We start from the raw sequence: 72,089 nt of genomic DNA, 5'->3' as shown, positions 1-72,089 counted from the left end.
TTTGAGTGTTACATGACTGCTGATTGGCTGATCTGACTATAGTCTAGTGTTACATGACTGCTGATTGACTGAGCTGACTACAGGCAGGTGTTACATGACTTCTGAGTTGACTACATTTGAGTGTTACATGACTTCTGATTGGCTGACCTGACTACAAGCTAGTATTACATGACTTCTGATTGGCTGAGCTGACTACAGTCTAGTGTTACATGGCTTCTGATCGGCTGAGCTGACTACAAGCAGGTGATACATGACTTCTGATTGGCTGAGCTGACTACAAGCAGGTGTTACATGACTTCCGATTGGCTGAGCTGACTACATTTGAGTGTTACATGGCTGCTGATTGGCTGAGTTGATTGCATAATATTGTTACACAGCTTCTGATTGGCTGAGCTGACTACAGGCTAGTGTTACATGACTGCTGATTGGATGAGCTGACTACGTTTGAGTGTTACATGGATGCTGATTGGCTGAGCTGACTACAGTCTAGTGATACATGACTGCTGATTGGATGAGCTGACTACAGACAGGTGCTACATGGCTGCTGATTGGCTTAGCTGACTACAGTCTAGTGTTACAAGACTTCTGATTGGGTGAGCTGACTACATTTGAGTGTTACATGACTTCTGTTTGGCTGAGCTGACTACATTTGAGTGTTACATGGCTGCTGATTGGCTGAGCTGACTACAGTCTAGTGTTACATGACTGCTGATTGGCTGAGCTGACTACAGGCTAGTGTTACATGACTGCTGATTGGCTGAGCTGACTACATTTGAGTGCTACATGACTGCTGATTGGCTGAGCTGACTACAGGCTTGTGTTACATGACTTCTGATTGGCTGAGTTCACTACATTTGAGTGTTATATGGCTGGTGATTCGCTAAGCTGACTACAATCTAGTGTTACATGACTGCCGATAGGATGAGCTGACTACAGATAGGTGTCACATGGCTGCTGATTGGCTGCGCTGATGACAGGCTAGTGTTACATGACTTCTGATTGGCTGAGTTCACTACATTTGAGTGTTACATGTCTGCTGATTGGCTAAACTGACTACAGTGTAGTGTTACATGACTGCTGATAGGCCGAGGAGTAACACTGGTAAAGCAAATGATTAGAAGTCTTGGGGCCAAAACGATCTCAACCTATTCTCAAACTTTTAATGGGTAAGAAGCCCGGCTCGCTGGTTTAGAGCCGGGCGTGGAATGCGAGCCGCCTAGTGAGCCACTTTTGGTAAGCAGAACTGGTGCTGCGGGATGAATAAGGCACCCGATGCTGACGCTCATCAGACCCCAGAAAAGGTGTTTGTCGATATAGACAGCAGGACGGTGGCCATGGAAGTCGAAATCCGCTAAGGAGTGTGTAACAACTCACCTGCCGAATCAACTAGCCCTGAAAATGGATGGCGCTGGAGCGTCAGGCCGATCGAAAGGGAGTCGGGTTCAGATCCCCAAATCTGGAGTGGCGGATCCCGGAGAAGCTGGCGGGAGCCCCGGGGAGAGCTCTCTTTTCTTTGTGAAGGGCAGGGCGCCCCGGAATGGATTCGCCCCGAGAGAGGGGCCCGTGTCCTGGAAAGCGTCGCAGTTCTGGCGGCATCCAATGAGCTCTCGCTGGCCTTTGAAAATCTGGGGGAGAAGGTGTAAATCTCGTGCCAGGACATACCCATATCCGCAGCAGGTCTCCAAGGTGAACAGCCTCTGGCATGTTAGATCAAGGCAGGTAAGTGAAATTCGATGTAGTTTTTTCATTATAGACCTCTCTGACTTTTGTAGGGAGAATTCTTAATGGAGCAGGACAGGACCTTGTGGGTGAGACAACAACCAATATGACTGAAGGGTCGTGTATCAGGGCTATGGTAAGATGCGCTGGGCTCACCAAGCTAAAACTCTCTACTGTTATTAGATTATTATTATTAGATTTTTATTATTTTTAGTGGCAAGTAGTAGTGGCGCCGTCGTTGTGAGTGGCAGCCTGTCACAGCAGCTCCCACTTTTTCTTTACTTTTTGTTGGTATTTTATCCTCAATATCTTTGCTACTTTTTCGCAGCTGCTCCACCAGCAGGAATACCAGTGTAGCTAATGAGACATGGTCGGGGAACGAGAGCCAGTGTGAGGGTGAGGAATAAGAGGGAGAGGAATAGGAGATTCAAACCTTGCCTTCCATCGGTGGTCATGGGGAATGTGAAATTGCTGGCCAGCAAGATGGACAAACTCTCAGCCCTGGTGAGCAGCCAGTGAGTGTACCAGGAGAGCGGTGTGTTGTGTTTCACATAGACATGGCATAATGGGAATATACTGGACTGTTCGGTCGAACTAGCCAGTGTTCCACCCTAGACTGTCCCCCTATACATGCGTGCCCCTTTCACTTTCCTGAAGTAAACTTGAGTCTGCTCAGTGCTCAGTAGTGTCTGCACTAGTCTGCTGCAGGGGGAGACAGCTTGGTACGACGAGCAAACAAAGGTGTATCTTGCAAATGTAATATTTTGAATTAACCTGTTTAGCCCGACGGACCCGGTACCGGGTCCACCCCACCCCCCCAGTTATGAAAAATCGCGATAGAAGATGGTCTATTAATAGAAGATATGAATGTTATACTGTTTTGAAAACATGGGGTCTTCAGCTTTCAGAATCTGTAAACCAACTGTATGTTGACCAAACTATGTCTTATTACTAAGTATTTTAACAATTAAGTCTTACAAATATAAACTTCGTAAATATAAGAGCAAGTTGTGATCAAAAGATCGGGGATAATTTTCTCTTCAGTCTACAATAACATGCTTGGTATCGCTGGAAACTAGAAATTCCGAGCTTTCCAATGACAGTGAACGCACCTCGAAAATGGAACGACACAGTCCGCCATTTCCGGGGAAAAGTAGCAGTCAAACTTCACATTTTACAGTCATACTGACAAAAATCTATGTCCTTGCCAAAATATTTCACTAAGGCTTATGTTATTTTCACCAAAAACGGCACATTTTAGTTACTTACGTTTCTGCCGTAACTTGGGACCAAACGGGAGTCAAAACGATCGTCAGGGGGGATTCCCCAGCCATTTTAGTCCAGCCAGACTGAATCCCTATGGAGGGTGCAGTGGCTCTTCGTCGCCCTCTGGTGGCTGCATCGAAGCACTGACACCAATGAGCCATATACCATTCTCTTCCTCTAGCTCAGGCGAAACTGGGGATACCTCATACAGCACTGAGGACCCTTGCATTCTCTATTAATCTGCCTGAATAGCATGGATCTCTTCAGACATATATGAATATTGATTCCTAATCATTGTGTTTATTACTATTTCAATGTTTTTGGGAGATGTATGTTATTTGTAACATGGCTATATGGAAATGAGTAGTGTTTTGAAGTAAAACTCCCAGTAAACAGGCATAATGTAAATTGTAAACTTGACCAAAACCTGGAGACCGCCTGAGTATATTTTCAGGAATTGTACATAAATGTTGTATTTTGGTGTATTTCCATCAAATTTACAGTTACAGTTGTAGTCAAAGACTAGGAGAAGACATTCAGTTGCATTATTATCCATGGGATCTTGGTTATAATGGTGATATTGCCTTAAAATTTAGAATTATATACTAGGCGAGGATGAAAATCTTACTTTTTCCTTTATTGCATCTCCATTTACTCTGGAATGGTAACAGATATAGGTTTACTTACACTGAATTAATATTCCTTAGCTTCTTACCTATCAAAGGAGACATATGCATATAGGCCTTATGGTTGAGGAGCTATTCCTGATTCATTTGGGGTATATTATTTTAGGCGTTTTTTCCTAGGGATTCATGTTGTCTTGTTAACAATGATTTATTTAAGCTTGTATTAATTTACTAAGGCCTTGGAATCTTTGATTGCTAACCGTTCTTTACCCAGAGCTAGGCGAACATGCCTAGTTTGTAAAGTTGGGCTTTGTACAGTCAAAATAGTTTTGTCAATTTTTTTTGTCAAGTACTATTTTTAAATAAACAAGTTAAATGCTATTTCCTCTCATCTTCATTTTGATATGCACGCAGGCTAAGCTTGCTTCTTGTTTTCTTACTTTTTCTGTGTTCAAAGCAAGTTACAAGGCTGTCTGAAACAAAACCAGCACCGAGGTAAAGGTTTTAGACGCTAGTAACAGATGTTGAAATGCTATTTTCAAGCAAAACACATGTATTGCTTGTTGATATACCATCAGCCTACCATATCAACTATGAAAAAAAGTTATTTTTCTTTTCTGCATATCTGTATCCCCAGACATGACACCCACAGGTAAGTGCTAGATAAATTGATTTGATATTATATGAACTAACTCAGTAAAATCTTTGAAATTGTTGCATGTTACTGTTGAGGGTAAAAATAATTGATTTTAATCACCTTTTCCTGTTGCATTTTCTCTCCTTGCCTCACATGCAATACATTCAAGACAAGTTCATCATGATCATTGTGTGTAACTCTCAAAAGGTTAGAGGCCATTTCAAATAGGCCTACCCAATGCAGTGCTACTGTGAGCTAAACTACCAAAATCTCAAACAACAGTCAGTCAGGTGTTCACCCTCCAACACTCCTGGACCCAAACAAGCACATTTATGAGCAAATGCTCATTAATATGCTTGTTTGGGTTCTTGCTGTGTTAGATCTGGTTAGATCTGTATAATGTATTCTAAGTGGAAAGGACAGTCTGTTATACAAATGGGTTAAAGGGGTAAACAAAAATAATCTGGTTTGAGGTTGTAGTTAAGGTTTGGTTAATTTGTTAATGGCATTTCTCTGATTCTTTGGGTACAAAAGTACAAAAGTCTGCATGTTTTGATAGACTTGTGGCTAAAAAAGGGGATTCACCCTCTGTGATTATGCCTTTCGTTCTCGGTTTGTATGGTAATCCAATGCAAAAATGTAATGACTGAACCCAAATTGGTCTTTAGTTTGTAAATTGTAATCCTGGTTGATTTATCATTACTTGTGTGTCAGAGCTAAGGCACAGAATCATTCACATGGGAAGCCCTATATGTGAGCCTCTTGAGTATTGTAGATGTGTGATAGGCCTACCACTCATTTACAAATGTACAAAAGTAGTGACCTCAAACTTTACACATGACAGAACTCACTGCAACACATCAGATAATATGGATATGTTGTCTTGCCCCAGATGTTTCATCTCCTTGTGTAGATTAGTGAAAATCAAGGGAACTCAGTTTGCTGAAGGGTTTAACTCCAATGTAAGTTAATGTACTTTTCCCCTCAATCTTCTTCTCTAATGTTTTTTCTTAATCTACTGGTTGGAGAGTGAATTGAACCCAAGTCATAAAATGATTGCTCGTATGCCTTATCATTTAGTAGACAGACATTTTCATGTCCAGAGGTAGTGGCAGTCCGCCTGTCTTTGGGTCTACATGCAGGTCTTCAAGCTGTTTCAAAACTGTTTGCGACACGAAAATGTGGGACGGATTTGCGGAATATTCGTGCGGGAATTTTCCGCATGTGAAGCTTACACACCGAGTCCGGTGCGACATTTTCGCATTCTAGTGTTCCAATTTCACACCAACAGAAAAAAATATCCTACAGAGCCCCTCTGGGGTCACATGGTAGAAAAAAAACCGCACTGTGTAAATCCGTGCGAATGGATTTTTAAACGGTGCGAACGGATTTGAAAACCATGCCCTCGGATTCACAATCCGTGTGAACGGATTTGTAAACCGTTTCATAATCCGTTCGCACAGTTTACAAATCCGTTTGCAGTTTCCTGCACATGGTTACATGCACTCTTTTGTTCTTCAGAACCTCCCTTGCATGGACCGCGGCGACCACATCCACCGAGTAAGTTCAATGTTATCTAGATTTAATGGCAGATTTAACAATAGTGAAATTAGTTAAATTGATTTAGCTTTGTGTTTTTGTAGTTTCACAGCTTTTATGTGTAATTTAGCTTTTATTGTGCTTTTCACGTGAAAACCAACATTGAGATGAGCAGTCAAGCAGCTAACCTTAGCTAACATCATGTTAACGTTAGCTACCTTCCCAAGCTTGTGTGGTTTGGATGTTTCACAGCTTTTACTTGTGTAATTTTGCATTTATTGTGCCTTTCACTTGAAAACCAACCTTTGGGCAAACGGTCAAGCAGCTAATATTAACGTTAGAGTTGCCTTCCCAGGCTTGTTAACCAAACCTTGTGTCAACATGATGGCTATAACGTTAAAACTGTCATACAATTAGGTGCTAATTAGCTACTGTGCTTTGTGTCAAACACGGCCGGGAAGACAGACAGACTGTTCGGCCCGGCTGTTCGGGTGCATTTAATGTTACAGCAAGGTCAATCTGGGAACCCAGAGTCTGACGACTAATAGACTTTGGGGGCGACGGACGATATTTTGCGGTTTCAGGTGTAGAGCAGACATCCGGGCCAGTGACTCTTCTGTCATTGTTTACAGTCCGATTAGCAACTTGAGACGCGATAATGGAGCTGGAGTTGATCGATCGATACTTTTTGTAGGTGTTGTAGGTCCAGACGACATTTTGACTAATCTCTATAAACAGATATCTGCGTATGAGATGTCGTCGGACTGTAAACATTATGACGGAAGACGAAGTCAATGGCAATGGGTTAATTGCATGGATGTATTAAACTAGGTTAATTGGTTGAATATGGGCCACTTTCCGATTGAGGATAACTGTATAAAATCCCAAAATAGGCTATAGCTGCGCTGCCAATTTATAGGCTATGGTTTGTTTCCCACATTAAGAAACGTTACAAGGTGATCCTTGCTGAGCACAATTTAACTTACGTAAATGGTTAGCGTCGATAATAAACACAGATGAGTATTGATTAAAGTAAAATTGATAAGGCTTTTAGGAGGACACCTACGTGTACTGTTCGTGTTTTCAACAGCTGCCGTCACCGCGACAACCACGACACATTCGGCTGAAAGTCACCAGTTAACATGGTCACTCCTTAAACCGAAACACCAGCTAGGATAACTGTCAACTGGTGTACAGATGCCACCTACTCGGCGCACCACAGGCGTACGCCGGTGTGGTAATGGTGCGGACCCACTCACAATTAATGGGGATTGTTATTGTTATTAGCAACTAGTAATGCTTGGCTGTGGGTAGTGACGCCGTGGTTGAGTGGAGCAACTTTTCAGTTATTCCAGTTTTGTCAATATCTATGGTCAGTATCAGTTCATGTGTTGAATTACTTGTTTAAATTACTACACGTTAAAAATAATTAAGTATAGTTGCCTCAATTAATTCTTCTATAATCACAAAAATCTCAGAAAAATGTCAGCAATATTATGAGCTGTACTGACAGTGTAGGCTGGAGTAAGGTAGCTAGGAATAACAAGCTGACATCATAGTGATTAAGATATTGATTTCTCAATCACTACATCTAAAGGACTAAAATATGAGGTGTTGTGTTTATTGGAGTCACCGTTAATCTTTCTCCTTGTTTGTGTTTCTCTCCAGGCACAGAGTGAGAATTAGGAAGAATCTACTCCCTCCACCCTAACCTCTCATCAGCTGTCATCCTTCATCCTCCCTCATCCCATGGATAAACTGGAGTTAATAGAACTATACTTTAACTTGGGCCTGAAATACAAGGACATTCTCCATATTTTGAGCGCAAAACACAGGATTGTTCTCAGCTTGAAAAGCCTAAAACGAATCCTGAAGAAGAATGGACTGTTTTGTAGAAAACATTTTGACAGTTTAGCAGAAACTATTCAGTTCATAAGGGAGGAGCTCCAAGGCTCGGGGGCTCTGCATGGCTACAGGTGGATGTATGCTAAATGCAAAGAAAGGGGATTGCATGTACAGAAAGAAGATGTCCGCCTAATTCTATCCACTCTTGACCCAGAGGGCACAGAAATCCGAAGACGTAGAAGACTGAACAGACGAGCATACTTTTCCAAGGGGCCCAATTTTGTATGGCACGCTGATTCATATGACAAATTAAAGCCATTCGGTATATGCATCAACGGAGCTATTGACGGGTTCTCAAGAAGAATACTATGGTTGAATGCGTACTGTACCAGCAGTGACCCCAAAATTATAGGAGGTTATTACCTCGAGACAGTAGGGGAACTAGGTGGATGCGCCCGTATCCTGAGGACAGATATGGGGACAGAAAACAGCTCTATACGGGATATGCAGCGGTACCTACGTTGCAATGATGATGATGCTCATGGGGGTGACAGAAGCTTTATCTATGGCAAAAGCACAAGCAATCAAAGAATAGAGAGCTGGTGCGGCTTTCTACGTAAAGAGTGTGTGGACTTCTGGCTCGAACATCTTCACAGACTTAAAGATGAAGGTGAATTTGATGGAGACTTCTTGGACAAGAACCTTATCTTATTCTGCTTCCTCGGTTTGATACAGGCAAGTGGCATCAATAAACAATGGATGGTGTATACATTTCTAGCCTAGCCTACCCTACCTAAGCATGATTTTCTACTACATAATCCCCCCTTTAGGACTTCAAAAAAGTCCCAACAAGTTATAAATGAATACAAATATTAACTCATGAGTATATACCAAAAACAGAATACACACAAAAAATTAGGGCTGGGTGATAATTCAATATTATCGTTTATCTTCTTTCAGTGGAATCATATCGTGATGATATGAAGATATTTTAATATCGTGACACACATTTCTGCTGTCTAAATTGATGATGACAAGCAAATTTTACTTAAAAACTCTCATAAAATCAGGTATGGTAGAAATAGTATTTGAATATTTCTGTTTTGTTTGACATCACACCTAACATTACCATTTGGTTCAATGAGATGAACATTAATTTGATTATTTAACATGATTTTGCCCTATGATTATCGTGATATTGATTTCAACCATATCGCCCAGCCCTACAAAAAATACACATGAATACACACAAAAACAGAATACAATTGCTTACTTGCAAACATAGCTGATCTCCTAAAAAGGGACCCTAGGCTTCTATCCTTACTATTAGTACTAGATCGGTGTTATAGGGGACAGTAGGGCTGAGTGTATACAATAAGTATACGACTTAATTTTGCACTGTCCCACCCAAAAGCTGTCTGTTTGGAGTACGCAGTGGGTTTTTTTCAGTAATAGTAAACAGGGTGTGACCACCCGATCGATGCTGGACCAAATACCGGTCTCTTACCAGTAGTGTCTCTGTTACTGTCACTAAAGTTAGGGGTGAGAGAAGGCTAAATCTTTGTTCTTCAGTAGACAAAACTTTCACTATGGAATCTGTACTTTCCACAACATTATATCTGGAACGCCAATTGACATAATGTGACGAGGGGGTTAATTGAGATGGGACCATTGACCCCATCTTGACATGGAGTCTAGTCCTTGCTTTTGTTTGTTACTATGGCTGGACCACAAAATGTCATCCCCTAGCATCAGAGTTACTACCTCTAGCGTCGTCCAAAAGAAGTCATTACCATACTTAGTCCATAAATTTCCAACAGTGATACACACATCCACATCTTTTCTTAACTCATACGTTTGGCGCCGGACAGATATTCCCTCATACAAGTCTAGAGTTGTATGTCTCTCTGACATAACATGGTACTCTGTTCTAGATATGTCACATACGTCAGCATCTGGAGGCAATACAGTGAAAATTTTATACAAGCTGTCTGGAGTCCATCGTCCGTATATGTCCTGTAATGGATTTCCTCGTTCTGCACTGCTACAGTCCATTTGCCCGTACGGCTTTGCTGCCGGAACCAGTGTCCCGGACGGGGATAGAGGCTACTGTTCACGTTGGGATGTTTGGCGTAGGGGAAGGTGGGACAAAATAACAATGGAGAACAAACTAATGGTGTGTAGCAACTATATGTGTCTAGGAATGTGATAGGAGCTTCAGTATTTTACATACTTTGGTGGGCTGGTTCCTCCACAAGATGTCACCTGATTCGTTTCCCACCGTACATACTTCGAGAGAGCTGGTGAACCGGCCCTCAGACCATCCCCCTGTAAAATTGGTTGGGTCCAAGGAAAATGGCGAAGGTGGTCCTCCAGGCCACAGTGGTCCCCAGAACAGGCGAATCTAGTCAGGGCATGGTCCCTGCAAGTCTCTCAGCCCAATGTTCACGTGTCCTTTCTCTACCACTTGGTGAGGTCGAGACTGCTGAAGTCGATAGTTTGGAACTCAGCATAGGCATCTGAGTCGGGGTCGCTTGGATCATGGGGAACAGCTGTATCGTCACTAGCATTATGGCTACGAGTCCTGGGACCCCTTCATCCTTGTGATTTCTTAGTGGGCTCATCTGAACCCTCTGGTGGTTGTTGCTTTGATGTGTCGTTGATTTCTTCCTCCTCTGGGTCGTTCCTGGATTCCTCAGCACGTGGATCTTCCCCATCTTGTGGAGCCTTGGTGCAGTGGTTCAGATGATACCAGGTGGGTGAACCTTCCACTTGGACGGCGGTGTTGGTGGCTCGAACAACGGTGTAAGGTCCCTCTCTCCGGGGGTTGTTCCACTTTCTCCGGAATACCCGTACGTAGACCTGGTCTCCTGGAAGGACTGGGGGCATCTGTTCCTCGTCTGGCTCCTTCTCTTTTCTCTTTTCCTGTAAGTAAATTTCTCGATGGATTTTTAGTGATTTGTTTCACAAACTCTTTTATGTCTGCTTCTATCATTCTTAGAGAGGGCCCTTTCTGAAGGTGCCTATAGGTGGGGCTAGGCATGGGTTGACCCGTAAGCATTTCATGAGGAGTTAGTTGCGTTTTTCTATTCATGCTTGATCTGTAGGCCATTAGTGCTAGGGGTAAAGTGTCTACCCAATTGTGCTCACAGATCTTGGTTAGTTTAGCTTTTAGTATGCCATTCACTCTCTCAACCATTCCTTGCGACTGAGGGTGGTATACACATCCTAACCTTTGGCGTATGCCTAACTTCTGACATATTCCTTTTACCGTTTTTTCCACAAATTCTTTCCCATTGTCTGAGCTTATCAGAGCCGGAATTCCAAATCTAGGTATCACTTCTCTACATAAGAAGTTTACAACTGTGTCTGCATTCTTATGTTTGGATGGGACCGCTTCTACCCATCTCCTGAATCTGTCTTCTATCACCAGCATGTATCGTTTACCTTGTATTGGTCTAATCATGTCTACATAATCCATTGTTATGTGTTTAAATGGCCCTTCTGGAATGGGAATATGTCCAATGGGTGTAGTTATTCCTTTTCTTATGTTGTTTCTTATGCATGTCTCGCATCTTCCTAATATCGCATCTACTTGGGTCTGTAATTTTGGTGACCATAATCCTAAATTTGTGATTTTCCTTATAACCTCCCCCCTTGCGCAATGGTCAACACCATGCGCATCAAGAATCACAAGGGAGAGAAGGGCGACTGGAGCGACTAATAGTCCAGTGTGGCTTCTCCACAGTCCATTGTGGTCCACTGCGGCCCCCCGTTGGGACCATAGACGCTGTTCCTCCGTGGAAGCATCATTTTGAAATTCTGATAAATCTTTTTCCGACAGTGCTGCCGTTAGTTCAGCTGTAACAACCATAATAGCGGCTGAGGCTGTGGTCGCAGCTAGTTTGGCAGCTTCATCTGCAGCGTTATTCCCTAGGGTGATTATGGACTTATCTTTTCGGTGAGCCTGGCATTTGACGATGGCTAGTTTTGATGGCAGCATCATGGTGGACATTAGCTTTAAAACCTGTTTGTGATGTTGAATGGGGGAACCATCTGTTTTCCTAAACCCTCTAGCTTTCCATGTGGACCCAAACACATGGCATACGCCGTGGGCGGAGTCTGTATAGATATTGGCTGTCTGGCCTTCAGCTAATTTACATGCCTGCGTTAGGGCCACCAATTCAGCTAACTGTACGGAGCATGGCTGAGGGCACTGTTTGGCCTCACGTACTACCGGTTTGTTGTCGGCAGGTATCTGTATCACAGTGTACCCTGCTTTAAGAGCATTACCCTCCTTGTAACAGGAGCCGTCTACAAACAAGGTGAGGGCTGGAGCCATGAGGGGTTGTGCCTCTAAATCTCGCCGGAGTTTAGCGAACCGATGTATTTCAGCTTCGCAATCATGAGGTTCCCCCTCAAATGGTAGAGGTATCAGATCAGCGGGGTTGACCGTCTGACAGGCCCTAATGGTTACATCAGAATACTGTAGCAGTCTAGAGTAGTCGTGCAAGCGTTGATTGGTCAAGACAAATTTGTTTTTTTCGAGTAGGTTAGATATTTTATGATGGGTCTATATTATTACTGGATACCCCATAGTGATGGTAGAAGCTTTTTCATACATTAAATGTACTGCAGCTAAAGCTTGATGACACGGAGCGAATCCCTGTTCTACAGGAGACAAACTTATGGAGTAATAAGCAATAGGCTGCTTCCTGTGCCCTATTCCAGTGTCTTGGGAGAGGACTGCCGTGGCCTGATTTGCCCGATGTGAGATGTAGAGATGGAAAGGTTGGTCGTAATCAGGTAACGTGAGTGCCGGGGCCTGCTGAAGCAGAGTTTTTAGTGTCTCAAACGCCACTTCCCCGTCCTCCATCCATTCTAATAGGGCGTGGAGTGTGTCATGCCCTGCCGTTTTGACCATCTGCCTCAATGGGGCTGTAATAAGCGTGTAGTTTTCAATCCAATCGGAGCTATAGCCTGTAAGCCCTAAAAAGGTCAGCATGTTTCTGACAGTGATTGGTTTGGGTGCAGTTTTGATGCCCTCGAGTTGAGTAGGCGAGATGCCTTTTTGCCCCTGCCGTATTATCCTGGCTAGGTATTCTACCTTTGGTTGGCAGTATTGTAATTTTTTCTGAGAAGCCGTGTGGCCATTTTCCGCCAGTACTTGTAGGACCTTTATGGAATCTCTGTGGCACTCTTCTACAGAGTTTGAACAGATTATCAAATCATCGACATACTGTATAACAGTGCTGGACACCAGTTGTTGTAACCCCTGAAGATCCTCTTTTAGCACCTTATTAAACACATGCGGAGAGTGTTTAAACCCTTGTGGCATGCGAGTGTATGTGTATTGTTGACCCTTGTAAGTGAATGCAAACAGGTGCTGGGACCTGGGACTCAATGGAACACTAAAAAATGCTGAACGAAGATCAATTACTGTGTAAGTGGTAGATGAAGGAGGGACATTAGTCAGTAGCGTATGGGGGTTGGGTACCTCTGCCTCATAGTCCTCTACTACATCATTAACTGCTCGTAGGTCATGCACTAGACGGTATTTACTCTTATCTGCTTTTAAAACTGGTAGGATGGGGGTGTTACTTGGAGCCTTAGTAGGGATAAGAACTCCTACCGCTAGCAATCCTGCTATTGTTTGTTGTATGCCCTGTTCTGCCTCTGGTTTCATGGGATACTGAGGAATACGAGGGGGCCTACAATCAGGTCTTAGTTTGATCTCTACAGGGCTGAGCTGACTTGATCAGGCCCACATCCGTGTCATGCTGTGACCACAGTTGTGGAGGAACCTGTTGTAACATGTCAGAGACCAGATCCTCCGGTGCGAGTTGGTTCATTTGGAGTGTTTCAGGCAGCACTATTACCTGGGGGGTGGCTTGTGCAGACATGGAAATCATGATTTTAATGAAATGTCGGTCCTTGCTATGCCATACTGCGGGACAGGGCGTGGACCTCCATTCCTGGCTTGAGGCCTCTGACATCATTGGGCCGAGATGTTTGGATTCATAACCAGTGTTGATTTTTAGAGTGATATGAGGCTTAGCATGTTTGATGGAGAACTGTTCATTCAGGTATTTGTTCGAGTCGACAGTCATTGCAGCTCCTTGTTTTCCTATTATGATTGATGCTGAGTCCAGCTGTACTTGTTTAGGCTGGTTGGCAAGCCATTCCGTTGCAATTTGGATCATTTGTGTGGTAATACTGGAGGGTACAGTGGGGGGGCAGAGTTGGTGTTGTTGCCTGTGGTATTTGTGCCATTATGAATTTCTCCCATTTGTTGACAACCAGGTTAACTTCTGTTTGGATATCGCCAAGCCAATATACTGTGTCACCATTTTGAGGCTGGGGATTAACCATCATTTGATATGTGTCGTTGTCTATTTCGATGCCATCAGGGGTGCACAGAATTCAACATTTCAGTCTACACAAGGCATCTCGTCCGAGTAGATTGATGGGGGTTTGATCTGATATCAGGATTGGTAGTCGGGTTCGGTGTGGCCCTAGTTGTAGGGTGACCGGTACCGAGGTGGGGATCAGCTGCGAAGTTCCCGAGAATCCGAACGTCTTGACAAATTGTCCTGATCTGGGGAGGTGGGTGGCGTGAGTGGGTGAGACGCATGTATATGCAGCATCGGAATCAGCCATCATTGATAAGCTATAAGCATGATTTTCTACTACAAGAACATTCTATTGTATATTTTCAGTGTGAGTCAGTGTGAGTCCACTACCAAAGTCTGAGTTTCTGTTAATATTAGCAAAATGTTTTGACTTGTGTCAAAACATGCTTCAGATATCAACTGAGTAAATATTTTGTGTTAATTTTTGATGAATGATGAAAGCAAACAGATCTTGGTAGTGGACTTAGACTTTTGGCCCCCACTGTATGTGTGTGTGCACATATTATTTTCCATGCGGCCCATTGTAATAATCCTGCTTTTTATTTATAGCTACGTATTTCGACCATAACTGTGTAACTTAATCTGCAGGTGAATGTGCCCGACTGAGGGAAAATTTGAAATGTTTTTTCTGTCCTTTCTTAAAGTGTTGGAACATGTTTTTTAAAGTCAGGGACCCAAATTAAAGTAACTAATTACATTTACTATAGTTGCTGTAATTGAATAAATCCAATGTGACCCTGCTTTTTGAGTAGTTTTTAAAAGCCTGTAATTTTAGTTCTACTTCAGTAAGTTCTCTTTTTGGCCAGACTACTAAATACATGGAGATTTGTGATTTACAGTTAAACACAGTCATTCTGGATATAATTTACACAAGCTTTCTTGGTATGAGTTAAAATGGACTATCCACAAACCTAGGACTTATAGGGACTCATTAAAGTATTTGCAAAGACCACACCAGAAGTACTACCTCATTTTGGGGGATATTAGAGCATGCATAAAATCTTTGATTCACAATTTTTGCTTGAAGTACTAAATACTTAAGTACTTTTTGGAGTGCTACACTTTTACTTGAGTAATTTTCTATGTACTCTTACTCTCATGCAAGTAAAATTGTACTTGATCAATATATTTCTGTACTCCACCTCTGAAAACATATTACTCCTGTTGTTATGTGGGGACCCACTACAAGAAGGCCCACAACCCATTATTGGTCCTGACCCATGATTAACCCTGAACTGGGGTGTAAAGGATTCTTTAATGTTTCAAAGTAGTATATACATTTGTAGTTTTCATGAAATCCGCTGACTAGGTGAAAACAACCATCCGTCATTGATCTCCCCCACTCCCACCTACACACGCACCCCCTAATTTAGCCATACTCATTTCACCATTTCACAGCACAAACGCCCACTTGCTTAGCTGTGGGCCTTACAGTAAGGGAAATAAAAGAATGACAGAACAGATAACATTAAATATTACACAAAATGTATTTACAGATTTTGATAGTGACAAAGGAGGTGCTGGATCCAATCATTTATGATTATATATTAAATGCATTTATCTTAGCAGCAATGTGAAAAATCTAAAACATAGCCTAGTTTTTATGTTTATGTGAGATGGCTTTTTTCAAATTAAGTAAAACCCTTTTAATACATAGGTATTGTAACCTACTCTTTGATGCCTCAACATTGCATCTCTCTTAAATATGTATCTGTCGTAATGCATTAAACCATACAGATGAAGCCTACATGTAATAGATAACACATTCAAATCCTGCTCTTGTAGTGAAAATAAAACAAAATAAACTGCCAAACAAATCATTATAGTCACCTGCTCTTTAATCGGAAATAAATCAAAGAAATAGCAAAACAAATGCAACAGTCAGAACCTTTTCTATTTAATAATAGAGTTGCAGCATGACATGAAACAACTTCATCAACCGCTGTTTTACAATGGTGCCTGTAAACTCAACCAAAACTGCAATCAACCATGACATTCACTGTCACACACATACAATTACCTCCATTCACCCACTTACTTCACTAAAAACAATCAATACCACAGTTTTGCATCTTTTTTTTTTTTGGCACGGATAAAGCCTGTACAGAGCAGAACAGTCTGTAATTGTGATAATCTCATCTGTGCTAAAGAAGAATAAAGCAAGCAAGCAAAACCTTCTCAAAATGTTTCAGTATAGGGCTGGGCAATATGGATAAATTAGTATCACAATAATCATAAGGACTTTTTCTCGATATCAATATATATCACTATATCAGCTCATATGTGATATCATGGGTCACGTAATCTAGTTGATGTTAATCACATTAAACTGCATGATAATGTAAAGTGTAATATAAAACTGAAATTTTCAAATGGTATTTCAGATCAGATTTTGTGAGAAAATATTGTTAATATGTGCATTTTATTATCAATTTGGACAACAGATTTCTGTTACCACAATATGATCCCATTGAAAGATGGTAAACAATGGTTTTGAATTATTGCCCAGCCCTGCTTCGATATATGTATATGGAACGCTGTGCAGCAAAACCAAATCCAAATTTGCATGTTCATTGTGAACCCTGATACATTGTCCAGAACAAAGAGGAATATTTTGTACAACTGAGATGAGTGAGAAAGGGTCCATTAATATCTGAAATATATGGGGGGAAAAAAAGAACCTTTTAAAAATGAAATGCTTCCATCTTTGCTTTGAATGAAAAACCGTGAAAATTGAAGACAAAAAGTAAGACTAAGGTCAACATGGAGAAAAGTCTCCATGAGGAAAAAATGAAACCTTGCTAAGGTAATTCAGGGACTGTTCATGTCCATGGGGCCACCCCCACCCACCTCCTAAGGGGTACAAACCCCATAGATAGGGCTATGATTATAATTGTTTCACTAGGGCTCAATTAAAGGAGGGACTGAGAAAAATCGATCAAGTTGACGTTCCTTAATCTAGTACACCCATCTTATAAATCCAGTCCTGCTGAATGGTAAAGTTTCTATATGGGCAATTATTGTCTTGAACCCTCCAATTATCATTTGTCTAATGCCTATACTCAACCGACCATAACCAGGGGGAATTTCACAAAGCAGGATTAATCAGTTATTCAGATATTGAATAACTTAGAATAATCTGTTAATTATTAACAATGTCCAAAATGTACAACTGAATCACATTCTTCACCTCATATTAAGTTTACTTTACATATTCAAATCCAAAACATCAAAATATACTTACTTGTCCAACTTCCTAATCCTGTTTTGTGAAATACTCCCCTATAATAATAATAATAATAATAATAATAATAATAAACTTTATTTGTATAGCACCTTTCATACAAGAAATGCAGCTCAAAGTGCTTTACAACAAATAAATTACATGCATGAAAATAGACATAGAATGAGCGTAACATAAGATGGAAAATAAAACCCACTGAATAATAATAAAAATAAAGTTAAGAAATAGAGTACATAGAATGATTAAAATCAAGTAAAATACAACATTTTAAAAGAAGTGCAGCAGTGCATAAGTGCGAAGCAAAGTGTAAAAAAAATAAAATAAAATAAAATAAATAAATAAATAAAATAAAAGTTTAAGGCCTGTATCAGGAAAGTCGTAGCTAGTTAAAGGCTAAAGTGAAGAGATAAGTTTTAAGCTTTAAGCTTTCTTTTAAAAATATTTAGCGAGCTGGCTTCCCTGATATCTATAGGCAGTGTGTTCCAGAGCTTTGGGGCGTAATTGACAAAGGCTGCATCCCCGATTTTCTTTCGGCTGTTGCTGGGAACCTCCAGTAAACCAGCAGCTGATGATCGCAGTGTTCTTGAAGGCAAGTAGTGAGCAAGGGAGTTAGCAATGTAGCTTGGTCCTAGTCCATTAAGGGCTTTGTATATAAGTAGGAGGACCTTTTATCCTTGGATACCATGCAAGTCAGACATATCGACAAGCAGCTACCATCCATTTCTATTTGTCTCTGTTCACACGCACTTCCCTGCTCCATCCATCCAACCCCTGTGTTCTGTCCATCACTCCCCTCCATCCACTGTCTGTGCAGCAGGACAAAGGACTAAAGGTTCTCTGGGAAGTGGCCCTTGTAGTCCAGGCTGTGCTTCATGATGGCCCTGGCAGCTAGGTACTGAAGTGTACTGTTGTGGATGATTTGGATCCATAGGCTGGATCACATTCTTGGCTAGCTACTTTTCGTCTAATATATTTGTTACAGCCCTGTAGTGGATGCACCTTCATCATCATCATCATCATCACACATCTGGAAGGGCCTCGCATCCTGTGTGAATCTCTTCCCTGATAACAGATCAGGAAAGTGGTTGGATCGTAAAGGAGGTCACTGACCTCTTGGTAAATCACTCCATTTTCACTCTTCATGGATGGTACCAAGAAACAGACTCAGTAAACAACCATAAAACACTAACACACAGCCTGTCTCTGGTAAGCCCCTAGGCTCCAGAGAGTCTGAAATGACAACCATTGGAATGTTGCCAAAATGAGAAGAAATCCGTGATACAGGCTCATGAAAGTTTGGATATCACATTGTGATGGACTTTAATGTATGTCTGTAATTTTGTGTGTGACTGTGATGTTTTATATGATAGTTACTCATAGTATTCGTGTTGTGCATCTTTACATGGGGCTTAGATGGCCATGTTTGATATTAAAATACTCAGTAATGTGCGCTGAATGCAATCAGGTTAATGTTATGATGGTAAAGTACACTGCCCGTCCAAAAAAAAGTCGCCTTTAGCTTTGAGTACGCCACGCATTCGCCGTGGCATTGTTTCAATAAGCTTCTGCAATGTCACAACATTTATTTCCGTCCAGAGTTGCATTAATTTTCCGCCAAGATATTGTATTGATGATGGGAGAGTCGGACCGCTGCGCAAAGTCTTCTCCAGCACATCCCAAAGATTCTCAATGGGGCTGAGTGGCCATGTGTGAAAATGATGTCTCATGCTCCCTGAACCACTCATTCACAATGTGAGCCCGATGAATCCTGGCATTGTCATCTTGGAATGTGCGTGCCATCAGGGAAGAAAAACTCCATTGATGGAAAGACCTGGTCATTCAGTATATTCAGGTAGTCAGCTGACCTCATTCTTTGGGCACATAACGTTGCTGAACCTAGACCTGACCAACTGCAGCAACCCCAGATCATAACACTGCCCCCGCAGGCTTGTACGGTAGGCACTAGGCATGATGGGTGCATCACTTCATCCGTCTCTCTTCTTACCCTGATGCGCCCATCACTCTGGAACAGGGTAAATCTGGACTCATCAGACCACATGACCTTCTTCCATTGCTCCAGAGTCCAATCTTTATGCTCCCTAGCAAATTGAAGCCTTTTTTTCCGATTAGCCTCACTGATCAGTGGTTTTCTTAGGGCTACACAGCTGTTTAGTCCCAATCCCTTGAGTTCCCTTCGCATTGTGCGTGTGGAAATGCTCTTACTTTCACTATTAAACATAGCCGTGAGTTCTACTGTTGATTTCCTACGATATGATTTCACCAAACGTTTAAGTGATCTCCGATCACGATCATCCAAGAGTTTGTTCCGACCACATTTCTTCCTCGAAGATGATGGTTCACCACTATCCTTCCAGGTTTTAATAATGCGTTGGACGGTTCTTAACCCGATTTTAGTAGTTTCAGCAATCTCCTTAGTTGTTTTCTTTGCTTGATGCAGGCCAATAATTTGACCCTTCTGAAACAGATTAACATCCTTTCCACGACCACAGGATATGTCTTCCGACATGGTTGTTTAAGAAATGAGAAGCTACTCACCGCATCAGCTAGGGTTAAATAAGTTGTTGCCAGCTGAAACATATTCATCACTGCAGTAATTATCCAATGGAAGGCTCTTACCTATTTGCTTAGTTAAATCCAGGTGGCGACTTTTTTTTTGGACAGGCAGTGTATATTGCATAGAGCTGGGAGACAAAACCTAAGTTTTATGCATATGAAATGAGATTTTTCCCGCTCTAACACTACACACACTAGCCCACACACACGCCCCCTCACACATCACAACAAAACCACATGCACACATGCCCAACGCGGATTTCACGCCTACGTGGTCATGAACACGTTATAGTGAATCTACACAACTTTGCTTTAAACTTTGTCTCTGAGACTTTGTCTCCGAGACTCGATTCAACATCAGCTCCACGAGCCAAGAAGAGAAGCTGCTTCACCCTCCAACTGGTGAAGTGGGCCTGCCGCATCTGCCTGACAAACACACACACAAACGTCTATTCAGCGTGTGTGTCCTGCGTCTGCTACGACATCGCTATTCAGCTAAACCGCAAATCTGACAATCATCGGATCCGCTGGTTGGCGAGAGCCTTGAGAGACCAGCACGTCAGTTATCCAGAACTTCGAGTGGGTCAGCCTTGAGAGACCACACACCACCAACTCGCCGAGTGTGCAGCGTGCTCTGCCCCGCTGCGACCCTGCTGAGTTCAACCCAGAATCATCGTTGGATCTTCATCACCTACCAGGCCCGTTGAGCTGAGATTCTTCACAGCCTCCCAGACTCTGCGGCCTCCTCCTCCTCCAGTCCCCTTCTGTGGCGTATGTATGATCATTGTCCGCTGGGCATCACGCATTCACTACACATAGTTATTCCATTACATGACACTCCACTTCATCCACTTAGTGTCTCCCTATGATTCGTAACTCAGCGCTCTGCAAGTCTGTGCATAGTCAGTTAACTCCGTTCAGCTTGTTCAGTGTTCAGATATTATTGCCTTTAGTCCCACTTCTTAGCTGGGTCATATCCTCCAGTGTTCAATGTATACCATTGTGTGTTGATTTCCTCATTAGTATTATAAGCTCATTTATTCATGTTACTCATTCACCACTTTTCAATCGTATCTACCTCATATGCCTTTATTGATTTCACTGATTATTGAGTGTGCTTTAGTAGAAATAAATATCTTCTTTCACATAAAGTCCTCTCTTGTGTTTATTGTCTGGGTTTAAATTCAAGCAAGCTCGGAATTCCTTCCTTCAGATGAGACCAATTGATTTGTCTGTTATCTGGTGCCCCATTCTTTAATTTCTATTGAAACTAATTCTAAATTGTTTGATATCAGACACCATCAATACGTACCACCCACTACAGCCACAAATAGAAAAACATTACAATAAAAAATGTATATATGAAAAAACAAAGAAATACTTATAAATGTTTTATAAAACTATGAACATATTAGCTCAAATTCCAAGCTAACATGAGATGCACCTATTGGCATTTCATGAGCCCTTTCAGAATATTATGGTAGGCATTTGTCAATTTAGTCTGACTTTATAACCAAAAAAGCTTTGTTGCCCTGAGAGAGGAAGAGAGACATAGAACCAGAGTGAAAAGAGAGAGAGAAAGAATGAGAATGTCTATCATTCGGCTACAGTGATGCTGTCCCTCAGAGACCTCCAGGCAGCCAAGTGCCGAATCACCTATGACAGACAAAAAGAACATGGATATGAGCCACATGCAGATTTAGATGCAGGGCTCGACATAAGCACTGGCCCCATGGCCCGACGGTATGGCCATCTCTCCAAAATAGTAAGAAATATATAGATATGGAAGTAGATGGAAGTAGATAAATATGTAGATAAGAACCCTTACATAAGAAGAATTTTTTTAATGTTAAAATAGCACTGAAATAACAAAGTATTTCAGGGCCAGTGGTTTTAATGGCAGGGCCAGTGAATTTGGAAAGTTACTGGCCCGGAGAGCCAGTGGAAAATTGTGCTCACTGTCAACCCCTGTGTACAGACGCAAACATTTAAATTGAACTCGCACTTGACACTTACCACTAAATAATGTCCATCACCCACATGTTTGCATCAAGGACACTGCTGAAATCTTCTGCAAACTCAAGGCCCATAGTTGTTTGGGACTTCCAACACGCACCCGCATGTGTGGGACTGGGGGCTTCTTGTAAAGCTACTCTTAGGCTCAACGAATCGGACGTGGATATCCTTGGCAACCAGGAGGTCTGCACCTATAGAAGACAGGACAAAAATAGTATGGCTGCCCCCCATTAGTCAATTATTTTGACTGATTGGTAGTTTGAGTCTTAGTCGAGTAAGATTTATGTAGTCAACACATAGTTTTTTTCCCCAGTTACTGAAAGAGTTATTAGTCATTATGTCTTGCCATTAGATTTAAAGAGGTCCTGTTCATAATTCCATTCATTTACAAAAGGACAATAATATGGGTAACACAATTTTGGTTTTGTTGATTAAATACACTATCAATTTGTCAATGAAATTCTATGACTATTAGTGAAATGATAACTTATTTACAGGGCGTACAAACAGCAAGCAACTTCATTGATGGGTCGCTCTATTCTGATATTTTGTGGGCGGTCCGAGAGGCTCAGATTGTGTCTTTAAAGTGGTCTCGTGGAGATACAAAGTTTCGACCAAGGAAGCTTATTTCTGTAGTCTTTGAAATAAAAGTTTTACAGCACCAAACGATAGATTCCTTGAAATAAACAACAGTACACAAAACATACCATCAGATAACTGTATGCAATTAAAATAATCTTAAAATAATCTTAAAATAATTACCAGTGCAAAATCTGAGAAATTTCCTCAGCCGAGCTTCACTACAGTTCCTGATAAACTTCTTCAGATAATCCAGGATCTCATGTTCTCTCTTGTTTAGGGTTTCATAACGTAGCTTGGCTACAACCTTCCTGGTTGTAGGAGTGAGGCTGGCCATCACTTCATCCAATCCCCCTGGGGGCAGTTTCAGCCTTTTCAACACATCGCTCCAACACTCTGCTATATATGCTGGATCCTGCACTATTTCTTTATGCGCCACTTCAAGTAATGTTTTCCTGACATTGTCTTCAGTGACAAGAAGTTTTACATCATGGGCATCTAGGAAATCCAACCATTCCTCTGTTCCAGAAATACGTTGGAAGTCTTTCATTGCTTGCTCAGCAACTTCCTTTTCTTCAGTGGGAACAGTTTCTAAGAATGCCCAAAACAGGTCTTCATCCATGATTTTAAGTCCAAGACAGCGGGAGAGGAAGGGCTTGGCCAATACTATGGGGAAGTAATTCACCATGTTGTAGCCTATGTCCATCACTTTAGCTATGTTTTCCCACTCATCTCTCATGTCATGTCTTGTCATCGATATTCTCAGTGTGTTTCCGGCAGTGCATTTCATAACAAAGGTCTCCCAGTACTCACTTAACGCATCCTGCAAAACTCCCCCATTGTCTTCCCCTTTCTCTGTGGTACCATTGGGTAGAACGATCTCAACCTCCAAGAGAGAGTCATCTACAGATACACAACCATCCTTACAGGCAGCATTTAGTTCTTGGGAAACATTTCCCCTGTGAAGCCTTAGCTTTGTGATCTTGGGTGGTTCCTCAAATGTTACACTTTCCACATGAACTTGGTCTAGTGGTAGGGTATCATCAAGAGGGGTGTCGTCATCCAGGAAAGCGTACCCCATCTGAATTTCCTCATCGACTATAATGGGGAACCTATACATGTTCTCTGTTGCAAAGTAACTTCCTTCATTTGAAGTTTCACTTCCACCGGTTGTGGAAGCAGCTTCAGGCAGAGAAGCTGATGCAGAGGGTGTTCCAGGCGGAGAAGCTGATGCAGAGGGTGTTCCAGGCGGAGAGGCTGATGCAGAGGGTGTTCAAGGCGGAGAGGCTGATGCAGAGAGTGCTCCAGTGTCAGTCCTTGTTTTACAAGACAGGTAGAGTCTCAACATTTTTACTTTTCGAATTTTTCGAAGTTGACCCAGTGTCACCATGGGATCAATCTCCTCTTCGGTGAAGTCCCTCATTGTGAAATCAAAGTAATTTAAATCACCGAGCTTACATTTTCCATTGGGAAAAAATAAGCCCTTTCCGATTTCCAGCAACTCTGCCAGTGTGGCGGTCTTTGCTGCTTTTAGGTGTCTGGTGCCACCTCCTCTTTTCTCTTTAACTTGAATTAAAGAGTCCTCAACTTCTTCAAACAACCCCATTTGATAAGTACGATCCATTTTTAAAGCATTTGAGTTCCCAGACAGTTTTTCTGAACGGCAATCTTGAAGATTCCTTTTGGAGGCCCTTTGTGTTATTTTTGCCATCAGGCTTTCATACAGTGAAGTGTATACATTATGATGAGAAATGTAGCAGTTACACGAATATGAATATGAAAATAATGGGGAGAATAAGCAGGGCTTTTAATTCCCATTCATTGTGAATGCAAGCCGAAAAAACATGTTGCGCATGCGCACGCGCACTTCGATCCTGTATTCTACAACATTAACGTCAAAAAGCACAACTCTTCTGTGCCTTTTTTTTGCTTTGGCTAAGCATGAGAAGTCATCAGCACACATACAGAGTCAGATAACGCTGAAAAACTTCGGTAAATCTCGGATTGACCTTGCACTTGATGAGCAAAGAAGGAAATTCTATAGTAATTTTAAAGTAGATTTTATGTGTGCATTTCATTCCATTAGTCCTGCAGGTCATATCGATTGCTGTGTTTTAGGCAGTATTGGTTTTAACTCATCTTTCCTCACAGTAACTGAGCCCATGTTTGATAAAGAGTGTGCACTAATTGTAGTTAGACTTCTGTCTTGTCAGTTTTCTTGGATGTTTTGTAACCAGTCGTAGTACTTGAGAGGGAGTTTTTGAGAGGGGTTTTGCCTTATGGTCTGCACATTACTACATAACTGCAATGTAATTGTAAAAACTGCTGTAAGACAGTGAGAAATGAATGAAGGTTAAATAAAAAAGTGAGGAATCCTATTCTTTGTTTACTGTGTTCTTTCCTTATATGCACTGGATCAACAGAATGAAACTTTATCAATTGAAAATATAAACAAATGCAACATTAAATTTGACTGTGATTACATTATACTGTCTATATAATGGCTTCATTCATAAACCACAATTAACATCAAATTACTAAAATGTCATAGTGAGCTATATATATGGAAAGGGGAGACCACATTTTACTTTATAAACATGCACTGCTCTTATGGTGACTGTATTGTATTGGCCTTAGCCCTAGGAAAAAACACCTAAAATAACATACCCAAAATGAATCAGGAATAGCTCCTCAACCATAAGGCCTATATGCATACTTCTGGTCTCCTTTGATAGGTAAGAAGCTAAGGAATATGAATTCATTGTAAACCTATATTTATTACCATTCCAGAGTAAATGTAGATGCAATAAAGGAAAAAATAAGATTTTCATCCTCACCTAGTATATAATCTAAATTTCAAAGGCAATATCACCATTATAACCAAGATCCCATGAACTGAATGTCTTCTCCTTCTCTTTGACTACAACTGTAACTGTAAATTTGATGAAAATACACTAAAATACAACATTTATGATACAATTAAATTATCTACAAATAAAGATATACTCAAGCGGTCTCCACGTTTTGCCCATGTTTACTGTTTACATGTTGACTGTTTACTGGGAGTTTTACTTCAAAACACTATTTATTTCTATATAGCCATGTTACAAATAACATACATCTCCCAACAACATTGAAATAGTAATAAACACAATGAATATTGATCAATATTCATATATGACTGAAGAGCTCTATGCTATACAGGCAGATTTATGGAGAACGCTGGGGTCCTCCGTGTCACCAGTGTTGGGAATAACGCGTTACAAAGTAACTAGTAATGTAACAAATTACTTTTTCAAATTAATAACGCAATTACAATTACTGAAATTTAAATGGGCTCGTTACTCGTTACTGGATCATCCGGTTTATAATCATCCGACTTTACGTGGCGCAAGTGAATCAAAAGACGACCAACCTCTGGAGACTTTATTTCTCAAAAGCGACTAGCAACAAATCTGCCGTCTTTTTCTGACCATGGGAAGCAATGTTAATGTGTTGAATCCCAAAGCATTTGCCAATAAATTGGTATGGCTGATGCTGGTTTTCTCTACTTGCTTGTCTAATCCAGAAAGTCTGATGATCACAGCGCTTCCCACAGCAGGGGCCGTAGGATAGTGTCCACTTGTAATTGTTACCGGCGTATGCCGAAACTGGCCCAAATGGGTGGAGTCAGCACTTATATTAAAACGGGCTACTCCGCGGCGTGCATAACAAGTGCAGCATTAGGTCACGTGGCGCGGGGATCAAGATGGCTGCCTGAAACTCTGGCTCCGGGTGACTAGCATAAATATCCTTCTTTACGTTATTTTCAAATTAGTCAATTACGTTTTCCATTGCTTTAATACTTTTACAAAAGTGAAGAATGACGGATTCACAGAAGAACGTGATGGTGAAAGTGCAAGAAACGAGGGTTTTGAGGTCAACATCCCAGGCACTAGCAACCGCTATGGACGAAGACGGGTGCACACACGGTGCTTCCTCGCCTGAGATATCCAACACAACGCTATTTGAAATGCTTATAGAGATTAGGAATTCAACAGCCTCAACAGAACAGAAACTTACCGCAGTCCTGACTCGAATGACGGAGGTAGAGAGGAGAGTAGGGATGCTGGAGGATGCTAATCAGGAAGCTCGAGCCCAGCTAAAGACGAATCCTCCTGCTACAAAATCCCAGCTGGCTGCGCTGGAGGACTGACTAGCTCAGGCAGAGGACAGAGCAAGACGGAACAACCTGTGATTTGTAGGAATACCCGAGGGGAAGGAGAGGAGTAATACTATTGCCTTTCTCAATGACTTGCTGGCGGATTCTCTTGGTATTAACCCTCCGCCGGGTGGTTTTGAGATGGACCGGGCTCATAGACTCCGTGCCCGCCCCAGAGCTTCAAACGAGAGACCCAGGACCATCATCGTGAGATTTCTCCGGTTCCAAGACAGGGAACGCATGCTCCAAGCGGCCAGGGAAAAGAAGCGAATCACCTGGGAAGGTCAACAAGTGCTGATCTTCCTGGACTTTTCCAGAGAGACGCAGGCCAGACGCGAAGGTTTCAAGGATTGCAAGAGGACTCTTCACAAGCGCAGGATGAAATTTGCCATGCTCTATCTTGCAGTGCTGAGGATCGACACAGCCGACAGGCCGCGCACATTTGAAGATCCGGAGAAAGCAATGTACTTTATTCAAAGACACTGAGAAACTCCTTTTCATTCTCTGGTGACCGTCACATTTCGGCCGAGGGACTGTGCGAGAATGAGGTCAGGTACTCGCCTTCTGCGTGATTAGCAGGGAAGAGAGACGTGGCTGTCCTTCTAATGGAGTATCTATTTAGTTTTAGATAGATGTTTGATTTTAGTTACCATGATGCTTGGGAGGACAGCCCTTTTTCGTTTTTCTTTAAAAGGGGGGAAAAATCCTCTGCAATTACTGTACTAACCCCCATCAATAATATGTTTAGGCAATTAATCTATTTCCATTTTCATCTTGTTTTCCCTTTCTCATAGGCCTACGGCTAAGTCTTTAGTTTCTTTGGACCTCAATGTCAATGAGCTACCTTATTAGTGTTTGGTTTTTGTTTTTTTCCTTTTCTTATGATAATAATAACTAAAACAGAGGAGTGGTGAATTAGTTCTGTTTGTGGATCGGTGTTCTTTACATATTTGACTGATTTGCGTTGGATGCTATGTGTGCTATGTCACTTGGATGCAGACTGAAGTGCACCAGTTGAACAACGGGTCATGGACCATAAGAGTTCATTGTTAAGCTTTTTGGTTATGTGCCGTGTTAGAGTGTTGGCGCTTGATAAAACTAAGACTGATTCAGTGAGATTACAATTTTGTTTTACTTTTGTTTTTACACCACGGGTCATTTGGCATATAGTCAATGTAGCCAGGTCATTATCTTTCCAGATTGTCCTTGCCTGTAATGGCTAGTGGTAATAAGTTGTGCTACACTACGTGGAATGTAAACGGCCTGGGAAGCCCTATCAAGAGAAAGAAGGTACTCTGCAGCTTAAAGGCTAAGAAATATGATGTGCTCTTTTTACCCGGGCGGCTGTGGCTCAGGAGGTAGAGTGGGTCGTCCACTAATCATAAGGTCGGTGGTTCGATCCCCGGCTCTTCCAGTCCGCATGTCGAAGTGTCCTTGGGCAAGATACTGAACCCCAAATTGCTGAATACTGAATCCCGATGGTTGCGCCAGCACCCTGCTTGGTAGCTTGCCGCCATCGGTGTGTGAATGGGTGAATGTAGGCATTGTAAAGCGCTTTGGATAAAAGCACTATATAAATGCAGTCCATTGGGTGCATTTATATAGCGCTGGGTGGGGCAGGTGTTCTTCAGTGCTGGTTCTAGTCAAAGCAAAGGGGTTGCTATTTTAGTCAGCAAACATGTGCAATTTAAATGTCTTAAGGAAATATCTGATGGAGAGGGTAGGATTATCATTGTGTTGGCAGAAATTCAGGGACGGTCAGTGATACTGGCTAATATTTACGCTCCAAATGGTGATAACCCCGCCTTCTTTGTAGACCTTGAGAGTAAATTACTTGAGATTACTTGAATGGGAAAGTCCCCACGACTTTCCCATTATTCTGGGTAGAGATTTTAATATCACTCTGGACCAGACTTTAGATCGGAGTAGCTCTCGATGTAGCAAACCAACTAACTCAGTTCTCACAGTGAAGGGTTTATGTACTTCTCTGGGGCTTACAGATGTTTGGAGGATGTTGAATCCTACAGGCAGGGACTACACCTTCTACTCTCATGCTCACAAGGTCTACTCAAGAATTGACCTATTTCTTATTTCCAGTTCTCTATTTCCTGCTGTCTTATCTTGCTCAATTGGGAACATTTTGATCTTTGATCATGCTAATGTTGCGTTGGACTTATTACCTTATTGTGAAACAATTAGATCACCTAGATGGAGATTCAACTCCTCTCTCCTACAGGACCCTGCTTTCAAAGAAGAATTTAGGGCACAAATTAAAAATTACATGGACATCAATGTGCCCACGGCACCCTCTGCTGGTACTGCCTGGGAGGCAATGAAGGCTTATCTTAGGGGCTATATCATTCAATATGCATCATACAGAAAAAAGTTAAATACTTTGCAGCTCACCCAACTAGAGAAGAAGATAGAAATAGTGGAGACTAATCTGAAGCAGAATATGTCTCCTTCTAGCTTGAGGAAATTAACAGAACTCAAATATGAGTATAATTGTATACTCTCCAAAAAGGTGGAGTTTCTCTTATTTCGGGCGAGACAAACTTACTTTGAATCTGGGGATAAGGCAGGGAAAGTTTTAGCTAGATATATCAAGCAGAAGCAATCTAGCTCTGCAATTCCTGCAATACGGTCTCAGGGAGGGAATCTTCTGACCAATCTAAAGGATATTAACGATACATTCAGGGGGTTTTACATGGATCTTTATACATCAGAATGCTCCGCATCTGATGAAGATATAACCTCTTTTCTTGATGATTTGAACCTTCCCAGGCTAAATGAGGAACAGCAAGAGTATCTTGACGGTCCAATTACAGAGGCAGAGCTATATAATGTAATAAAGGCATTACCTTCTGGTAAATCACCTGGCCAGGATGGTTTTACAGCAGAGTTCTTTAAATGCTACGTGACTGAACTTATGCCCTTAATGATGCAGATGTTCAGGGAAGCTTTTAGAGAAGGAAAACTGCCTCCTTCTTTATCACAAGCCATTATTACCCGTATTCTTAAGAAGGATAAGGATCCATGTAACTGTAAAAGCTTCAGACCAATCAGCTTGATATCAACAGATTGTAAAATTTTATCGAAGGTACTGGCCAATAGAATTGACAAAGTGATCACATCTCTTATTCATCCTGATCAGGTGGGATTTATTAGTAAAAGACACTCATCTGATAACATAAGGCGGCTACTTGATATAATGTGGTCAGTCCAGGATTTAAATTCTCCAATTGCGGCTATTTCACTAGAAATAGCGGAAAAAGCGTTCGACCGTGTGGAATGGAGATACCTGTTCCACACTCTTAGAGCCTTTGGGTTTGGTCAGACGTTTATGAAATGGATAGAGGTTCTGTATAATCAACCAGAGGCAGCAGTGCAGACAAACGGAATCATCTCTCCCTATTTCACATTGGGCAGAGGCACTAGACAAGGCTCAGGTCTTTCTCCTGCACTTTTTGTTTAGCAATGGAACCGCTAGCAGCTGCAATACGCCGAAATGACGCCTTCCCAGGGGTCAGAATAGGGAATACAGTTCACAAGCTTATGTTGTATGCGGATGATATTTTGTTGATGGTATCTGATCCGGTGAGGTCCATCCCAGTTTTGCTTAATTCTATTGACTCATTCTCAAAGCTCTCGGGATATAGAGTGAACTGGTCAAAATCTGAAGCACTCCCACTGTCTTCCTACTGCCCCAGATCCTTCTTCCAGGCAGGATCATTTCAATGGCCTCAAGGGGGTATGAGGTATCTAGGCATTTTGTTTCCTCGTCAATTTAGTGAAATTGTGGAAAAGAACTTTGAGCCCCTGCTGAGGAAAATTTCATCTGATGTGGAAAGATGGTCCTCACTCTTCTTATCTTTATGGGGCAAAGTGAACGTATTGAAGATGAACTGCATACCCAGGATAAACCATCTCCTCCAATCCCTACCTATTAACATACCTAGAAGGTTTTTTAAACATTTTGATAGAATTTGTAACACTTTCTTGTGGAACGGGAAACGTCCCCGGATGCACTTGGAAAGGTTCCAACTTCCAGTTGATAGGGGGGGACTAGGGCTGCCTAAGCTGCTCTTTTATCATTATGCCTTTAGTACCAGACATTTAGCTCAGTGGGCATTACCCCCAGAGAGGGCTCCCCCATGGTATGAGATGGAGCAGGGGATAGGCTCTCCTCTCCCTCTGTTGAATTGCTTGTCTACCAAATTGTCTCCCCGGTGTCGATCCCATCCTATCATATCCCATCTGCAGCATACGTGGAGGATAATATGTCAGACGTTTAATCTAAATCCTTATCTTAACTCAGAGTCAAGTATATGGTTGAATCCCAAATTACTAATAGGCAAAGCCCCTTTCTTATGGAAAGAGTGGGTGGATAAAGGCATTCTTACACTTGGAGATCTATACGAAGAAAACACCCTCAAAACATTTAATAAGGTAGTCCTAGATTTTGACCTTCTCAGATCTAAGTTCTGGCAATATTTACAACTAAAGCACTTGCTAACACAGGTCTTTGGCTCGCCCAGAAATATCCCTCAAAATTCCGATATTGTCGCTGGTGTCACTATGGTATATGGAACAGGCCACGAGGCTTCATTTTATTATTCGATGATCTTTGATCAGGCCAATACAGTATCTAATGCTCTAAAGATAGCCTGGGAACAGGACCTGGGCGTTTCATTAAGAGTACGGGAGTGGGAGGGGATTTGTGGAAACTCTAAGAAAATGTAGCACAATAGGCCTATATGTTACTTGGAATGTATCACTTGGAAAACCTGGCTTACTACTATTAATAGAGGACACATTTTGGCTTTTTTTTTTTTTTTGGGGGGGGGGGGGGGGTTATTTATTCTTTTATATAAATTTAAGATAAATTTAAGTTAATTTGTTAATAAAATTTTCTTTTCTTGGTCTTTTGTAAAGAGTTTTTTGGTGTTTGTTATTCATGTTTTTGTCTGTACTGTGTTACAAATTTGAAAACTTTAATAAAATATAAATCATAAAAAAAAAAACCAAGTGCAGCATTATATATTGATATGCAAATTATCGTATGACATCATCTGGCAGCCAATAGCTACTTTCCTTGGAAAGTGATATCATCATAGTGATAATGGGTACAATGATAGATAAAATTTGATAGTTGTCTTGTCCCACACTAAAATAATATAGCTATGTGTAATAAGAGAATTGAAGCAGACATTTAAAAGTAACGCAAAAGTTATTTTCCCCAGTAACTAATTACTTTTATTATGCAGTAATTGGTAAAGTAATTAAATTACTTTTTGAGAGAAGTAACTAGCAACTGTATCTAATTACTAATTTTCAGTAACTTGCCCAACACTGCACATGACCTACCATTCTTTTCGTCTCAGTCAGAGGAAGAGAATGGTATAAGGCTCACTGGTGTCAGTACTTCAATACAGCCACCAAATGGCGACGAAGAGCCAGAGCTCCCACCATAGGGATTCAGTCTGTCTGGACTGAAATGGCTGGTGAAAAGCCCCCATTCATCGCAGAGACACAGAAACTGTTTCAAAGTTACGGTAAAAACGTAAGTAACTAAAATTTGCCGTTTTTGGCAAAAATAACATAAGCCTTGGTGAAATATTTTGGAAAGAACATAGCTTTTTTTCAGTGTAACTGTAAATGTGAAGTTTGACTGCTACGTTTCCCCGGAAGTGGCGGACGTTGTGTCGTTCCATTCGTGATGCGTTCAGGGTCATTGGAAAGCTCGGAATTTCTAGTTTCCATATTTGTACGACTTTATTGTTAAAATACTTAGTAATAAGACACATTTTGGACAACATACAATTGGTTTACAGATTCTGAAAGCTGAAAAGTTTTCAAAACAGTATAACATTCATATCTTCTATTAACAGACCATCTTCCATCGCGATTTTTCATAACTGGGGGGGTGGGTTGGACCCGGTACCGGGTCTGTCGGGCTTAACAAAAACAGCTGAAATTTGATAGCTGACATTAATAAAGAAAAACGTATTTTATACCCATGTTACCTTATGTAGTATGTGAGAACAGCAGCTTCATTGAATGCCGGTGGTCTTGAATGTTGCTCAAATTGAAAGAAAACAAAACTCTACTTGCCCACAATGCAAAGGCACTGCCATGGAAGAACTAAAGTAGACCTATGTTGAGCATATACAGCAGGTAATGCAGTACTACCTACATTCCAATAGATGGCAGTAACGTGCCATCTAAGACCCGTAACATCTTCCCTTTCTGAAAGAAGACACACTTCATTAGGTTTAATCTGGCTTTCATAACACAGTGCCTAACCTGTTACTGACCTCACCACTGTTACTAGTAGTGGGCTATTTATATGATGGACATCTTAACGTTTCAATATGACGATCAGAGTAAAAGCACCTCAAATAAAAACAAAAAAACAGCAGTAAGAAAATAGCCGTCTAGAAACAATTGCTGCTACTTGTTCATTTTGGTAGTTCAAAAACATCCACAACCATTGTGACACTTGATTTGTCACCTGCTACCGGTTTTATATCAGAAGGCAAATTTGATGTTGCCCATTAAGTAGCGACCCATTTTATAAAATACAACCAAGATCATTATGCCACCATCATTATGACAGTGGGTCTGCCATAACCTTTATTGTAGGTAGAAAAACTGAAGAGATGACTGACTAATGTATCAATTTAGCATTTACCTCACAACAAATTTGTAACAATGTTCTGTTTGTTTACAGGCAGAGCACTGACTGCTGTTTTTTTTAGTATTATTTTAGTAGTCCTCATGTTTTCATTGTTCATTGTAGAATTGGTTTTATGTAGTTTAGGGTTTCAATCCTGTTTCTCTGTGTTTCTAGTGCTGCGGCTGGTGGTGGCCTCCAGTCACGGGTGTGGTCGGGGTGCTGGGAGTTCACTCACTTTTGATGGTGATATGGTTTGTGGTGGCACATTTTATTAGTGTGGTGTTTTATTTGAATTGTGTTTCGGTTTATGTTACATTTCTCACAGGTAGAATACTCCTAGTGCTCCATCAGTGGGTGGTTGGCTTTCCGGCCGTGGTACGACTGTCTATCCCCTCCTCCTTTCTTTCCTTTTTCAGAATTTTAGTAAATGTTTTAATAAATAGCCAGTTATGGCAGATAACCCACACTGACTGTTGTGGCCTCTTTATTGAAGCCCCTCAATTCACCTGTTACAATAAGAAGTTCATCTTTGTAGCGATACCAAAACATGCATATTTGACGTTTATAGAGATCCCAAAATCGCTGGATAAAATTGGTTTAATGTCGGTGCCTATTATAAGTATGGCGGTGTTTTTTATGGACAAATGTCCGCGACCCAGTCAGAAGGGTACCCACTTGTGGTTACAACCAAATGTATAAGATAACATTACATACCTTCTCGCTGATGAAGGTGGCGATAACCGTCTCATCTAGCCTCCGTCATCTAAGAAAAGTTAGGGAACTCTGGTCCATTCTATCACAGAAGAACAAGTACGTCACGTTAGCACATTTGAAGTGTTCGTTGTTTGTAGCTAACCTTGCTGCAATCTGGGAACCCAGTCTGACGACTGATAGAGTCTGGGGGCGACGGCCGATATTTTGGGGCTTCCGGTGTAGAGCAGACATCCGGGCCAGACAGAAGTCTCTCCCTCTCCTTCTCCTCCTTTATTCCACTGACCAACTCAGCGCCATCAAAACTCCATGTAAAGTAATTTCACACATATGATTGCATACCTTTAGAACAACACTGTGATGGCACAGAGCTCCTGGACATGAAACGTGAGATATTCTGTCTGTGGATAAACTGAAAGATTAATTGTGCAAATTGGCTCCTGTATTTCCATGGGACATCCGTGCGTAAAGCACGTCCCAAAAGGATTTAATGGACAGAGATCATTATATATCTACAAATATTTCACATTTAGAAAATGTTATCCATACTGGTTATTTCCTATGATTTAACACTATATAACACTGCAAGGTAGGCTGTAGGAAACGTGAGCTGAGCGCTGCGTTATGGCGCATTCCAAGGATTCCATGCAGTAAATTCACGATGATTGAAAGAGCCTGTCATGTTTTTTTTAAATACCTTACAGTTCGTTATTGTTTAATCATTTAATTGCTCAGTTCTTTGTGCCGTTTTGTTGCTCAAGCACTTTGGCAATGTGCCTGTAATATTTAATATATTGAAGTAATGGCAACGCCTCCGTTTCCCCGTATATATTGTATTTTAGAAATTCATACACAGATGCTGATTTCGTGTGTTTTTCCCTATAGGCAACATTAGGTTACTGATGCGGTCTGTTGGTCTTTGCTTGGCTGCAGAAGCCTGTAGTCCAGACAAAAGCTGAGTGATCCATCTCTCCATGGTCTCCTTCTGTCTTTTCTATATTCATTTGGTTTCAATTATAAATATTCATCATGGACTAATGAGTAGTGCTAAACACCCCAATGATATTATACCATTTGAAACTTTTATTTAGGCTACAAGAGCCATAACTATAAAAATACATACCGATTCCATAAGTAAAATAAATAATCACTTATAGGCTTTATGTGTGAGCACTGTTGTTGCTGAATCGTGGAGAAAGTTTGATTATTGAATGACCTTTGTGTTACAGCCTACATATTTCAGTATGATAGTTATTGGCATGCTCCTGGATGAGCGTATAAACTTTCTGTGTTCCGTCCGCCTTTCCAAAATAGGATGGGCCCAACACTTTCTCCTCTTTTTACTGTTTAAAAGAATGAAGATAACGTTGTTGTGACTGCTACTTTCTATGTCCATTTTCTCTCAGATAATAAACAGGATTTTTTTTTCTGTTGGTGTGAAATTGGAACACTAGAATGCGAAAATGTCGCACCGGACCCCATGTGTAAGCTTCACATGCGGAAAATTCACGCACGAATATTCTGCAAATCCATCCCGCATTTTCGTGTCGCACCGGTGTGAAACAGCTTTTCCCCTGCTGGTCTGGGCTTCCGTCCCACCAGAACCTTCTCTGATGTTTTCCCCTAGTCTGTACCCCTCTCAGCTTTCCTATTGTCTCAATAATTTAAATAACTAAGGGGAGTGGACTGGCCACTCTAAAAGCAAAATACTGTAATTAACCCAATATAAAGAGAAACCAGCAAGACTAAAGCCAAGGTGTGTTTCATGAATTTCCCCCGTCTTTCCCCAGCCATAGAGAGGAATTAAGACAAGCAAAACACAAGGATAGAAACATAAATGGGATTTACAAGAGCAATATGAGAAAGGTCATAGTGGCTCAGTGGTCTAAGAAGCTGGCTCATAGTACAGGTTGCAGAAGTGAAGGTCATGGGGTCAACACTCGCTCATTGGTTTGTTGCATGTCAGCCCCATCGTGTCAGATAGCGTATATATAGGCCCACTTATTTGTAAAGTCATGAATTGTTTAGATTTTTTTATTAGGATAGGATAGGACTTTATTAATCACCTTGGGGAAATTCAGGACTAATAAAATAAATTATTTACAATTATTTACAATCCATCTTATATTTAGATATCTAGAATTTTGTTTTTGACGATTGGAAATAGCGTGTACAGAAAATACTTTATGAGGTTATGTGTTTTTTTTGGCCACTGAACATGACAAGCGTCCATGGGAAACATTTGTACAGCAAGCCTGCCTGCAGTAAACAGTGTCTTTGTGCCCAGATGACACCTGGCAGCTGAAATACGATACTACAACAGGGGGCAGCGCTCTACTGTACTGTGTTTACACTGGGGAGGCACGCATGTACGGGGGGCAGCCCTGTGCGGAACACCGGCTTCATGCTAGTGCGGCGGACACTAATACATCCATGGGCGGACAGGGAGAAACAAAGTGGTAAGAAGAAAGGAGGAGGTCTAGCCTTTGTTAACTCCAGATGGTGTAACCCAGGACACACTGTGCAGGAACGCATCTGTACTCCAGATATCAAACTGCTGGCTGTTGGTCTGAGGCCATATTATCTGCCCTGGGAGTTTTCGCACGTCATTGTTGTCGTTGTTTACATCTCACCGTCGGCAGTGGCGGCGCCAGCTAGTGACGTCATCTACTCTACCGTCAAGGGATTACAGACCCAACACCCCAGCGCCTTCATGACAATGAATGGATATTTCTGCCATGTCCCGCTCTCCAGAACCCTGACTAACTTTACACAGTATGGAACTTGCAAGGGAGAAAAAACAAGGGAGAACAAGATTTTGGACCTGCTGTATGCTAATGTGAAGGAGGCATACAGCTCCACTGCGACATCCCAGCGCTCTCAATGACTACAGGCCAGTCGCTCTGACCTCATACGTCATGAAGACCTTTGAGAGACTGGTTCAGCTGCACCTCAGGCCCCTGGTGGGCAGCTCCCTGGAACCCCTGCAGTTTGTGTAACAGGCCCACATTGGAGTGCAGGATGCAATCACCTACCTGCTCCACAGGGCTTATTCACACCTGGAGAGGCCAGGGGGTACTGTGAGAATCATGTTCATTGACTTCTCCAGTGCCATCAACACCATCCGGCCCCTCCTGCTGGCGGAGAAGCTCTCTGAGATGCAGGTAGATCACGACCATGTGGCCTGGATCAGGGACTACCTCACCGGCAGGCCGCAGTAGGTCCAGCTGCAGGACAGCCTGTCAGACATGATGGTGGGCAACACCGGCACACCCCAAGGAACCGTACTGTCTACACCTCAGACTTCCGCTTCAACTCCAGAATGTGCCGCCTACAGATGATGACTCCTCCATAGTCGGCTGCATCACGGAGTACAATAAGGAGTACAGATTGCTGGTAAAGAGCTTTGTAGGTTGGTGTGACAACAATCTCCAGCTCAATATCAGGAAGACTAAGGAGCTGGTGGTGGACTTTTGAAGGGGCAGGAAGCCCCAACCCCAGTCACCATCCAGGGAGAGGAAGTAGAGATGGTGAACTCTTATCGGTTCTTAGGAGTGCAGCTCAACAACAAACTGGACTGGTTGAACAACACTGAGGCACTCTACAGGAAAGGACAGAGCAGGCTGCCTCTTCCTGAAGAGGCTCAGGTCCTTCATGTGTACAACAGGCTGCTGCAGCTGTTCTACCAGTCTGTAGTAGCCAGTGCGCTCTTCTTTGCTGTGGTATGCTGGGGAGGCGGCATCAGGGCAGAGGAAGCCAAAAAACTGAATAATCTGGTGAGGAAGGTTAGCTTTGTTGTTGGACACAAACTGGACAGCCTGGAGGCAGTGGCAGAGAGGATGAGGGGAAAGATCAACGCCATCCTGAAGAACCCCTCTCACCCTCTCTATGATGAGGTGAGGGGACGGAGCACCTCAGGCGTTCCTTTGTGCCTGCAGTCATTGGACTGTTCAACACCATCAGCGACCCCTGTGTAAGCCATAACCCCCGCCCCACCCCACACCTGCACAATAACTTGGCCCCTGGACCCTAGCCCCTTAGGCCCCCTTTGTTCCACCAATTGCTGCTGTGGCACCTGAATTTCCCGAAGGGGCTCAATAAAGTGCTATCTTAACTTGCAGCTGATATCACAAACATTTTTTTACAACTCCATGATGCATAACAAATATTCGTCTCATGAAATGTTACGTACATCCCTAAATAAACAGATTCATGCATACTTAAGTGTAATCTCATCAAAATGTCTCTGGCCTTCCCATAGACAACCAGCGTAGTACTGATAAATTCTACAATAAAAATAAAGTCAATCATATTCATCATATCAGATACCCTTTTTAATAAAAAGGACACTGCCTTGTATAATGGCAAATCAATATATTGGTCTGACCATACACCACACTATGGCATTCCATTCTTTTTGACTGTACTGGAAAGAATTTAACACTGGTAGGATTTTAAATGATCAGAATGCAGAGTTTGTATCATCTTTCACAGGACAAATCACTTCAGGCTGGATAAACAAAATCACACAGTTGCATGTTGCTCAGAAAACAGAATGGTTTAATATGTATAAAAAGAAAACAAAAAATACTACACATAGCCATCAATTGTTCAAAAGCACACTGACAGCGGCCACATTTGTATTCTATATCTCACAAATCCTACAGAGAACGAGACAGAGAAGCCAGAGAGGACAGAGGGAATGTAATCTATATTGTAATGCCATGGCTGCTTCACTCCCCCTGTTTTCCGCCTCTGTCAGTCACTGTGTACATGAAAAACAAGATAAAACATGTCGCCCATGTCGTCGTCATCAGTTGGCATGTAGCAGGTTCTGTTGGTAACTGGTCGATGGTGTTTTGGTTGGAAGAGGAATCCCAGGGTGGTCAGTAATAGTCTTTACATGATGACGGGCTTAATGACTTTTTTGCACCTGTTGGTTCTCCTCCAGAACAGTAGGTGGTGGTAATGATCAGTCCATCCCTCCAATATCGTGCTGTTTGTATGACTGTGAAACCAGGCTGCCTGGAGAGTTAAAGCATAACGCTGGTGTTTTTTAATGCATTTCTTACAGTCAACAAATCCTATGAAAATAACAAAATCAACAATGCGTTTGCTCTCCTCCCATTACTTTCCGACTTCCCACGTACCCTTTTTAGCCTTCAAACCGGAAGACATTGGCTCCAATTTTAAGCTAAAAACCTTTAAATACAGCTCACAAAGATATAGTTTCAATTTTAAAAATCGCTAACTGTTACCATGAAAAGATGATATCATTAAAAATAGGTTTCTCTGTCAACTGTCAAAATCCTGATGGATAACAATGCATTATAGGCTGATATGAAATTACATCTACACACTCCCTGACCATAAGCCAATCGAATCAAAGCAAACCAATGGCTCTGAATCAAACAGGCTGCTGATTGGCAGCTGAAAAATGTATATTCATAATTTTGATCAGTAAAAATTATTCTTGGCAGGTGAGCCAAACAGTATATTTCAGACACTGTCAGCAGGATGACTTGGTACAATGGGAATGTCAAAAGCACAGTGAATCACAGACATTGACTACATAAACATACACTGTCACCCCGAATCTCTCTCTGACACACACGCAAACACACACACACACACACACACACACACACACACACACACACACACACACACACACACACACACACACACACACACACACACACACAAACAAAAAAACATTAAACAGAGAACATAACAGAAGAGCATACCTGCAGATAGCTAAACACACACCCAGGTAACATAACAAGCCCAGGGAGCGAGGCGGGAGTGGGAGCAGGAGGGTCAAAGGCCAAGCAGGAAGTAGATGGAAACTAGCCAGCTAGCCCGCAGGGAAACAAGCTGCACCATCCCAACATTAGCCACTTTTTCAACATTTATCCACCAACCACAGCCAAAATATGTCCCAAACTACAAATCATAGCAATTTAGGTAGAGTGAGGCTGAGCTTAGCACAAGTCATAAAGCCACAGTCTGGAATGAATGAAATCATGTACTCACTGGGCTGAGCATTAAGAGAAGTTGATTTAAACACAGCAACTCCCACATTACTGCTGGCTGCAAGAGGAGGAAAACCAGCTATGTTGTCATTTGTTCCACCCATATGTTTTTTGAAAGTCTATACCCATATTTTTTGGATTTATGATGCTGCAGATAGCCGATATTTCATTCTGGTATGCAATAACCATTTTCATGCCAAGAATTTTCAAAAAAGTCCAAGTGTTCAATGTTTCCCCCAGTATTTTATTCTTGTCAGGGTGAAAATATAACGATACTACTAATAATAATAACATAACATTAATGCTTGTGAAAATGTGAAATCTGATCAAAATGTCTCATTAGAATCAGTTCTGGTTAAGGGCTTCCCATAGACAACCAGTGTAATATTGATCAAATGTACTGTATGATGCAGTGTGACTGTAATCAGTCACACTGCATTCATATTCATCATCAGCAGACTGGACTAGATCCAGTTTAATAAAAAGGCCAATATCTGCCTATATGAGTTTAGCCAGACTCCTGGACTGAGTCTGTTCCCTGATATCCAGACTGTAGCTCTGAGGCTTGGTGGATCTCTGTCAGTGTGCTTGGGGTGGGGGTGTCAGGGGAGGGGTGGTTTGGACATAGGTGGGTGGCGAAGTGTCAGTCAGAGCTAGCAGGGCAGCAGGCCTAGTGTGGCTCCCAGATTTAGCAGCATGGGCGGTGGCATGCTTACCTGTGGCCAGGCCCCCCTCCGCCCTGCCCTTCATCCCTCCTCCTCCTCCTCCTCCTCCTCCTGGCCCACTGCTGCCCAGGGCTTCCAGGGGGTAGGAGGGCCGCTCGCCCCGGTAGGGCTTGGGCTTGAAGGGGAAGTCTTTGTCTTTACCTTTGGAGCCTTTGGGCCGGCCTGCCGTCTTCTTCTTGGACTTGCCATCGCCCTTCACGCCCAGCAGGGGGTGCACCTCTGAGAAGAGAGGAACGAATGGGCCGAGGGTCAATGGTCAGGGAGCAGAGGGGGAACATGTGTAGCTCAATATTAGGTCACACTAGATGATTTTAACACCTGACAACAGCCAATGGGAGTTTAGGCCAAGAGGGAAGAAAAAGAGAATGAACTAGAACAGTGATTCTCAACCTTTTTCATATCAAGGACCCTAATTTAGTCCACATTACAGCCACGGACCCCCATTTGATGAGATTTTGTCTCTTGGACCCAAATCTGAGAATATTTGTATTGTCAGATATGATTTTGTCCAGAATCCCATGACTATCTGTATTGTAGATAGAGAGATAACAGAGAAACTATGATCGAAACATCATTCTTCTACATTCTCTAATTGTGTTAACTTCTTGTAAATGGAATAATAGTGAATAATAGTCGATTTGCTGGGGACCCCCTGGAACCCCCTCAAGGACCCCTGGTGGTCCCCGGACCCCATGTGGAGAACCACTGAACTAGAACACCCACTCATGTAGATAGTTTGTCATTAAGATTCCCAACTCCCCACTCTTGATACGTTTTATTTGTAGGAATAAATCTCATGTAAAATGTAAAACTCATGTAAAAAACACAATTAAAGGATAATTCTGGTTACTTTCAACCTGGGCCTTATTTTCCTAGTTTTTGCCATCATGATTGATTGTGTTGAAAATTTCGTCACTGTAGAGCTTTACATGCCTCCGGGTCGCCGGAAGCACTGCGTGTTGTGTTGAAAGAACGTATTTTAATTGCTTTTTTGATTCAACTGTTGAAGGTTACCGCCTTGCCCTGTGTTTGTGTATTGGACAACAGCACTCCCGGCGACCTGGAGGTATGTAAAGCTCTACAGTGAAGTAAGTGATGACATTTTCAACACAATCAACCGCCATGATGGCAACAATTAGGACATTAAGGCCCAGGTTGAAAATAACAGGAATTATCCTTAAAGCGAAAGACGCCTCATACAAAATTCTTCATCAATGTTATCCTAGTGATCATGTCACTTCAATATACATTTGTAATGTAAATGTAAAATGTAGTTTCTGTACTATTAAGCAAGAAACGATACAACACAAACTTTGTAATTGTATACAGTGAACTGTTCTGGATGAATGGGAAAATGTCTTTGAATGACAAAATCAGGTAGTGTGTGATCCCTCATCACCTGGTGGGAACAGTTTCCCGATGGGGCAGCAAGCATTTACTCGAGACTGGTTGATCAGTCTGAACTGGCCTCATTGGGCAACACTTGAATAGTCTGGCAGTCTGACCTAGGTTTTAGCTGATGACTGTTGTGAATGTATGCAATGGGTTCCTCTGATATGGGTTTTGAAGGCCACTACTGGAATGAAGCTGTCTATAAGTGATATTTTGTGCCAAAATTCAATGTCTTTAAATTTGACAATTTGCAACAAATTCCAAGTACTCTTGTATTGTGTTATTGTAAGGGTGAAAGAGCCTCTGAAACATTTAGACCATTTAGGCGAAATAAGGGCTGATTGCTCAGACATGGATTAAGCCTAGTACTAGAATAAGATTTCATTTTCACTGGAGATCTCCATTGGTGTAAAGTTTTTGTCTGTGTCTGAGCAACCAGCCCTAAAACTCTCCACTGAACGCCGTACTAATTAAATGATTTTAAGGGTATTAGCAGCTCCTTAAAGGGTCTATGTGTCATTTCTGGTCCAATGCTATCATTCAGCGGTCATTGCAACAACACTCATCATCAGCGTGGTGGGCAGGTTGGACTGTTTCAGAATCAACAACAATGAACGTTCCTTCACGTTTAACCGAGTTAGCGCATTTTTGTATTCGCTGGACGCTTGCCGTGATTAGGATACTGGCACTACCACGATTCCTGTTGTCTGTGGATTTTTAGAACATATAGAAGGTAAGCAGTCGCTATTTTGTTAACAGCACTTCCCCGGCGCATAAATGGGCCGGTCCGTTAAAATTCAAGCTGTTTGGAGAATTATATACATGACGAATTTGCCAGAATGTTCTTTCATTTTACGTAATTACTCTTCTTTAAACCAATTTTCTCTTGATTGTGTTTCCTATTTTATCTCCACATTATACATTTTACTTTTCTTGTTTTTAATGTCTTCCTGTAATGCACTTTGTAAAGTCTGATTTCAGGTAAATGCTACATAAACAAAGTTTATTGTTTCATTATTATTGTGTTATCTTATCCCACCGTCACTGGGCACCCCCTGCAGTTCGATAGTGGTAGTGCGGGCCTTCTTCTTGGCCGGGCCTCCATCGGTGGAGGGCTGCCTCTGCTTCTTGTCTCCGCTGGCCGAGCCATCATCTGGGGGAGCAGCCTGGGTGGAGGCATCCGGCGGGGGACCAAAGGGGTTTTCCTCTGGGTCCTCAACCTCTGGGGCGATGGGCAGGTACAGCAGGGCCTTATAGTCCTCCAGCTCCTCATCACTATAGGAGATACACACAGCTAGACTTCTCAATTGTTCAACTTTTCTATCTTATGGACACTTACTTAAACCGTATTTTGGCCACTTTCTCCCTCTCCAAAGCTCATAGACATGAATTTGTTTTGTTAAAAAGAAGGGGACTGATTGTTCTCCATTAGGGCCCCTATACTGTTGAACAACCTGCCCAAGGAGCGTAGACTAAATAGATCAGTTTCGTCTTTCAAATCACTTTTTAAAAGCCATTTTTATAAACTTGCTTCTGAGGCAATTCTTAGCCCTTGTTTTCGATTCATTATTATCGATTCATTTTATGAAATATTTTCATTTTATGCAATGTCTTTTGGATCCTTTCACTTCGCTTGTTCTTATGCTCTGTAAGAATGTTAAAGCTAGTAGTATTTTCATGAGGTCCTTGTTGAACTGCCATGTCTGAAATGCCTGTGGTAGTAACCTTTATAGACCACCTAATGATCCTTAAACCGTATTTTGGCCACTTTCTCCCTCTCCAAAGCTCATATTAACATTAATTTGTTTTGTTAAAAAGACTGAAAGGGGACTCCATTAGGGCCCCTATACTGTGGAACAACCTGCCCAAGGATTTTACTGCAGTTGCGTTGAAAGATAGATTTTTCCTTTTCACATTTCTCTATAACTCAAACTGCTTGTGAAGTGTTTAGCTAGTTTGATAGTTCATGCCAATCGGACTTGCAGTGTAGGAGTTATGGCCTTTCCAAATTTGTATTTTTGTCTGGTAATTATAGTGCCACCACAAGCACTAGGCAAGCATGGGACTAACACTAAGCTAGTTTTCACTTATTACTGTTATGAAATAACTGTCTTGATATGATACAGGGATGATCAGGACAACATGGAATAGGTCTGGAAAAATCCATAATTACATAAATCCATAATTACATAGAAATAGGAGAGGGAAATTGTGTTCATTAATGTGATCAGCTGTACTGTGATCTCTCACCTGCTGCAAAAAGCAACTATGGGGTCAACAGTGGTGACGTCCACCTCTTCATCCTCTGCAGCATCCGCACCTGCAACACATACACAACTCCCTTAGAAAAACAGAGTAATACATCCAATCTAGACAGCAGTACAGGTGATGGTCCACTAAAACCAAATGTCAATCACCAGCCGGCTTCAGACATTTGCCTCATGTTTACATGAGATGCATTAGTGGAAGCTCAAATGTATATGACACTGTGTTTGTGTGTCTGTGTCCTAGGGTTAGACTGATATACAGAGCCAATATTATCCTTTTATTACAATGTGATCTGGTCGAATCTGATTTGATGAACAGAAACAACAACAACAACAACAATAATAATAATAATAATAATAACAATAACAATAATAATAATAATAATGATAATTCTGCTTTTAGTTTTAGTGTTCCGTGGTTCAAATGCTGTTTCAGAGGCTTTTCCACGCTGACAAGATAATGAAGATATTGAATATCATCACATATCACATCATATATCAGCTATCGGCAGCTACAATCCAAAACAAATATCAGCTTTGGCCTTTAAAACCCCCTATCAGTCAAATGTGTGTGTATGTGTATACATATATTATATAGATGTGTGCGTGTGTTGCCTACCTGTCTGCTCGGGTTCACTCTTGTCCTCATCTTCAATGTCGAACTCGGACTCTCGCTCCTCGTACTCCACATTCTCATCCAGCTCTTTGAAGTCTGGAGCAAAGGCACTCCAGTTTTCCTACAGACAACCCCACATTCACACCACAGCAGTAACAGTTATATTAGCTCAACTGTTAGGGGTGTTAGGGACTCACTGTGTGTGGGTACTAGAAAACACTTTTGTGAAGGTGCAATAATCCCTGTGTGCAATAAATATGCTTAATTTGCAGGGGTGCAACGGTGCATGTATTTGTTTTGAACCGTTCAGTACAGGACCAATTACTTTGTATTTAATCATCAAATTATTATTATTATTATTATTATTATTAGTAGTAGTAGTAGTAGTAGTAGTAGTAGTAGTAGTAGTAGTAGTAGTAGTAGTAGTAGTAGTAGTAGTAGTAGTAGTAGTAGTAGTAGTAGCAGTAGTAGTAGTAGTAGTAGTAATAGTAGTAGTAGTAGTAGTAGTATTTTTATTCTGATATGTTTATTCATGTGCAAATACCAAACACACTTCCAGTTTTGTATTTAATCATCAAATTCAATAAGTGAGCAGCCACATTAATGTTTGATGTCATAATAATAATCAAAAATGCCATAATATGTGCCATATGTTTAACTATAAATGCTGCATGTATTACACTGTGCAGAATACATACAGAACAGAGACTAAAGTGGACATCAATTACATTTTCTTTCTGCTGTACCGAAAAACATACCGAACTGTGACCCCAGAACCGAGGTGCACACCGAACCGCGAGTTTATGTACCGTTACACCCCTATCAATTTGCACACTATGTAAAAATTGAGTTCAGTGAACTGAACTTAAATGTCCATAATGTATTTGGTTGGATTTCTGGCTTTCAAAACTCACTTTCTGGCCAGTACATCTGTTTTGGATATACATTACTTTATTATTTATGGAAATTACAGGCAACTGTAATGTACACTGAAAAAACATTTTAATAATCCATCTCTGTGAAACTGCTCGTAAGTGTACATCCACCCTTTACTACAGCTAACCACTTACCACTTGGTTCTGGGCCCAGATGGACACCACTCCACTGGATATGGATGCGATGATCGGACGGACAGGATGCCACTGTAGAGAGGTCAAAGGTCAGATAAGTAAAGGAATTAAGGAACAAAGGGGCTCATTCATAAAGCTAAACCAGCAGGTTTAGCACCTGCATTCATATGATGTGGGAGTGCTACCAAAGTTTCTGGAAGGAAGTGTCTAACAATCTGTCTTATATACTTTCTAAACATATACCACACACACCCAAATCCTATTACTCTGCAAACTGCAGAGAGAAAACACAGAAGAGACTATGTGAAACAGCCATAATCCAAACTGAATACTGGGACTGGAATAAACTTGTGTAAGGAAGCCAGTTATTTTCCCCAATGCACAAGACTGTTCTTCTGGAAGGCAACTGGTATTAGGTAGCTATGGCTTTGCAACTACAGTAGCTAATCTGTGTGATATTTTTTTTGCCAGTGAATATTTCAGTGACAACTAGACTGACCAATGTGTGTTTGCAACGGCAATGACAAAATATGCTGACAAAAAATATATTTTTTGAGGAAGCAGAGCTGTTTTTGCATGAAAGATTTGGAATCTATTAAGTTTTCCCCTCTCAATTGACTAGCATGCACATGCGTCTGAGCCTTGTTTAACACAGTGCAATTACTACACACACACACAACACACTGTTTTTCCACATAAACCATAACATATACAGTATACTGACTATATTATATTACATACATAATATTATTCTACACAATGAATGTATGTTGTTATTATTAATACTATTATTATTATAAAATATTAGTTTTTTATTATTTATTTTTTGCCTTTATTAGATTATAAGTGTAATTTAAGTAGTTTACATGGTACGTGCCTTAGACCACTGAGCCACCAGGACGCCCTAAATATATGATGTATTTTTTATTAACATGTATTGCTATTATTATATTGGTATGTAATGCAATATGACTTGTGTATTTTGATGACTTTTGTTTTAATACATTTGTAAATGATAACGACCAAAAGTTTTACAAATTAATTAATGAATTAACTATTCTACTGAGAAAACTGAAGCTGCTAAGTCAGGTGGTTAACATGGGGAAAATCACTTAATGAACCATGGCCCCGTCATGAATATTTGCTTGTGAAGCAATTTCACTCATAGAAGCATTATATTACTATATTTTATTGTATTTATAAGAAACACATGCAAATTTGAATGACTGGCCAATTTCACATCATTTAGCTTCCACATTACCAAACCTGGCGAGGCCACCGTGGCCGCGCAAGATTTGTATGTGCAACAGTGCGCGAAAGCTAAATACTAAATAAATGTGAAAGCTGAATACAATGGAGGAAGACTCAATTTGCATTAAAAAATGGATACAATTTCATTTCGGTCAGTCCTCAAAGACTTCAGTTGTTTTGGAGAAGGCTGCTACGGAGTTGTATTGGGAATCTCCAGGAGTGTTATATGGACTAAGAAACTTCACCCGTGTTTCAACTGGCATGGGGGTGAGTAGATAACAGAGCTGTTTTTAAGTCTTTTGGTGCAAGTCCAAGTCAAGTCTCAAGTAATTTGAAGCAAGTCCAAGTCAAGTCACAAGTCTTTCAGGGCAAGTCGCAAGTCAAGTCTTACTTAAGTCTTCATAATTGCAAGTCAAGATGCAAGTCTTTCAGGTCTGTGAATGCTGACCATGCCCATTACAATGACATGGGACTAGTTCTTGTGTTTTTAAAGTTTCCCTTTCAAAGCATTTTTTATTCTATTCTTGAATATGAAATTAGTGGATAACATCATGATAGCAATGATCCCATGTACAGAGATGGAGTGAGCAGATTATTTTTCCAGCTGGGTTCTAATGCTACCATCCCTTGCAGTTTGAGGGATTTTATTTTACAACTTTAATTTTGCTGGTTAATTTGATGCCCACTCACTTCAGTTCAGAACACATCAAACACAAGGCCAGCTTGGGATATGATTGGCATGCTTGGTGATTGATGGCATATGTGGTTTTGATAGTGAATGTCCCATATGATAAACAAACTGAATGAATGATGACGTGGCGTATGAATTTGGCCGAGCGCCAGGATACTATGCAGCATAGTATCCTGAGCATAGTCTGTGCGTCGGCTGTATAGGATTTAGCAGACATTGATCTGACAGTATTTCCTATTGCAAATGAATGTATGACTCAATTTACACTGGAAAGAACGCAAAAAGACAATCAATAATTGTTAAACCGAAGATCCAGATTCAATCGAGGCTGTCAAGACGCGACAACCTCTTCATTCACAGCGATCTCCTGGGTGTGTGCGCGTGCCCGCGTATCCAAGCTGCAATAAGGATTGCGCAATTGGGAAGGACAAGGGAGGAGAGTGTGACGACCGTGGAAAAATGAGACTTACAGGGAATTCTTCACACAAATATTGCAATTATTTCCTATCTGACATTGTCGGACAAAATGGACTACTTGGCCTACTACTGGAGTGGATCTGGAGTGGAAGAGGTTTCAAAAGTGGGTTTTCTTTGTTAAGAGAAAAGTAAGTAAAACACAATTAGGCCTACTACTGCACTCAGATTGTTTAACCTGACTTAACGGAACGTGTTGAGTAAGTTGACTTTCTTTCTAGACTGACCATTGTAGTGTAACTGGGTGGAGGCCATGTATACAAGTTTTCTTATAATTGCAGGTGCAATATAAAGATGAAAAGACATCAGTAATAATCTTTAATATTTATAAAAACGAAAAACATCTCTATAACGAAAACCAGGAATTGGCATATAAAAAATGAATTTGTATGCTGGCGGCTGCTGTGCATTCTTAACATAAAGAAGACATCAAAGCCATAGAAATAAATGTAAGCTACTGGTTTTATTTAACTCTATTCATATACATTTATTTATTTTTTTTTATTTTATGAACTCAGCCACACAATCTCTCTAATTTCTCTGAGTTGTTCACCCCTTACATCCCGCTGCCAGCTGGAGAGCGGCTGTAGCCTTGATGGCGTGTTTATGCTTTAAGGCTGTTAGACAACCTTTAGGCCGATATGGAAACATTTACACCGAAGTGATTTATTGTTTTTTTCATTCCTTAACCGTCACCAGCGTTGGGTTGGTTCAGCATTAGGCAGCCTATAGGCTATCAGCTATCCGCATCCACCAGTTTGGGCAGCCCAGCCAGTTTTCAAGGTTACTCCAAAACAAAAGGTAGAACTGCGTGTAAAGCAATAAAGAGAAGCATTTATAAGCCTGTTTTTGAATAAGCAATTGCTCCGGGGTTTTACCAGTTTAAATCTGATCAAGTCCTTGCTTTCAAGTCTCGAGTCTTGAAGCAGTCAAGTCGCAAGTAAGTCGAGTCCAAGTCTCAACTCTCAAGTCTCCAGCTCTGGTAGATAATGATAGAATTTTAATTTTTGGGTGATGTATTCCTGAAGGCAAAGGGGCGACCCTACTCGTTATTAGATACTTGACATTCATATACTGTTAGATGTTTCAATTATTTTGTCCACCCTGTATCTTGAAATTTTTTGCATTTTTTACTCATTTCATACTGAATATATGGGGTTTTTTTTAAGTATATTTTCATATTGGGCATAATTTCATTCATGTTTCCTTGTCATGTTTCCCCATGGGGATCAATAAAGTTTCAACTGATCTTAAATAGTTATAATAAAGGGTAAGGAATAAAAAGGAGTAAGAGGAAGGAGAGTAAAAGAAGAGGAGGTTGAAGATGTAGTGTCCTTACAGCGACGTCCAGCAGCAGCTCTCCTCTGGTTCCATGCAGGATCTTCACAAGGTTGCCAATGCTCTTCTCCCAAATGTAGAGGGCATGCTGCCTGGCTGAACCGGCCACAATGTACTCCCCATCCCCAGAGAAACAGCAGCGCTTCCACGGCGTCCTGGACAGGAGAAGTGGTTGGAGGAAATTATCAGAAAGAGATTAGAATGAGGAAGCCATGCTTGATGTATTTTGCACAGAGTGTGAGTGTTAGGATTCTTCCGCACAATCGTGTGGAATCTGATAAAAATGTCTCATTAGAATCAGTTTGGGTTATGGGCTTCCCATAGACAACCTGTATAGTATTGATCAATTCTACAATAAATATGTAATCAAACTGCATCATATCCATCATACCAGAATTGACACTGACTGGATTCAGGGTTAGACCTTTTTAGATTTTTAATAAAAGGCCAAAGTCATATATGGGTGTAACCGTAGTGTGTAATGCGTTGGTCTACCTGTTGACCAGGTCCTGGAGTTTCTGCATTGGTTCAGGCTCACCGTCTCGGCCACAGGTCAGGATCTCCCTGCCATCATACACTCTGATGATCCGGTCTGCTGTGTTTATGAGGAAACAACTACATAGATGACAGGAGAGGTGGACAGAGAAGATGGAAAATTAGAGAGGGGGAAAAAGCAAGGGAAGAGTGCTGCTTACAAAATAAAAAGTCACTGAAATTTTGTTTAATTGCACTCCCCAAAATAGTTTGCCAAAGATCTTTGGGGGTTATTCATAAAACTCACTGGCAGGGTTAAAGGACCGTACATTTTTGACTGATGATTTTCTATAGCATACCATACTAGGTTTAGGTGTTTAAATGCATTTTTCCTACATTCCAGGGAGCCATTTGTTTCTTTTCATTTCAGTAAGGTACAAAATCAACTTGCAGAGACATGAAACTTACTTGAGATAAGTAATCCATCACAATAAACATCCCGCCAAACAGCATTGCATTCATTTGCCATTTGGTCGGAAAATCAAACCCAGAAGGCAAACGATAAGCAAACGTAGGCATCGTGAAAAGGATGATGTCGATTTGGCTTCTTCTTGCTTTAAAAAAGTTCTGATAGTTAGTCTGGCTAACAGCGTAGCCGCATTCGCAGCAGTAGCCACCGCCGTGGTAACTTTATGAATCACCTCAAAGTATTACGCTGCAGATTTTGCCATTTTTTCACTTTTTAGTAAAAAGTTAAAAGTTTTTCACTTTTTATGTCTATATTTTTCTTTCATTTATGTACAGCACTTTGAATTGCCAATGTGTATGAAATGTGCTATATAAATAAACTTGCCTTGCCTTTTATGAACACGGGACTATGTATTGTATCTGAGCTAATATAATCACACAAATCGTGTTTTGAAATATTATAAAACCATTTCAGTTATCTTCCTGTATAATCACAGGAAGATATTTATATTATTTATACTTGTTATTTGGCACCAAAGAGCCAACTGAACTGTCCACAATAAGTCCAAAATAATATAAATGATATGATCTTTGAAGGCTGATACTGATATCTTTGGACTGACGCTATGTAATAATATAGCTATGTAATAATATAGCTATGTAATATAATAACATGTGCAATATGGCTATGTAATAATATAATACAGTGCCAATATTCAACATCTATAAATTTGACTACATCCAATAAATAACAAGTACTCGTATTCTTGTGAGTGTGAAAAAGCCTCTGAAACAGAAGTCAGACCATGGACATTTAAACGTTCCATTAATACTTAGGATTATCATCATTCATGCATACTTTTGTGTTAATCGTGTACATATTGATCAGTCCTACAATAAATATGCAATCATTCAAACTGCATCATACCCATCATTATCAGATGTACAGTACTGTGCAAAAGTCAGAGACCACCCTTTCGTTTATTTAATTTCCAGTCAAAACGGCCATTAAGTGCAAGTTTTTTATTTTTCAGTGTCAGAAAAAAATGCAGGAAACATATATTTAACACATAATTACATAAAAGGCTCCACAACTAAATATAAAAATCAATTTTTTCAGCATTTAGTGTGTCCACCCTTTGCCTTTATTACAGTTTCCATTCTTTTCGGGAGACTTTTTCAGATCTGAAGCAAGATCTGAAAAACTCTCAAAGACTCTCAAAGATGAGCTGTAGCTTATATTTAGCTTAAGATTTTAGTACTGTCTATCTGATGGTGAGCGTTTCGCTGCTCTACCAGGTCTTGCATGGTTGTTCGGAGTTCCATTTTCTCTATATCTTGCAATATATTTTTGAACTCCAGTTTTGGAAACTGCTGTTTTTCACTTATTTTCCTTTGACTTGCACCTTCCTTATGCAAGTGAATTATGCTATATCTAGAAATATTGCCTTTAGCCATTTTAGATGCACATGAGAAAGAAATGTGCAAGGCAGCTAAGATGTGTTTGGGTAGTTTGTCTGAATGTTAGTGCTGCTTCTGAAGGGAAAGTGTGCTAACAATGTCAGTGATGCTTTTGGGATTTGAAGGATGCAAGGTGGTGCACAAAAATAAAGAGCGGACAAATTAAATACTGATAGATTTGATATAGTTAGTGTTGGAGGCTTTTGTGTAATTTTCTGTTAAATATGTTTCCTGCATTATTGTTTGGCACCAAAAAAATAATCTGTACTGAATGATCGATTAACTGGAGATGAAATAAACGAAAGGGTGGTCTCCGACTTTTGCACAGTACTGTAGACAACAGTGACTGGACCAGATCCCACTTTTAATAAAAAGACAATATGCGCCTTATGTATGGTACAAGTGCAGTCCAGAGAGTACTGGTTTGACCTGCCCTGCGTTCAGCCCTGACAAAACATAGCAAAACGTTTATTTAAACTGAAACGGTGGTGCGTTGAGCACCCTGTTGTGTTACGCAAGCGTTGCAACTATGGCAGCTGAGAAGGCCATTCTTTGCGTTCTTTTTTCGAAGAATTTTCGGAGCCTGATGAAATCGGTTTAAATACGTGTTTAATACTACAAAATACACTCGATGTTACAGTCACTGCCCTTGCCGTCCAGAATAGCAGAGAACATCCCAATGGAGTGAAGGGGTTTGTGGAAACTGTGGTTCCTAATTATAGTGATCCAACATTTGCCTCATTTGCATTTCAGGATGACAAGGCAAACATTTCAGGTGAAGGATAATCCACTTCTTACCTTCGAGACTGTGTTACGATCTATATGAGCTAATTATTTTATTATGAGTATTAGGCCTATCATTATTGCTGATTACTGTTGTTGTGATATGATATTGTAATATTTACCATTATATATTTAGAGGAGTAGAGTGGAGTAGAAAAGTTTATGAAAGTGTCACTCCACAATGGTACATACAATAGCAAAAGATACAAATATATCTCATATGTCAAATATGTCTGTGCGCACTGCCTTTTTAATACGGCGGGGTTTATATACACGTCGCTGCTGATTGGGTAACACCTCTGACACACCCACCAAACGAGAGACAACGTACCTCCAAGCCCGTTGCACACCGTTTCACACCGTTTCACACCGTTTCACACCGTTTCGAGGAAACATGACGTTCAACCCGGAAACCGTAGCAAAATGGTGCACACCGTTTTCAGATTGAACGTGCCCCAGGTGTGCAGACAGAAAGTGCCTCCTGTTCCTCTCACCTGCCCTTGCGCGCAAATTCGATGGACTTGATGGCAGTGGTGTTGCTGGTGCCAGTGGTCACTCTGAAAGATGCCACCAGCTCCTGGCTGTTGGTGCTCAACACCAGGATCTACAACAACAGAGAGAGACATGACCAACAGAGCTGTGGATTTCAATGAAACAATTGAGAGTTACCTTGCATTTCAATCATCATTTTGTATTCAATTACAATTCTAAGGAACAAAGAAGAAAAACAGAGAGTGCTTCAAAAATGCTGCACAGTGTCAAAAAAACTTCCAAAAAAGGTGCTCTTTGGTTTGGAGTATGCAACTGAATGGAACAAAAGTCCAAGGCACTCTTCATTGAAAAATGTGGGGGAAAAAAATTATTTCATGGGCTCATCTAAGGACATTTAAAAACACTTAACACACTCCAATGAGTTTCGGCGTTGGCCTTTATCAGGGAGCTTCAAACAATTCATGTTCAAAAGAAACAGAAAACGTGAACTGAACGTGAACAATTCTAAGGACTTGGAATTATGAGCACAAAGAAAGCATGGTGGACGCGCGTGTAACCAGGCCAACTTGGATCCTGATGCATCGGCCCTCTCTCATAGTGAGCCTAACCACCCCATTGCCCACAGCTATGGGAGGTACCACTTCTGACACTGTTCATGGTCCTGAAATGTTGGTTTGACTTGTGGCACACACTCAAAAGCCATTAATCACAACAACCTCTGGCCTGATGAAACTGGATTGCCAAAGTTCATCAGACCTGTTCAAGATTATACAGCAATGGTATTGGTCTTCTCACCAGTTTGTCAGGTGGTAATTTGACAGAACACGTAGGTAGAAAAGAAACCCTCTTTTTTATAAGACAGTTTCCAACTTGACAGAACCGAAATGGACATTTCCATTACATCCAATGAATATTTGTTCAGAATGGCCCATTTTCAATGATGTCTTGGCAGCGTGTCCCTAACAAATCCACAAAAGAGTGATAAATCTTAGTAGTATGAAAATTTTTGTTAGCTAGGTACCAGTAGTACTGTTTCATAGTTTTTATTTGGTTGGGTTTAGTTTACCATTACCTTTTGGGTTCTTAAGTGGGAAGCTCTAGCTCTGATGCCCCATTGCACAGTTGGCCCAGGCATTTCCCGTTCCTTTTGTTCCATTTGGCCTGACCCTTGACCCGTTAGGTGTTGATTTACAATTTGGAATCTCATGTTTTCCCTTCTTTTTGTAAAATAAATAGTTAAACTAAATTGCTAAACTCACTGGTAAACAACTAGTGCCTTTGAGAGGTTGGTGACCTTGTGTTTGAACCATAGTTTATTGGGGTCTAGCTACAACAACGATAGGGACAACACTGACACAAAACAGACACCAGCACAGACTAGCCTGACCTTTCCCTTGGCGTTGCCGGTGTAGATGTACTCGCCCCGCCTGTCAAAGGCCGCCACCACATTCAGGTCTGAATCGTCATCCACGGGCAGGACAACATGCTTGGAGTCTGATAGCGTCAACAGGACCGGAGCCGACTTCATGGGACATACCAGAACCTTATCCCTAAAACACAACACAATGTCAATGGAAAGGGCTTCAAATTCTCCAAATACAGAAATGGAAAAAAACATTTATTAGAGGTGCATTGGTACAGTTTTCAGTCCTGTTAAGTTTATCAGCCGATTCAAGTATTGATCCAAGTACTACTCAATTTACAGTCAGTCATGCTGCCCAGTATTGGTCTATTATTGATAATATTATGCATTGACCATTGTGTAACAATCCTCAATCATCATGATAAAGGCTTCTCATTTTTACACTGGTTAAACAGCTTATTGACACTCTCAAAAACAGCTTATTAGATAGGTTAGGCCTTGCAAACCACATGTGCATTTAGCTCCACTTTTTAGCAATAGCTGCTCTACCTATGAACTTCACTAACTAGCATTTTAGCAGGAAAATTTTTTTCTTCTGCTGCAAATGTTTCTACCAAAGTCATGTCATTAAGGTTGCAGTAGGCAAGATCTTTATGCATAAATCCACCTGCCTTATCAGCCTAAATCAGTATTAAGGAAGCAACAGAGAACAGCGATAGGCATCATATACCTCATCTACTGTGTCCTCCCATGGCACTGTAAGGTCAAGAAAATACACCAATCACTGTGTCTCTGACCACAACACCTAGTCTGGCCATAAATTAGTGCTCACTATTTGCTGTGGGATTATCACCTTTTTCCACAAATCTATTGCCATTTGCCAATCTCTGCCCAACCTTAGCTGGCCAACACCATGCCTGAATGAATGTTGATATGCTGGCTTGTATTTAGAATTTGGTTTCTGATCTGGTGAGCAGGCTGTCTCAAGCCAACAGATTCAGCCGTCCTTGTAGCCTATAACTGTTGATACTGTTCGGTTTCTGAACTGCTGAGCAGGCTGTTCCAAGCCAGTAGTATCAGCCATCCCATTAGCCTGTTATTAGGGGTCCAAGCATGAAGTGCTGGAACCCTATTGTTTTCAGTCGGATTATTATTCTTCTGCCCTAAAGGTATCTGGAGCTCAGAAACCACAAGATCTACAGCAACCAAACTTGGCAGATAGGTCCAAAGTCTCAGCCACTACTCAGGCAATAAAAACCAAGTCAATTGGCCTCATGGTGGCGTTATAAAAAGCAACTTTACATTTTAGCCTATAACTTCTGAACCATACATCGTACAAACAAAATTCCATTTCCATCTGACTAGATTTTCTGCCATTTTTGCTTTTTATGTGAAGCAACGGATTGTAGCACTGTGCCCAAGACAAATTTCCCCTCGGGGACAATAAAGTTTACTCTACATTTTGAATTTTGTCCAAAACTGTTTTTTCGCTTGTTCTCCTACAAATTTTGTCCAATCTTCACCAAATTTGGCACACAGCTGGACTGTCCTGCATAAAAGTTGTCAAAAGATTTTTGATATTCCATAGAGTTCTGCTAGAATTGGCTTTCAAAATTTGTAGGCGAGGCCTAATATACCAATATTGCCATAAGTCAGGAAGTTGTTGGCCTACCTTAAACAAATTTGGTACATATGTGCACGGGTCAACTCTGGGGTAGCATGCAACATTTGGTGGTATTGTACCTATAGTTGACGCTATAGCAATATTCTAACTTTAAATGGCCACAACACACTGGCTTAGTCCCATTCAGTTGACTTTCAACACTGGTCTTTGTCTTGTGTCCCCACTGCACAACACTAACACCAGTGGCCTAGCGGTTAAGACACAGGTCTGCAGTACACAAGATTGTGGGTTCAAATCATGTTATCAGCACTTTCCTGTGTTTGCAAATGCAAATGAGTTAGTAGTTAATTAATAATTATATTGCAGGCTACCATTTTGACAAAATTAGTTCAATTTAATTGTAAAGTTTTTCCACTGCCTCCTTTGTTAAAGCAGATTCCATGATAACAGTGGCAAAAGATAATCTTGGACATTAAGACCATCAAAGTTCTCTAAAATGCATCAGCTTTAAAGGCTGTTGTTTTCAATTAATGTAGTGTTTTCAATTAATTTGCTGATTAGACATTTTCTCAGGACTGTCTGGGCGTGTACAGATGTCCTTGACTGACATCTCTGCGACCCTCCTGTTGGTTTTGTTGCACCTGTTAGGGTGGGACAACTTATGTCTTTATGATTCTTATTAGTAGAGGGAGTTTGCTGACCTCAGCAAATTCCCAGTATAGCTCCACCTAACTTCAACCTGAGAGAGGTCTAATCAGCCAAAAGAATTGAAAACATCTGTGTGGGTTTCCAGAGCCTTTAAAGCCAAGCACTCGTACAGTCATACTGTGAGAAACACAAGACTGGTTTAACTGCCTCAGTGGCTCAGTGTGTATGTGAACTACCTTTGGTAAAGGGCAGTTTATAGTACAGCGATTGATGATCATCCGATAACAATCGCTACAAAGTCACCAACATTCCATCATCGCTCAACTTTGATTTTGGACGCTGTCGCTCATAAAAACACTAAAACACTAGAGCGCTTATAGAACGCATCGGAGGTTCAGTCCTTTGCTTTCATCATCTAGTTACTTTACATTGTTACTATAGTTCTAAATAGCAACTGAGTTACTGAGTTAGTCTTTAAATTAAAAATAACTCAGTCGAGTGCTTTCAAGTTACTCACTTAAAAACTTCACAGCCTTTATGACTTCTGCCAATGTTATCACTAATAGAAATCATCACCGAGTACTTGATTGATCATGTCTGGTCTAAAAAATAAACAGCGGATAGCGCTCACAACACATTGGCAGGTGCTTTCGGTAAACGATGCACAGCTAACATGTTCTTACCCTTTTCTTCCATCAGTTCAAAGTAATGCAAATATTCCCCGGTTGTGAAGTTTATTGTTGTGTCCGATCTGAAAGCGAGTCGGAGCCTATACGCCTCCAACCAGCTACTGCAGTCTGCTTTTAATAACGCCATGTAATGTGATTTTCTTTTTTTAATTGCACTAATTGATAATTTAACCATTTGAAAGGAAAATAGTAATACAGTTTGTAAATATGACTGGGACTATCACCAGTCTGCAGAATAGCCTACTACAATAACATGTTATTATGTAACAGCTTTTCCAATGTTCTTTTCCCCTCTTTCTTTTTAAATAATTAGTTTCATTCAAGTTTCATTTTTTTATTCTGGTCTAGAGAAATAGTATGGTATAGATTGTCTACTCGGTATGTTTTAGTCTACAGTCTACTCTGTGTTGTTGAATGGGCTTTTGGCTTTTACTAGACAGGAACGGGAGTAGCTGTGTGCACATACTCCCATCTATTGGCGTTTTTTGCACTCAGGTTTACATGATTTGGGGAGCTGATATTTTCGCATGGGTTGGACAGAGAAGCTTATCTTTTATTATGTTCATGCTTGATTCAAACATTTCAAATTAAATTGTTTCAATCTGTCTGCAAACTAACATTAGCTAGCGATGATTATCCAGGCTAAACAGCTATGATATACCATCGTTGGCGGTCCTGCTGCCCAGGAATTTGCAGTTTTAATTCCATCCTTGTACTCTGCCCGTTTATTAGGCTACTTATTTATTGTGTTTATTACTTTTTCTACAAATGTAAGGTCTTCCAGTACTGTTGATTACTTGTTTAGTTTGAGCTCAGAGAATTAACTGACATTAGGATAAAAACATTCCATAATGTTGTCATGACAACTGAGCCAGCGATGGGGTCAAAGTTCAATCCAATTTAAGTCTCAGCGATGGGCGCAACAACCATCGCAATGATGACAGATCGCCCGTCTCTAGAAGTAAACAACATGGCGTTGCAACTGACCATAAAATATGATCATTGCCGGTGGCGACGATCTTAAATCGCTCTACTATAAACTGCCCTTAAGGGTCATTAGTTCAAACCCCAGTTGGTGCAGCACAACCTGATGTTATTCACTTCCATAATAACTGAGGTGCTCAAATAGTCGAAGTGTCACTTTGTGAACTTCCAATGTTTGTGATTTTACATCCACATGAGTTCTATGTCATTGTAATGCTAATGATCATGAAAAGGTGCCTATATTCCCATAAAATGAACGGCACTGCGTCCAAGTTAGCCTTACTGCCAAGTCTCGAGACACTTAGTCACATGATGCCACTATTCTCTGCAAGCTTGCAATAATACCATTAATAGTATGGTCAACTAATCATAATATCTTAAGTTCAACTCGTAAAGTGATAATGTGAGAAACACAGCATGGTGTTGTGGGTCGTGAGTCCAAATCCCACGGTCCAACAAAAATCACTTCTATTCTACCTTAGGTTCTTCAATGACATGGACATAGGCTTTGTGAACTGTGACTGTGTTAGTGCTAATGAGTGTGAAAAGGTGCTTATATTCCCATAAAATGAATGTCACTGTGTCCAAGGATAGGAGACTTGCCAAGTCTTGAGACACTTGGTCACATTAGGGCAGTATTCTCTGCAAGCTCACATGAATAGTAAGGTTTCTCATCTTTGGACAATTTAGCACATTATGCTTGGACCTCGTTCATTGCCACATGAGGCTATATTTCTTGTTGAAATCAATAGCCAGTTTAGACATTACTGAGTAATGTTGGGAATTAGGGATAAACCCAAGTGTAGGTAAAGTGTAGTGGAAGCAATTTTAGCTGTATTCATTGTCATTAATGTAAAATTTAGATTAGATAACTAGTGAATGATGCTGCTGTCTGATGGTCCTGTAGACTTATGACGGCATAGCCTGATGTCCTCTATACTCACCATTTGTGGGTTAGTACATCATTCTTTTGACACCTGATTGGGCTTCTGTATGAATGCTCACACATCAGATATAACATGCATAGAGAGAGCGTATCAGGTCACTCACAGGTCTCTAGGGTGGTACTGCAGCTTTAAGATGGGCGAGGGGAAGCGGAACCTCTGGTCACAGTCTCCAGTCAGGACATCCCACTGGGAAACTATGTTGTCTGTTGATGCACTCACCAGCTTGTGGCCGTCTCGACTCCAGCTGTACAAAAACACAAACCTTATAAGCAACATCCCATGACCAACTGTATGTGTGTGTTAGCGTTGGGTTAAGTAAACTTTATATAGTGATTTCAACACAAAAGACTTTACAAGGAACAACAAATTATAGCTAACCTGCAGTTCAAAACCTAGGTCACAGAAAACACCCAGGTGTCTGGCATGGGGCCTGAAATTTGTCGACCGATTGTCAAGACTACTGCAAATTGAGTCAAGATATGTTGATTTACCAAATATGAATACCTGTGATTTACTGTCTTTAAAGGATAAGGCTGGTGTTTTTTAATGCATTTCTTACCGTCAACAAATCCTATGAAAATAACTAAAATCAGCAATGAATTTGTTTTGCTAATCAGTCTCGTCCATGTAGCCGATGCCCAATAAAGCCATGTCTCAGTAGCCATAGATGTCCATCGTATTAAAAAACTATTAAAAACACATCAAAGAGCCATGCCGTTGCTCTGGGCAGCATATTTCATCATTGCGATGCACTGGGCCATCCTACTTTTTCCTGAAACAACTTAATAAGCCGACTGTAAACACGTTTTCGATCTCAGGAATGTAGTTCCGTAGCACTGAAAATAGTCCCCGTCATAATGAAGAATTTGTTCCCATTTGAATTTGAATTGGTAATAACTAAAATAGCCTGACTTTTCATAGTAACAGTTTTTTAAATTGAAACTATGTTTTTGTGAGCTGTATTTAAAGGTGTTTAGCTTACAATTGGAGCCAATGACTTCCGGTTTGAAGCCTAAAAACGGTATGTGGAAGTCAGAAAGTAATGAGAGTAGAGCAAACGCATTGTTGATTTTGTTATTTTTATAGGATTTGTTGACAATAAGAAAAGTATTTAATAAGACCAGCCGTATCCTTTAAGTTGCAGCATGTTATGAGCCATCCAACACTTGATGTCTGCAAGGCAATCATGTAACATGATAAGGCTACCTGGGTCATTTGGTTTCAGTGGATAGCACGACTGTCAACTGTCATCGTTAAAAACGGTGGACAAAAGAATGTTTTTTCCTTATAGAATTCACGATAACTACCATTTGAAATAGAAATAATACTCCAGTAACTGCTTTCTGAAAACCAGAAAATACTGGATTGGACTTAGTGTAATAGGTTAGTCTTAAACACCTTACCTATACCTGGAAACCATCTCACAGTCTCACAATGACTCGAAGACACCTTGATAAGAAGAAACACTTGGATGTGGACTAAATTACAGCTGTTTTGGTGAGCTTTTTAAAATGCAAAGTAATTGATGGACGCTGTAATACTCCGTCCCGATCCTGCGTTGTTGATGTTATCTCTTTAGTCACCGCTACTTTGTTGATTGTCAGTGACAACTCTGTATTTAATCCCCTCTCAGTTTCACATTTCATTAAGCAACTTGCCACCAAGCTAAACCAGTACATTCTTTTATTACCTTGACTTGATCATGCAAGGATGGATGGCAGACCCATTGGCAGACTTTTCGTCGTCATATTTTGCAAATTGGATATCAGTCTTCTTCAACAACCCCCTGGTTATTTTTGAGAAATCCAAAATGCTCTCATACTGCTGATTTAAGGCACTTCTTGGTGGAAAAAAAGCTGGAATATTAGCTAATGTACCCCTACACAAACACACAGAAAACATGACCCACTGATCCAGAGGGTCTGACAGGTGTAAACTTGTGCAACCATAAGGCTGCATTCAAAAGCATAGAACCCTGGACAGAGATACCGTATATCTCACCATAAAGAGCAAACAGGGTGGATGTGTGCACTGATGATTTTAGCGATGCCCCGTGTGAGGAAGTCCCAGATGACAATGCGCCCGTCATTGCAGCCCACAGCCAGCAGGGTACCCCAGCGGTTGAAGGTGCAGGTGAGGGCCATGCTGATACAGTCCAGAGTGCCATCCGCCTCCTACCAAATCACACACATAAAGTTTAAATCACAGCTAGAGACTTTTCATCATGAATAAAGAACATCACTTTATGCTGACATATAGCAGAGATGCATTGCAGACAAAGGTGTGAAAGCCAGGGTCAGACAAAGATCCCTGCGTTTCATTAGTTATTTAACGTGCCCTCCTTCACTTCCCCTCGGCACTTGGTAATATGTAGCACCGTACATAGTCACGCAAGTGGCCAGGGCAGGGTCTGAGGGGGAATAGAATATTTGAAACAGAACGCACTTGCCCTTAAAGCCCCTATGTGTAGAACTGGAAAATTGTTGATTTTGGCGACTCCTAGTGGTAGTGCCAAAAAAAGACACCGTCACAAACGTCTTTGTGACGCCTTAGCGACGTTTGCGATATTTCCCTCCATACAGCTGGAATATGTAAAGAAAGTTCTGCTATAGATAACTGTAGATCAACCACTAGTTTCTATATTATTCCTCATGACAGCATTGTACTATGAAGTAGTTTGTTATTGTGAGAATTCGGGTTAACAGATGCATGGGGGATCGCTGTTGTTATGAATATAGCCTATCCAACATTTTACTATTCTGAGGCTACGAGCTGTAGCTAATGGAAAATGCTAACGGACTAGACTAAACACAAATCAAGTAACATAATCGTAGTATGGAGTTGTACTGTGTATAGTTGTAATGTAGCGATTGCGGTCGATCAAGGTAGCAGAAGGCAGGATACATGAACCCGACACAACCAAGGCAACCAGATGGCAAATGAAACTAACGTGTGCTACGTGGAGATTTCCATGAGACGTAATGATATAAACAAATAGCCACACAAGCGGGCCAGCTGTGTTGTTGTTTTCACCATTTTCCTAAAGCTTGTTGTCAAATTCGGCCCAAGTAATGGCGAATCAATGAAGCGAGCGAGTAAACGTTGTTTTGCGGTTTCTGTCACCCTCTAGTGGTCAGAAGAAATCACTTAATGTAGCTTTAAATCCGTGAGGGCTCAGTGCTTAGTCCATAGGGTGGAAATTGGGATTGGGCCTACATCATTGATGACTCGCTCCCTCGGCCCTCAAAGTGTCAATCTCAGAAAGTTCACTTGAGTTACCAGAGTAATGCAATGGCACTTAAGATGGCAGTGGGGATTCCCCCTTTAATACATCCAAGGATTCCCCCGAGGGGAAGTCAACAGCAGCAGGTTGAAACGACTAATGAAACGTATCATATGTCCCACCCAGAACGAAGAGAAGGTTGAGGATGATTTGTATTAAGCAATATTAACCAGTAATACTACCAAGTTCAGGTGCACAATACAAGTTGGTGGCTTACCTCTGGATAGTTCTGCCCGAACGATTCTGGGGGGGGAAACAATTGAGCAAATGTGATCAGAAAATCTCTAGATCATATGCTAAGATACTTACTGTTGTCTAATTTACTATCTCTCAGAGCTGGCTTAAAATCAGTGTTTACTCAAAGACTATTAAGAAACGATTCAATTACTGACAAAACTAACGCTAGGTTAGGCTACATAGTCCCAATACATACAATTTTTTGTATGGAAAGAACGGTAGGCCAAACTGCATTTAAAAATCTGGACATTTAATGTTGCCTTGCTCGTCATCAAAAAAATACATACCCGGGAGAACATGAGAGAAAATCTTTTGCTACTCGTTAGTATCATCTGATAAACACAACACAAATAATACAACAAGCAGCTTGGATTGAGTAGTTTAGCAGTTGATTTCAGTAAGATTTCAACTTTTAGAATTGGTCCACACTACTCGTTACCGGCCACCTCGGTGTATTTTGGTGGAGGAAGATTATGGGGATAACAGCCGAATCCGTACTTAAAGCTAGTATTTTACTGAAATAAGAGCTGCTTGGTGGGTTGTTCGCATGCCGATATTACCAGTGAAACCAAAGAACTCCAAAATGCTGTTAAAGTCATGCTCTACCAGGTATGTACTTTTGCCAGTAAAGAAGGGAACATTAAACTGCGAGTTTTTTTTTTTAAATAAGCTTGGCGTGACGGTCTCTCCGTATGGGAGAAAGGGGCTACGAATTCGTGTGTTGCCATTTCAAAACTTCAAATAATAGCAAATATCCAGAGTTTAGGTGATAAATTATGGGGGATTTTAAGGTGAAACTTTAAAAAGGACACAGCTAACAGTGTAATGATCACAAGTTAGTTAGTTTGATTTTAGCTCATGTCAGTTTCCATTTCCATGCTAGGCTAACTTATATTCATATCAAGCAAATGCGGATGTATGAAGAGTCCTACGTATAGATAGCATAATGAAAATGAATTATTGATTACCGAGCAATTCCAGATTCATTGCTGGACGACTGTGGATCCAACGTTTCTGAATAACTTGATTTCACTTAAATATTACTACACTACTAGTTTAGCTCTGCTGCTAACAACGGGGCGACTGGCGCCGAGCTGCCAGGAAGGACCCCAAACAAAGCGACGTTGAATATGCCTAAACAAAATACAAACGATTACACTTAATTTGTTGGCTGACTTGTCTGTGTTCATGATTATTTTGAATATAGTTTATGAAACCGCATGTTGCATTGTATCTACAGTCATGGAGTTTGATTCAGCAAAAGAGAAAACTCGAGAGTTTTGCCGACTCGTGATCATCCGGGTCTTGCGAAAAATAACCAATCACATCTTTGGTGGGGAAATAGGGCGGGGTTTTACTTGATAGAACTCGGACTATAACATGTTCAATAGCACGTTTTATCTTACAATATGCAGGTGTTTGAAAGAAAAATCACATAGAGACCTCCATACTCTGGTCGACATGTATTAAAACAGTCGACAAAGCACTACAGGTCCATGCTGTATAAACGTGATTCCAAGCTTTTCCGTCACTGTGACACCAACCAATAGAAAACGTGCATTATGTAGGTTGCTGCGATATAAGCGGATGTGGCGCCCCGGAAAGAGTGTAGAAATATACAACTAGAGTGGATACACGTCTCGATCATGGTCTCGATGCGTTCAAAGGATGATAATGATAGGGTCCACTCGTTTATTTTATTTTTTTTAAAATTATTATTATAAATTCAACATCAGTCACAAAGTCCTTAGAGACACGTCACAACAATCAAGTAACAATCAAGCAAAGAAACTAAATACAATGCCAGGGGACTAAACATAAATTCACATTCATAGAAATACATTGAATGACTTGCACAAATTCATTGTCTTAATGGCCTTCTTGTTTTCAGAGGAAATAATTGTTTTAATGTATTGCTTGGCTTCATTATCAAAAGCAACAAATGAGGGTTTAGAATTATTACATTTGGATTTGTGGATATGGTATTTTGCCAAAATAATGATTAGGTTTATAAGATAACATTCTCTGACTTTATTAATATTATATTTATTGATGCCAAACAATACATTTTCTAAGTGTAGATTATATTATTATTACAATATTATCAATAATAAACCTGCATAAGTCTTTCCAAAGCTTTTTTGAGTGGGTACAGTGCCAAAACAAATGAAGAAGTGTTTCTGGGCATACATCACAGAATGGACAGTTTACATTAATATCCTTTTTCAACTTTACAAGATAATGATTTGCTGGGTAATATCGATGTGCAACTTTAAAAGAGACCTACCTTATTTTATTAGTCAATAAATACTTATACGGTAAATTCCAAATATTTTTCCAATTGAGATTGTTTGTCAACCTGTTCCAATAAGTAACAACAAGGGGGATGGAAACAATGTCTCTTTGAAATAAAGTACATATACCTCTGTTGTTATTTTTAGTGGTAGATGAGAAGCATATCTGACCTATAGGAGTGTCAGTTGGATTTATGACTGTAAGTGTATAGGCCCCTCCTCTTTCTGCATCTTTAAAGAGCATTATGACTCCAGAAGGAATTGCATCTATAACAACTGCATATTCCTTTGGAGTTACAGGTATACCAAATGTAGACAAGAATTCAGTATAGTTAAGTAATAGCCCATTGTCATTAAATAACTGATTCACCAAAATAATGTTATTTGTAAACCATTTCTCATAGAATAAGGATTTATTTTAATATAATATGTTTCTATTATTCTAAATAAAAAAAATTGTGTGGTGAGAAGTTATGCTTATGAATGAGGGACCATGCAAGGAGTACTTGTTGGTGGAAATTGGATAATTTTAAGGGGATTTTTTCAATCTTGTAATTACAGAGCAAAATACATTTCAGACCACCTAATTTGGAAAATATGTAATGAGGAATGAAGGTCCAGACTGAGGTAGGGTTATTTAGGAACTGTTTCAAGTGACTTTGAGCGTGTTGTTAAGAGTGGTGAAATCGAGAAAGTTAAGCCCTCCTGATTCATATGTATTCATAATAACAGATGTTTTAACATAGTGAGTTCTGTTTACTAATACTAGTATTAATACCACAGCAACATATTAAGGTAGCCTACCACAGGAAATTTAGCTGGCAACTTAGCACCAGCATGACCAGCTACACTGAGCTGGCAGACCATTTTAGACCAGCATGACCAGCTACATCAAGCTGGCCTGGCAGCTTGATCCAGCTGTATAACCACTTTAACCAGCTTAGATACCATCATCAAAGACCAGCTAGACCATCAAAGACCAGCAACCATCAGAAGCTGGTTTCAGCTGGATTTTTCAGCAGGGGAGAAACCCCAGAAGAATGCTGCACAACAATTATTTTCTCAGTTTGAGCCAATATTTATTATCACGGAGCCACGAAGCACATTGCCTTGTCGTCCACCGATGGATGGATAATTACATAACGCAGAGCCACCAAAGCAAGTAATATGTCTTAATATGTATTAAGATTTCTCATTATATGTTTCAATGATATAGTAATGTTTAATGGTAAAAAAAAAACAACAAAAAACAGAAATAAATAATACCACAACCAAATAAAACATTGACATCAAATCAAGTGTTATGAGCTAACGATGACAAATCACGTAATACACGATCTTTAGATTTCAAAAACCCATACAGAAAGATGCAGAGATTCATTTACCCAGAAATTCTAAAAAGGCTCCAAATACAGGAGAAATGGCCTTTAAACTTCAATAGACCTACTGACCCCAAACCAACTTCATTTTATTCAGTCTGCTATGTTGCATGATACATGGACGTTAAATTTACCAACAAATAGTAAAAAGGATCCAAATACAGGAAAAATGGCCTTTAAACTTCAATAGCTCCTAGGTCATGTGACCTATTGACCCCAAACCAATATTATAATATTGGTTTGGGGTCAAAACAAGCAGCACTAATTTTAATAAAATCACAACCTTTACTCCACAGTCCACACTGCTCATTGTCGCCCTCAAGGCGTATTGGTGGATTTATTGGCCATATGCCGATTTGAAGTGCTACAATATCGTTATGTTTTAACAATATGCAAGGCAAGATTAAACTGGCGGATTTATAATTCAGTTTGGCATACCATACGTAGCCTATAGTGAATGGCGGTGAGTCACAGCGAAATTATAAATCCTAGAATTAAGAAACTGGTTGAAGGGACACCTTTTCTAAAGCTTCTTCCACTATAAGCTATTGTTCAGTGTTCCCCAACATCTTGTCGTATTTAACGTATAGCAGATCTATAATTCCGTATTTCTATGTCCGCCGAAGTTCAGAAAAAAATAGAGCATGCGCATTAGTGAAAATTGTTACGAAACATCTAGTTGTAAGCGCCCGGCAAATGGAAACAATCCTGAATCTGAAATAGCCAGGTTGGATTTAAAGACAACACTGTGGAATAAAACCAACATTTACCGAGAATGAAATAGCCTACAGGATACCTTGTCTGTGAACATATTAGAGGTGAGAGTGAGTTAATGACATGTTGTCATCGTAACAGTGTGTACATTCCTGTTAACTTGCATAAGCTCTACTGACCTAATTCTGACTATTTGGATGTTGACAGTAGTTGGTATCCACTAATAAGATTCATTCTCTTGGCTGTCTATTGTGTACTGATTGACATTATCACTGATATCCACAGTTTTCAGTAGATTTCAGTAGTTACCTGGTTGGGTTGCTCTAACATTTGGCTGTCTGGTCTCCCAGATTGACCTACATTCTCCAATTTGGCACAGTTTCTGTCTCATTGAAGACTCACAGTATTGACACATGAATTATGAAAATGACCACTTATTGATTCTTTATTGAATAATATTGAACATAGTTGTTTCTAATTTGACTTAAAGACTGCACTTTTTTTCTAGAAATGACTTAAGAGGCGATTTTACAAATGAAAACAATCAAAGCATAGCAATATAATAATTTTCAACATATTATTGTTATAAGTAAAATAACTGATGAATCAAAAAATCTTTGATGTAAACAGAGAACGCTCTTGTATAGGCCTACATGTAAGAAAAAATGACTAAAGAAGAGCATTAAATCTTACTTCTCTCAAATATTGTTTTACTCAACAATTTATATTTGTTTTAATGCCATTTTAAGAGGTTTCATGTTGTTGTGCTTTTAAAGCAGTGGTTCTCAAAGAGGGTCCGGGGACCTCCAGAGGTACTTGAGGGTGTTCCAGGGATTTTTGAGTGGTTCCAGGGGGTCCTTGACAGGGTGTGGACTGCGGTGGTACTGCGTGTGTCCCTACCAGTTATATACAGCATTCCTTACACCCACCCCAGCCAGGGCCTGTGCTGCTGACCATGGCGCAGACCAATTCCATCCACTGGTTTCGGAAGGGTCTGCGTCTCCATGACAACCCAGCGCTGCTGGAGGCTGTCCGTGGTGCCGACACCCTACGCTGTGTTTACTTCCTGGATCCCTGGTTTGCTGGCTCCTCCAACCTCGGGATCAACCGCTGGAGGTGAGGGACAGCAAGCATCAAGCCCAAAATATTGCCTGGTCTTATGACTTATGATATCATTGATTATTTGGATCCCCATTAGTTGTTGCTAAAGCAGCAGCTACTCCTCCTGGGGTCCATAGAAAACACAGAGAACATGAAAATCATATATTAAGTTGCAGAAAATTACATACATACACACGATACATAGGAACTCATTTTTTGAAATCTGGGTACTACAAATGAATGGACAAAACACTTCCAGGACCTTGATGAAGTTGTGATTACCACGTGACTAGCCAGCTCTCTATATAATGGTTTGTTTCATGGTCTTTGGATACATTTGTAACAAAGCAACAATCATACAGTCATCTTGTTTAATGATTGGCCATGCACAAAATGCTCTGATACAAGACAACATGTTGACAGAGTTCTTGTTTACACGTAAGAGCTTAGAGCTAACAGCCATTCATATTGACCGAGTTTGACAGTTAACATAAAATGAAACTTTATTGATCCTCTAGGGAAACTGGGTCGTTGCAGCAGCAAATAGTAATAGGATACAGTGAAGAAGGATAGAATATAAACAAGAATAGAGCAAATAGAGGATACTGACATAATCAACAACGTGTTAAGAACATATTAAGTAGAAACATAAAAAATATGATTTACAGCATTTTGAGGGTGTGTTCAAAATAATAGCAGTAGAACATACTAAGACAAAGAAATAACTAATGAAAAATAAGTATGATATGAATATGAAGGGTTAGGGTTGCTGGTGGTGTGCATACCCAGTGGATCTAAGCTGAATTTACTGGCAGAGAGGCAGTGTCGGTTACATCACACCTCCGATGTCGGTCCAGCTCAGAATTATACAGCCAACCATGAGTTGGTTGATGGATGAATGGTGAAACCCTCTCAGGCTGGCTAACATGTTACGCAATCTCTACTTACTTTTTTCTTCTCTCTGTCTATCCACGTACGCTCTTGAGGGGTTTGACTGGAACATCAGCTTAATGGAACTTCCTTTATAAGTTTTGTTCTGTAGTGTTCAGAAACATCACAGATGTAAGCAAACCTATTGCTTGCACACTGTGATCAACTTTGTTGATGGTCACTCTATGCTGACCAATTGTGGGTGGGGCTGGAGGCTCCAGTCTGCAGCTACAAAGTTGTGAACAGGCAAATCATGTATTTTTCCTTGCATTGGTGTTGACTTTCATAACGTTACGTTGTTTTATTGAGTTTACCCTCCAGTGTTGGTGAAAGTTAGCCTCATTTTCCAGATTGGCCAACCCAAAATTGCTGTGGATGTTTGCACACCGTTATCACACCGTTAGCTAAAATGAGATGTTCCCTACCTTGTAAATGCCATTCAATCCCATATCGCTTGTCATTTATAATATAAAATCCAAAATTCGCAGATGCATAGTAACGTAATCCATGGAGATTCATGAGTCAAAGATGTAAGCATAACATAGTAGTATAAAAGCATACAATATACAGTTAACAATGTGCACTCTCATGTTCAACTGAGAAGTTGGGTTTGTTTACATTGGACGTCCTTACACAGCACTTCTCACCAATCGCTAACATCCTGCATGATTACTTCAAGCCCATTCAATTGTGAAAGAGTATTTATTCATCTGAAAATAGTCTGTGTGAAATAAGCTAGCTTTATCATTCCAGAATTCGTCCCACAAATTAGTTGGAAGGACTTGTGACAACAAGCTAGTTTACGACACTGTTTTCAAAATTAGTATAATTTTGTAAAATGCAGGACATCCAAAATATTTATTCTATGTAAAAAAAAAATAGGTACAACAGCAATTTCATAAGGGAAAGATGCCAATCTGGAAAATGAGGCAAACTTTCTACAACATCGGAGGAATCCTTTAACATAGCTGGCTAGCAATTGCTAATTAGGTACCATGAATGGAAAATAAACAGAAAAAAAAACTCAATATAAAGAGCTCTTTCCATCGGCCCAAACAATGGATGCAACCACTCTCCAAGCATCGTTTTTGAAATGTTTATTCCTGTAGTCTTTCAAATAAAATTTGTAGAGAACTGGGAAACTGAATGCCTGGAATCAACGTCTGACAGAGAGAAATAAGGAAGCGTGGAAATCGGATTGGCTGTAGTTGAATGGACTTCTGGTGACTTGGTGATCGTGTTGCTCACAGTGTGGAAGCAAGTAAAATTTATGTTGAACTGTCACATACTGTCAGTCCTTATATCAAAAGCTGTTTATACCTGTTTGCCTTTACTTTGGGGTACCTAACCCACTGGCCAGGGCGCAGAGTCTGGAATTTAGGGTGGAGAGGATGAGTAGAGTCAGACAGGAGTTTGCCTTCTCCACCTGCCTCTAGTAGATATCATGCAAACTGCAAAGCAGGACTCCCATGATCTCACATTGACATCAAGGCTACATGGAATGCACCATCCATTCATTTTGATGGTCAGTTTTGAACGCAAACAGCAGATGGTGACTTATGTACCTCCCTATGTCCCTATGTCCTAGTGGCACTGTTGCAGAGACATATTGATAAAGTCAGAGATTCACAATAGATACTGACACACATGGTAGTGGCACTAGTAATAACTAAAGCTTTATAGTTGTTTTTTGTTTGTTTTTTTAGTCTGAGTATGAGGTTTTATTGGGGGAAAAAAAATTCTGATGTTAGTGGAGGTGCTGGGGAATTCAACAGGGGCTGCTGTGTCTACATTATAACCATGTAAACATGTGGGGAAAACATGGGACTGAAACCTGAGGGGTTTTCCAGGAAGCAGGACTGGCAAGTTATCCAGATCTGTTAACTCAGAATTCACAAAAACTGAGAGTAAGACTAGATCAATGGCAACTTATGTTCTCAAACTAACCTGCTGTGTGGCAGGTTTACTTGAGGCTTACTTGAGTTAAACCCAACTGAGCCTGCAGCATTTAAGCATCACACAAGTCAGTTCGTTCAACTTTTCTGGAAAATGGCTTTAAACCTGTCATGGAAGATCCCGTTGACATGGAAGCTCAAATTATTCGCAGGGCTTTACATGGAGAGAGGGTGACCGCCATATATTTTATCACACCCACCTGTAGCATATCATCGCAAGCGTTACCGTTTTTCAAGAGTCAATTTATCTGAATAGCCTTCCTCATCCTCACATTTCTCCCCCTCACCTCTGTACAAACGTTATGCATTCCCCTTCGTTTTTTCAGTACTGGAAGCTTTCGGTATAAAATTGTAG

At 40.7% G+C, this 72,089-nt stretch overlaps 1 protein-coding gene across 4 annotated transcripts; it reads right to left on the bottom strand.

The window, feature by feature from the left end:
• Positions 1-38,417: 38,417 nt before the first annotated feature.
• rbbp5 (retinoblastoma binding protein 5) lies at positions 38,418-64,542 on the bottom strand. Of its 4 annotated transcripts, XM_071518526.1 has the most exons (15): positions 64,330-64,542; positions 63,342-63,367; positions 61,843-62,015; positions 59,945-60,085; positions 54,974-55,136; positions 53,589-53,698; positions 50,404-50,523; positions 49,910-50,063; positions 46,155-46,226; positions 45,088-45,205; positions 44,452-44,521; positions 43,241-43,476; positions 40,951-41,028; positions 40,086-40,142; positions 38,418-39,074 (listed from the first exon to the last, which is right to left on the bottom strand). In XM_071518526.1, the coding sequence occupies exons 1-15, from the start codon at positions 64,346-64,348 to the stop codon at positions 39,022-39,024; spliced, it is 1,590 nt and encodes a 529-aa protein (XP_071374627.1). In that variant the 5' UTR covers positions 64,349-64,542; the 3' UTR covers positions 38,418-39,021. The 4 variants fall into 4 exon arrangements, with proteins under 4 accessions (XP_071374627.1, XP_071374628.1, XP_071374625.1 ...); XM_071518527.1 differs by lacking the exon at positions 40,086-40,142; XM_071518524.1 differs by lacking the exon at positions 40,086-40,142 and having other exon boundaries at positions 40,801-41,028; positions 64,330-64,541.
• Between the last annotated feature and the right edge of the window lie 7,547 nt (positions 64,543-72,089).

The sequence above is a fragment of the Centroberyx affinis genome, unplaced genomic scaffold, assembly GCF_046629955.1.
Source record: "Centroberyx affinis isolate AG114_WGS23_722 - 3 ecotype Tasmania unplaced genomic scaffold, CSIRO-AGI_Caff_v1 ptg000591l_1, whole genome shotgun sequence".
NCBI classification, from domain to species: domain Eukaryota; kingdom Metazoa; phylum Chordata; class Actinopteri; order Beryciformes; family Berycidae; genus Centroberyx; species Centroberyx affinis.
The sequence above is the reverse complement of the archived record's forward strand: the minus strand, read 5'-3'. Positions and strand labels throughout refer to the sequence as shown.

Coding starts and splice junctions, on each gene's coding strand:
- rbbp5 (XM_071518524.1), bottom strand. Junction 50,064..50,403: donor CTCCAGGACCTGGTCAACAG/GTAGACCAACGC, acceptor TCTCCTGTCCAG/GACGCCGTGGAAGCGCTGCT. Junction 46,227..49,909: donor AGCTGCTGCTGGACGTCGCT/GTAAGGACACTA, acceptor ACCTCTCTACAG/TGGCATCCTGTCCGTCCGAT.